Source organism: Schistosoma haematobium, chromosome 6, assembly GCF_000699445.3.
Source record: "Schistosoma haematobium chromosome 6, whole genome shotgun sequence".
In the NCBI taxonomy this organism is placed as follows: Eukaryota; Metazoa; Platyhelminthes; class Trematoda; order Strigeidida; family Schistosomatidae; genus Schistosoma; species Schistosoma haematobium.
The window spans coordinates 21,766,533-21,820,067 of record NC_067201.1 but is presented as its reverse complement, the minus strand read 5'-3'; the positions used below and the strand labels follow the sequence as shown (position 1 = coordinate 21,820,067).

General features: G+C 36.1%; 3 protein-coding genes across 3 annotated transcripts; 2 read left to right on the top strand and 1 right to left on the bottom strand.

Moving 5' to 3' along the window:
- Positions 1 to 8,068: 8,068 nt before the first annotated feature.
- On the bottom strand, positions 8,069 to 21,152 carry GLIPR1L1_8 (GLIPR1-like protein 1). Its single transcript, XM_051217127.1, has 6 exons — positions 20,041 to 21,152; positions 17,119 to 17,225; positions 13,586 to 13,725; positions 12,430 to 12,514; positions 10,281 to 10,366; positions 8,069 to 8,195 (listed from the first exon to the last, which is right to left on the bottom strand). The coding sequence occupies exons 2-6, from the start codon at positions 17,206 to 17,208 to the stop codon at positions 8,159 to 8,161; spliced, it is 438 nt and encodes a 145-aa protein (XP_051065762.1). The 5' UTR covers positions 17,209 to 17,225; positions 20,041 to 21,152; the 3' UTR covers positions 8,069 to 8,158.
- Positions 19,902 to 23,311, top strand: GLIPR1_2 (Glioma pathoproteinsis- protein 1; the record flags this gene model as incomplete). The annotated part of the gene is made up of 4 exons (XM_035733030.1): positions 19,902 to 20,075; positions 21,200 to 21,339; positions 21,388 to 21,472; positions 23,222 to 23,311. 4 exons carry the CDS (start codon positions 19,902 to 19,904, stop codon positions 23,309 to 23,311), a joined length of 489 nt encoding a protein of 162 aa, XP_035589848.1.
- Positions 23,312 to 35,680: 12,369 nt separating this feature from the next.
- On the top strand, positions 35,681 to 42,265 carry GLIPR1L2_2 (GLI pathoproteinsis- 1 like 2; the record flags this gene model as incomplete). Its single annotated transcript, XM_051217126.1, has 5 exons — positions 35,681 to 35,878; positions 37,471 to 37,610; positions 37,998 to 38,082; positions 39,424 to 39,509; positions 41,139 to 42,265. The coding sequence occupies 5 exons, from the start codon at positions 35,681 to 35,683 to the stop codon at positions 41,212 to 41,214; spliced, it is 585 nt and encodes a 194-aa protein (XP_051065761.1). The 3' UTR covers positions 41,215 to 42,265.
- Between the last annotated feature and the right edge of the window lie 11,270 nt (positions 42,266 to 53,535).

Sequence of the window (53,535 nt, the reverse complement as noted above, 5' to 3'; positions counted from 1 at the left end):
CTTTGGTACAGTATCTGAAGATTCTCTTGTCTTATGAAAAATGACTGATCTCTCAGAGAGATCTATCTTTTCACGCGGCGAGGATTTTTCTTCTGATAACATTCCTTCCAATGTCTTGCTGACCAGCTGCGTTTTGCCTACATCCTTTTTCCTCTTATTTTTTTTCCTTCTTACCGAAGTCCATTTGTCACCACTCAGAATAGCCACACCTGGACTATGTGGAACGGTGACAGTTTTATCCGGATCTTCTATTTCGACTAGAGGTGTATGACTGCCGATGTCAATATCAAGCGACACTTCATTTCTCGTTAATGTCAACGGAGATTTCACGTCCCCGTCAACCGCAGTCAGGTGTTTAATGGGTCCAGTAGCAGCACTTACTACACTGACACATTCTTCACCGTCAGTGCTCCTGTTATCAGTGCTTCCGCCATCGTTTTTCTTGCAGGCCAAAGCCAATAGGCCCATAGCCTCCTGTATTAGAACCTTTTTATCCGTACAGCAGAACATACAAAGCCAATGCGAGTTAGGCTTCGAGCATCTTTTGTAAGCCGTCGGACTTAGTCGTGTACACATTTTGTGATACCACTTTTTACAGTCGTCACACTGCATTCCCTCCTCAACGGAGAACAAACAATTTGGTTGCCCACATTTGTGAGTCTTACCAACCATTGTAATTCGGTTTAAAAGGTTTAAAAACAAAAAATGATAACAATGTGAACACAAGTGTTAGTCAAGGACTAAAAACAGATACTCAGGACAAAATGTAGCAAAAAATTTCAAACTTTAACCAAAGAACTCTTAGTTAAAGTAGACCAAGAATGCTTTTTAGTGCAATAAGTACCAAAAGCAAGTATAATCACAACAAGTACAAAATTCACTGCCCTTTTTGAAATTAACCCGTCAACTGGAAAATACATATGCAATTATTCGCTTTAGCAGCCTAATTCGAATAAGCTTTTCGTGCGTTTAGAAATGATTTTCGATTTTCTCATCTTTAAATAGGGTTTTTGACGAAACAGGTTCTCCAGGACCAGTTGTCACGTTACTAAGTTCTATGGTCACACATATTTGATGTGAAAGATGTAAAATATTACCAATTATAGGTAGATTTTGGTTATTTGATGCTTACAAACGTCACTTGTATATGAGAGATAAAACAAAGGGTTGTGTAAAATACCTTGAAGCAAGACGCTATCTGGTGGAAGAGCGGCTTGCATCCATTAGGTTCTTCGTTGTCCCAAATAGAGGTAAGTATATATTTGATTTACACGTGTATCTACAACCGTTCAAAGTAACCTATAGAAGAGGCTGTGGTTCGTTCTAATGGAAGAACTTTCAAGGGAACGCTTATGACTCGGCTTACTCCAATGACATTCAAGTCCTAGATTAGAACCAGGATATAGCAACTGACATTTATCCAGTCTAGCGAAAGCGACATAAAGAGGCTTCTTACAAAATGCATATGGATACACGTTACGAACAACTTCTCGAAAATACTGAGAATTACTATTTGGAAGAAATATGGCTCATTTGCCACATACTTTCCCGATAGATTTACGTGGGTGAGTGACTTTTCAAGTGAATCGATCTGTCCCATCAAAACGTCCACTGTATGGCTGAGCGACCAAGGAAAGGGGATGGGCGTGGATTGGGAAACGAAAAAACATGTGAGGAGAACGAAGAACAAGACAACATTCATGATGCAAATAAAAAACATTATCAAATTCAATATTGTTGTATTACATCGGTCCATGAACTCACGGCGAGTTGTCTTAATTCTGTCAACTATCCATTGGCAAATTTATGGCTTTATTACCTTCCAAAGCACTCCATGACCACAGGCTTAAGATCAAAAGTCTGATCAGAATTTTCTTATAGCCTTTTGATGACCGATCATGCGGCGGCAGCCTCTTCAATAACTGAGAAGACCTAGGTTGGTTACTGTTCCAAAGTCTTTGGTATTACTGAATATGTCCTCGATTGTTGGACCATTCTCTAACTTTCGGAACTGAAATATCATTGTCTAAATTTTTAGCCGACAAGGTTACAGCTGGACAATCACAAATTACAGTGGCTGTGAGAACATAAAGCAATCATATGAGAAAAAACTTTGCATGTTTTAATGTACTTATTGACTAAACGAAGATGGCATAACCTTTCCCATGGTGTTGATTCAAATATTTACCATGTTGACAGCAGAACACGACCACTATTTGCGTAATAACCTGGCTTGTAAATGTTATGTTCATTGTTTAATGTAAAATACAGCTAAGGAAAAATGGTCAGTTATCTGGAAAGTGTTTATCTTTTAGATCACATCACTGTAGTCTAGCATTTCAAAACACGTTTCACACGATCAACTCGCTCGAATTTTCGGTTTTTTAGTCTCTATTATTGGCTTCATTAAGATGAAACGATGAAAATACTAATAGTATATGTTTCCTGGATAACTTTGAGTATATTACGTTGACTATACATTATAGTCACATAAATTACTTTCCAGATATGTATATTACATACAAGGGGAAATGAACACGAGGTATCATGGCGGTATAAGCCTACTCAATGAGAAATATATGACTCAGATTTTACCTAAGGTGAATAGCAGATAGCCAACTACAGCATAGACGACAGACACATACTAAACAAACACATAGAGATCACATTATGAATAACAGGGCTACGAAGAAGCAAACGCACATGGGAAGGTCAATAAATACCAAACAAGATTATAAACACACATTTAATTGGCAGAGCTAAGTAGGTAAGAGTGGACTGGACAGGAATGTAACATGAACTGCCACAAGTTCAACCGATCAATTTATCACAATATTTATCTTTTGGTTTGTGCTATAAAAGTCTAAAATCAACTAGTCTCTTTCCGTTTGTTTACAATTTGTTATTTCAATGAGCAACCAAGTTCCGGCTTTAATCTCATTAATTCTTTTATCAGTCCCTTTCTTTTCAAAGTTGGTACTTTGAAATCGCCAGAAACTACTAATTTTCACCTGTCAGTTAACGTAATAAAGAAGACTCGAAAAATTAGTTGCGTTTTCTTTCGCTGGTAAACAACCACATTAGTAGACTTTGCAAACATGACCAAACAAAGACTAAAACACTGTATTGTGAGTTTAGATGTGTTCATCGACTACCCTCATAGCTAATGCAACTGGGACATCTCTCCATCCGATCTCTAACAAACACAGGCCTCGCAAGACATTTACTGTAACTACATGAAATTACTCACCCGGACGGTTTTAAAGGCTTTAATGCTTAGGATCCCCAATGCTACACTCTTGTATAATCTTCATTTACTTGCCTCTTTGAATACTGCCTTCTGACAGTTCCACTTTCGTCTCTCAAGCTCTATTTGCTACATGAACCCTCATGAACTTCTAATCCCCGAAATCGAGGATGGTCCACCAGTCTGGACGGAGAGATACATTTTACTCCTCAATAACGTGATTGGTAAAGTTTCCGAACTCAGCTGAAATTCAAACCTCAGAATAGTGCATAAAACATGACCGGACAAAATATGGCGAAAGTTAGAAGAATGGTGAAACAAGATCTGAAGTTGCCGCGCGATGTCTCTGATTAGATACGTATCTTAGTGGGTATCATCTCATCTAGCTGTGCATAAAACAACAGCACTTAACCTCTGCAAACTACCTCATCCTCCATATGCTAACCCAACTAGTCCTTTGTGCTTGGTAAACACGCACTTCAGAAGCATCGAGGACCTGACTAGTAGGGGAATTGGAATTTTTGAGACAAAGCAAGTCACCAGAACTTAACAAAATTTACTTTAGTACTTTTGATACGATACGTGTAACGGAAAGAGGACAGTGAAAATCCCTCTGCAGCTTCTTTGTCGAACAGTATCTTCATTTATTTGTTCCTTCTCCCTTTTGTGTATTCCAACCTTTGTTCCGATCTCGTTTAACCATGTCTTTTGTTCTTCAGTCTTCTCCGTTTGAGCCTTTATTATGTGATTTTGATTAAATACTTAATTTTTGTTACCTAATTTTCTATTGCATGTTGCCGGACCATTGACAGTAAGGTCGTGTTTGACTAAGCTCAAGGTCACGGCGTGGTTCAGTTTGTGACTGTTAAACTTCTGACTGTCTTTTTGGGAGGATTGCTGCACTCCCTGCAGATAGATATTTGATCCCATCTTATTGGGAATATTTGTATTGATTCTCAGCGCGCTACTTTGCGTTAGAGAAACTTCTGACTGTATAGCACAGGCTGTACCGTTTGAGGTATTTTGTATTTTTGATATAATTTGTTCTGTTTTCTTAATTGGAACCGTTTATATTGAGCACAGAGTTTGTGTTTTGATATAATATAATACGAGTATCTCAAAGACGCGTTGTGAGCTATACAGAGGAGCTTGGTCTGGTCTAATCGAATAAATTTTGGGTTCGTCAGTCGGTTGTTCCAACCGAATATTGGCTGTTCGGTCGCTACAATACGTGAAAATCAGCTGGATACTGGCATATACCATGTTTGTGAACTCGGCAAAACCCAGTCAACCGGAAGAAGAGTGTAAGCACTTTATTATATTGTAGCGGTAAATAAATCCCCAAAATCAATAGCTCTGTTATTCCTCGACATTTGATGCTGACCATATTAGTTTTAATGGTCTCACCTAGCTCAAGGCGTTCGGTCACGCATTCGCGCCAGATCACAGGTGGGAATGCCGTGCTCAACTTCTCATGCTATAGCTAAGCAGTTTAGATCAGTCACTTCTCAATATATCAGCGGCCTATCAAATATATGTTCGAGCCTCCTCACATCTGACTTTTGATTTCACTGGGTGGGCGCGATCCAATTATGCGACGTGTTGCTGGGTAAAGCGTTGTCAAATTACAAATACGTGTGGCATCCTCAATGCCTTTAATACTCAAGCTAGATGACATTAAAGGCCCAAGCTGAGAATAAAAAGTTATATTGTTCCCAAATATGTTCAGGGCTGGTTAAGAATCAGATGAAGGAGGGAATGGAGAAATAATGATTTGAATGAAGTTCACTATGGGTCTAGAAAGGTAAATATTGAGCTTTCAGTGTTCTCACAGCACAGGAAATCCAGGAAACATACTACGAACAGAAAGTAACAGTTCATGTAGTATTTCTTGCATTTACATAGGCAATTGACGCCATCGTAACGAAGATTTTGAATATGGGCTTCATTGTCCTATTTTACAAAGGCTTCTTATCATGGTAGACAAAAAGCACAAAAACTCGTGTGTCTCAACATCCGTAATTTCGCAAAGAAAATTCTTAGGGCTCTTCATTATGATTTCATAAACGATCTTACCAAAAAATTTTCTCTCTGGCCATTATCTACGAGTGTGCAGTCAAAATCAGAGAACACCTTATATTCTAGGATGGCTCACTCTGGCTGCAAAAGGACTGCGTGTTACATGGAAACAGGGAAGGAAAAATGACCCAAATTCCAACGTGACATAATATCTTGTTATGGACGTTCGAACCTATGTGTCACAATTTATGTCATTCCTAAAATTCTGTTCCAACACGTACACAGAGAGCGAACTTGTAGTTGTATTAGTCCCTAACCACACGGTCCTCGAGGTTGGACGCATAATCACTGAGAAGTTTCACTTTCAACACGTAACATTAAGAGGTCAACAATCGCGAACGCGGGAACATACGCTAAATAAGATGGCATGGCTCTACCTTGCGAACGTGATCGTTCTTGCACAACTTATCTCTTTTATTCTTACTAAATATATCTTCAGCCTAAATGTGTTCTTCAGGAATGCTAAACATTATATTGCTGATTGTTATGTACGACGAGTCAGAATAGATAATGGTGTGAATTTTATGTGAGATCTTGTGGATGAGGTTTTCATATCATGACTCATCTACAATTTAAGGATCGAGTCTATTGTTATAGAAGTACTAATAACGAACTAGACCACAGTTCTACTAACGTAGTCCATTAACCACATGGAACTTGAACACCAGTACAAACTACATTGCTTATCTAGACAACACAGTTGTAAATTTTCATTTCATATGACGACAGACTGAGTGAATTTCACTCTACAGCGGTTTCATCACTGTTTATAACATACACATAGCATCATCCTGAGACTTGAATGTAGTATATTCTATCTCCTCAAGAGATATAAGTCTCATAGAACATACGCAAAGATAACCATCTAGGTGAATGACTGAACTGGGGCAATCATATGAGCAAAGAGTTTACTGTAGACGGACAAGAGGTAATCTGATAATCTTATACAGCATCCTAGGTATATAAAGTCGCTAAAAACCATTCTTCTTAAACCTAATCATTGTATTTTACAAAGTGACCTCCGAAAAATGGCATATCTAAGAGCGAACACTCAAAAAGGCGTCATGCGTTTTCCAATTTTGAACTAGTGGCATATGTAATCCTTTTCTAACCAAAGTGACAAGTACGAGATTAAGCTTGACAACTTATATTAATTAGAAGTGGTCAAATCCATTTGCTAACTAAGAATTCTTATAAAAGTCCAACTTAAGACAAAGAACTAAATGAGCACATCTGAACGCATAATATTTGAAATTCGTAAAGAGTGAGTAATCAAGTACAAAGGATTGATCAATTAGTACAAATATCACGCATTCACATTTTCGTCCATGGTCAACAGTTTATCTCCTACAATATTTATGCCTGAAGAATGCTCGATAATTTTTTTATCATTATCACTATAACGATTCACAATTTATTATTACAATGATCGTCCTATTTCTATCCACTTCTCTCTCTCTGTGTGTGTTATTATTTGTACTGTATGTGTGATCAGTTTATTTACCTATTTCCACCCTTGTCTTTCCCTCATTAGTTCGCATCCTAACTTTGTAATTCTCATATTACAACCGACCTACCTACTACGTGATAGCACTTTAACTTCTAGTTTCAGAAAACCTACCGCTCAGGAAAAACTGTGATATTCGTATGAATTAATGATTAATTTGTACTTAATTCCTGGTTTATTTATAATTCTAAATACAATACATTTGTTAGTGCTAACTTGGTTCTATTTGAACTTAATTTGTACCACTTCGGAAATTCCCGGTTAATACAATAGTTCGAATAATTCTAATCATCGTACAAACGCATGTACTTACACGCAAGGCGAAAATCCACAATTAATAGTTGGATTCACAAGGATTTGTCCGGCAAGGTATTCAGATCGTCAACACTAGATGATACCAAAAAACCTAAAACAATACGATAGCATAAAGAAGAGAGCCGAAAAAATCATCAGGTTTACGGTGACTAGCAACAAAGATGTCACGTTTGGAATTCCAAAGGTTATTTCGCCACGGTTTAAACAAAACTGTTGGTTGTCACCACTGATATATGGGAACAGAAAGCTATACCTCAGCGATCTTTCATTGTCTGCTACAAACGTATTCAGAATATCACAATAAGATGTCACAAATGAAAAACAGAAACCATAAACCCTAATATTTGAAACGAAATTTTCAATGACAGTTTCACTTTGGGTTGATGTAGCCACCAACTAAATGGATGGAAAAAATGACTAGAATTACCGGCCGCGATATGTTTAGTGGGCATGAAATCACTGAGGACAAACTTAGCCAAAAACCCTCTTGTTAAGGGATATCTGAGAGGCAAGGACATACGATCGGACCAGTGTCATTATTCCGTAGTGGCAATTAGTTGGAGAGAAGTAAATGTGGGATTTCAGGCTGGAAGTAAGTTAATGCAGTATACTATCAGCTATGTACTGTAAGACAATTTGTAATTTTTCATAAGTAACTACTGAAAACATCTTATTACTTCACAATCGTTATTACTGTGTTAACCAACTGGAAACTCAAATCAGATGTTCAGAGAACTAAATACATTCCAAAATATAAATTTATCACAAAATCTACAAGGGATATTTTTTAAAATTAAAACCCCTAAGTTGTCAACCTAAATTTGAACAAATATAAACTATAACATATTCGGATCATCGAGAAGGATGACAAGAATAAAACCACTATAGGTATATATATCTTCTCTCTCGAATATGGTTTTCTTTTTTTTATTCAAAATAAGTTATTTGAAATCATGAAAAATTCTATTTACTCATATTTAGCACTTCATTTTTTGACTTCGTTTACTATCTTATGAATCCTTTTCATATGGCCTTTCATCATCAGCCCTAAGGAATACAGAAAAACATGGATGAAGAATTGATAAAATGTAAATGTATAACTTCAATTAAATAGTTTTTAATTGTTCAAAAGGAAAACAACTCAAAATTCTTTGGATATTCACTTATAATGATAATTTCAATGAAGAGAATCTACTCTAAAATGGTTGGCGCGAATATAATTTATGAACGACCTTTAAACGAATCTTAGGTGACCTTGAGAAATATCAGTCAATCAGGAACCAGGTATTATGGAGTAATAATATATCATATAAAACGTAAGAATTGCATGGTTCAAAAACTTTTCAAGGTTAGAAAGAGGTTCAGAGGTTATAAAATCGTAAGGCATACGGTAAAGGAAATCTTTCACGCCTTCTGGAGCCATGATAAGGTCGCCAAATCTCTTTTAGCCTCGACCACGTAGCTTCAATATTGTTTGTGTGCACTCCGGTTGTTGAGCCCATAAAATGCCGCTTGTGAATAACGAGAAGATGCACATAATCAAGTCTATGTAGGCATCTGTAAGCTCTCCAACCATCCGTATATATTGTGGTACAGAACTGCAGCCTATGTTACTAGCGCTTTTTTATTATCCAGTTCACAACAGATGTCATAATTTACCTTAGTCTCAATCTAGATGGAGAAAAAAATCCTATACTAGGAGACGTTTTCCTCCAACACATATAATATTGAAAGATAACATCATCACGGTAGTCGGCCCAAGGTTCACAAGTCATTTGGTTACCACAGATATCTGCTCTATTTTGATAAAATGATTTGCCCACTACTTGATGACTTACGAACTAACTTCAGCTATAATGTCAAAACTCTATTTAACCGAATGGTTGAGTGAATTTCGCGCCAAAATCCGTAACCTATAATCTTATACCTGATTGGTTCGTCCATAAATTATAGTCTTGCCGGTGTGCCTTTTGCAGTTAATCTGAACCAGTGAATATCATTTATAAGTATTAACTAAGTAACGTTCCAGCTAATTTTTCTTCTCTTTTTTCCCCTTGCTTACTTCTCAGGTCAAAGATCAGTGATAGAATAGTTTTTTCTCTCTTTACACTCAAGGTTGTTCAATCACAATCTAACTCATACATTTGCAAGCCCCATCTATGGACTTAGTAAATCATCTTGTGTACGCTTTAGACTAGATTTTATTTATTTATTTAAACACTTAAACACTCGTACAAGGAGGCGCCAAACAGTTATGCGCCAAATAAATCATTCGATTTGTGTGACGGCTCGGATACTGCTCGGATGCAAAAACCGAAACATATGGTATTCTTAGGGGACCACACCCAGAGCCTCTGACCTAAAGGACTAACCTACAAGGCAGTGGAGCGACGTAAGGAGATACAGTCTGATGTTAACCGGTGATTAATAATAGGTTCACATGCCATTTGTTCCTTCAGGATCCTCGAGGCCATGTGCGCCGTTGGTTGAAGCGCCGGACATTCGCTTTCCGTCCACTCTATTTCGTAAACAACACTCGTGGCGCGAGAGGGTAGTATGACTTGTCTGTCAGTAGTTGTATGCACATGGCCATGTGAGAGCATTTCGAGAGAGAGAAAAAGAGCGGCCTTTCCCCATTCTTGACCGTACCAGGGCATTTGGAGGCAGATTGAGACCATTCTCTCCTACATAATAGTTCGTAAATGGATCAAAGATCTAACAGTAAATTAAATAGAATGGTTATTCATTGAATGAAAATCATGCTATAGAACTGGATTACTTTATAAGATTGTGATATTTTATTCTGACAACATTAATAAACTTGATTGTTGCATGGAGTAAATTATTGATTTATCCCTGGAGAGTTTGACTCAGTTTTAGTGATTCAAATATATTCAAAAGTTGTGTCAACCTGATTATAGGTGTAAAAGGCATCTCTATCTTCCACCCGTCTCTTATCCAGTTGTATACATTAAAATGTGTTTAAGAAAACTAGACCACACACACACACAGTGAAACAACCCCATATCAACAAACAATATGTTTTTCTGTACCAATTAGAGTTCGACTCATTTCATACTATTGAGAATAAGAATATAAAATCAAGAGTTAAGTTTTTCTATCATAACTTACCCTGGAGCGTAATTACATACAACCATATACCTGTTACCACATTTATTTGAAGCACAGCCAATGTCTGTAGTGTTTGCCCATACTATCTACATAGATATTTGAGAAAATAAAAAACTTGCCTTTCAGCATATTAAGTAAATTGTATTGAAAATAACTGTTTCCAAGTTTATTAAGACTAATATAGTGTATCCTACTGATGTAGACCGATATAAGTAGTATGTATCATTGATCGAAAGTGAAATGCCTGGTGACAGAAGGTTAAAAAGATCAAAGAGAAGAGAACGAGAACAGAGAGTGGTTGATGTGCAGACGAAAGAACAATGTAGTCTGGGACGATTAATTGACATTTTGAAAATGAAGTATTTATTGTATGGTTCTCAGATTCTGTAATTCTGTGTTCGAATACATTTGGTTGTCCTTATCGGTGTTCTCGTTCACTTCAATAATAATAATAACAACCGGTGTATATACTTCTGTATTTTTTTGTTCTCAGCACAAATTAATGACGAAACCAACTTATGAGTGTTCAAAAAGCATGTATACAAAGTTATAAACAGTGATTAGTTACATTCACTTGGTGTTGTTTTACTTGCATCTTTCCATTGTTATTTAGGACTGTAATTGATCAGTTTCTTGTCGTCATATGAGCATCCTGTCCAGATTACGACGATACAGCCTTAAGTCACATGCTTTTCAAGCACTCTGTAATTCAGGTACATCCGCTTGATGAGTCGCAAATAGAACGAAACGCGTGTCCTGAATTCCACTATCCATCTATGCTTGAAAAGTGATTATCATCTACCATTCAACTTCATCCATGAGCTATGATCGAATGACAACCTTTTTGTTTATATCCGAATATATATGATGTATGAATTTTAATGAGGTAAAATTATACTATATTGATAGTCTAGAGAAAATCCTAAAGGTAACATTGAAGTAAAGGAATCAGAGACTGGGAAACTGAACTTGAAAACATGGTATTCTTTAATACAACTGCTGTTAGGCTGACTAGAATGTTATGTTTATGGTATTAGAGCTTGGAAGTTATGGTTTAGAGTCAGGATGTTAACTTTGATGGTTTTAGTATAAAAATGACTAACTCTACCAACCTAATCTTAACCCTAAAACAGACTATTGCACTTCATTTTCACATTTACATCTGAAGTTCTGTAAGCAGACGACAATAATATCATTATCCAAATCATAAAAAATACGAAATCTAGCCAAAAATATTACTTCCAGCAACAAGCTATACTCAATGATGTTTCAAATTCGCTTTTATATTTAAAGTCCTTCATGTGTAATCTGATTGGTCATTTAAGGCTATTAGTATGATATATCTTTACCTTATATGGTTATCGCCTCTTATCTATATAAAAGGACAGAGAAGGAAAAGAATAGAGGAACCATTGAAGTAGTACTTCTTGAGTTTTTCAATAGCTAGAATCTTGATGAAAACCCTAAATATATCGACTTTAAATTTCATGTGCAAATTATGACATACAGTGTTAGTTAAACAAATTGGTCACTATACTTGTGTTATAATTTCTCTTACTACGACCCAACTACTCTTATTGCTTAGTATCCTTGGACACTACTTTACTCGAAAAGTCCCCAAATCAGAACACGATCTCAAAAAGGACGAAACGCACGTCCTGAATTCCACTGCTAGCCACTGTCCATCTTTGCTTATAGTTGACACAATGGTTTATTGATCACAGAACTCGGCTTTGAATTGCAACACACACACACACAATATACGCGCGCGAAATTCGAGTCTTAAATAAATAAGACCCATTACTAATAATTTTCTCGAACTATTAAATCTGCATGATTTGTGAGAATCCAAAATATACTCCACTGTTTAAATCATGAATTAATTCTGACAGTTGTCTTAGTCAAGTATCTATTATTCATTAACCTCCTTTATTTAGAGGTTAAGAGTTCATGTGTCAGACCAAACTTCCTGGGTTCGACCCCTTGTGTTGAAGTCGTAGATGTACCCTAATAAGGAGTATCGTATTAGAAAACAAAACAACTATCCAGTGCTTCCTTGTTCTCAGTGGTAACCCAGTCAATATTAGTTCGTAATGAAAACTGTGAAAACTTTACAATCTTCACAAAACCCTAAACTGAAACAACATACTTGTTTATAATTTCCACATTCTTCTTCACATGTATTCTTCTCGAAATTATAATCATTTTTTTCTTCCAACCAAGTATCCAGTATACTGAAATTTAAAAAAATCAATAATATAAGAAGTCAGAGAAGGGTTTTTGTGGATATTATAATAATTTAATGGTTGGATTCATGAGTCAATTGAAGCTAGACCATCATGTAACACCTAGAAGTACTGAACAGCCATTTCGTCTTGGTATGGGACTCCTCAGAATTGCTCATCTATGGTCCCACCTCGCGCGCGAGGCTGGTAGGTCCTGGGTTCGAATCTCTCTGGGGGCAGGATCATGGATGCCTACTGCTGAGGAGTCTCACGCTAGGACAAAACAGCCGTTCAGTGCCTCCTAGGTTTTCCATGGTGGTCTAACTCCAATTGACTCATGAATTCAACTATTATCTGTAAGAAATGTTTGACCAAAACTCATCATAAATATCCAAGCTAATTAATACTATTTGAGTTAATTTAAGTGGGTTTAAACCCAAGGTGTGATGATTGCAACTGGACTACTTCATAAGGAGTGACTATAGTCAAGTTTTATCATCACAAGCCTTCAATCCCCTACCCTTAACTTTAACATTCATATGATGGAATGGAAAGTCAATTTTCGATTGAATTGCTCATTATGAGTTTCGGTTCAATATTACATCCGTTTTGATTCAACGTGAGGATCATTCAGTGTAGTATTTGATTTGTTTTCCCAGTATGATATTTTCTTCTGTATAATATACAATATTCTTGTATTCCGTTGACATGAACTATGCTCAGTAAGTGATTTGTTATAACTGAGTATGTGATTTAATCCTAATTATGAATCAAAATGGGTGTAAAATCAATATATAAACCAGTGTATTTTAGACTATTGGGATTCGTCGTCGTCGTCGTCGTCGTCGTCATAGTGTTTGGGGCTGATAAATCTTCACTTTTACTAGTCTTGTGTTCTTACTTTCATATCGTGGGAATTGCCGAGGTCCCTCGTTCCGAATATAAGTGATCAGCATTATTTTCCGGCACAGTAATCAGCGACGATCAAATATTAACAAACATAAACATCAAAAATAAAACTGAAATATGAAAAACAGTTCTAGATATCTTATAAAATGTTAATATTTGTACACAATTTACTTTTGTATTGTAGTATGTTCTGCTACAGTTTGTCCAACAGAATCAAATTTACCAACGTATAAATCTCCAAGATTTCCACTATCCAATATACATTTTTTAACATGATCTTTAGCTTTTTCAGCTAAAAGTTCATTCCATTTCTTAAAATTCAAGTAAATAATATTAATATTTTAAACAAAGTTAGCTTCAACTGACTCATGATCTAAACCATTGAAATTACTATAATATCCACAAAAGACCCCATCTGATATTAATCAACATATGCTCACTAGTGACTGGCTTCATGTGGTATATCCTGGAGTTCTAGTGAGAAGTAGTGACCAGTGGAGTTCAACTAGGTCTGTTGTGAGATAATAACTCACTGAAGACAATGGTGGATGTGTCGTTCAATTTCGTGGATTAGTTGAAGTTATACATTAACACCGTTGGATGCCGGCCAGTTCAGTGGTCTAGTGGTTAAGTGCTCGCGCGCGAAACCTCACAGGGGGCGAGGTCGTGGATGAGCACTGCTGAGGAGTCCCACAAAGTTATTTCAACTAGATATGTAATACAGTAATTATGTAATTTAATGTAATCATTGTTATAATGGATCAATCAGAAACCAGCGAACGATACTTGCTCGTGATTGGTCAAACATAGTTTCTATATTACAATTGATTGATCACTGGGTGGTGATCAATGTCATGTGTGTCAAGTCCTTATTTAGTGCAGATCGAATGCTATCTATCATGCTGCAATGTGGCCACCAGTAACGTCTCTGACTGTGAAGCTGAGTGACACGAGATCGAATCCGTCAGGGAGCACCAGTTCCCTCAAGATTACAAGTACACCTTGCTGACGAGTGGCAAGTAGCACGAAATCCGTGTCCAGGGTTTCCTGTCGACTATCTCCAACCACCATCTAGTCTCAATAGTTTCTAGATTCAAGAAATAAAATACAAACCACTGATAATATTAATCTTTCACAGATATGATTCAATTTTAGCCTAGTAAACTTGCTTTCTGGCTTTCGCTTTCTTCTCTAGTAACCGGGATCGTTAATAGAAAAGTGTTTATCAGTATCAAACCGTGGACATCATGTGTCGTTACAGTAATCCCTTAAACGAATCAAAATGTAATCTGTCTAATAAATACATGAACTAAAGTTATAAAAATATCATTTTACAAAGGCGGGTTAAATCTAAATAGTCTGATTCAAAGCGCTTCCTACATATCATAGTACATTATTCTTTACTTCATTTCCTTTGTTTTAAGTATCATTATAAGTTCTCAAAAGTTTGATTTTTCATATGGCTTGTTTCATTATCTTTAGTCTTCACATCGTTCCAGTGCCAGTTCTAAAGACAATTCTGTACTCTAAGAACTTAGAGAAATCACAAAAGACTGATCTTCATGAGTAAGAAAAGTGATCTAACATAGTGATCAAAGCACGGGTTAGAAACGTCTAGATAATCACCAATCAATGTACAATCACATTTATCGTGTTTCAGAAGCAAATAATATACGAAACACAAATTCGTTCGATTAGCAGCTAAATATAGACAAGTTTCAAGGATCACACTGACTCAAGATGCTTAACATTTAAGCGAAAGGGAATTATTCTTTTATTTAGCTAAATTCATAACTAACAAATATAGTAGCTCAATCCACGTATTCATTTGACACAGAATGTTTAGTAAGCTACCAAGCATCTGTGGTTTGGGACTTTATATCAAGATCTGAAATACAATTGAAATTGAAGTTTTTTAGTGAACTTGATACATTTAAATTTAACAGTTCACATCTGTAAACATTTATCTAAAGGCCTTTGACGTTATAGCGTCATTGAGGTCCTGTTAGTACATAATAAAAAATCTCACCAATTATCAACTTAAAGAGTATCTGATTGGTGCAAATCATGAATGTTTAACATTACGTTCAAGACGTTTTGCTATTTAATCAAAAGCCCCCAAATGCTGTGGTATGGCCGCTTTCTCTCTCGAAATGCTCTCAAGTGACTACGTGCATACAACCACCGTCAGGGAAGTCCTATTCACTGCCTTCTCGTGGCATTATTGTTGTTTACAAAACTGAGAGAACAAAAAGCAAATGTCCGGCGCTTTAACCGGGTCGGCGGACATAGAGAGTCCATCTAGGGGTGTTGGAAAATCGTGACCCCAAACTGATGGTGTACATGGTTCCAGGATTCTGAGAGAAAAAAAAGTGTATGAACCAATCGTTAGTCACCGGTTACCATGGGACTGCATCTCCTTAAGTTGCTCCAGTGCATTGTGGATTAGACCTTTATGTAGAAGGCTCCGAGTGTGTTTCCCCAACAAAATCACCTTCGGTCTACGTACCCGGACAGTATCCCCGACAACTACTAGAAAAATACTATAAAACTTCACTTCATTAAATATTGTGACTAATAAAGATGAGTAAATGTTGATTAAACTATTGTAATCCTTTCAGAATGAATCCATGAAGTCTTAGTGAAGAGTAATTACTAATTATAGAATTCAAACTTATTGACAGTTTGATTAAAATTATTAATGGAATAATATCAGAAAACTGTCGTTTTATCCTTGTATGGAACTCCTCAACGGCACTTATCAACGATCCTGCAAACACGAATCGATCTAAGAACTTTCAGTCATTTGTATAAGGTGAGATGATACTCCAATAAATAAGATTGGATAATGTTAAAATATATCATGAACTGATTGACTTTAAAAATAAACATAGTCGTTTCAAAAAAACTCTTTCTTTACAAAAGCTTAATGTTCTGAGAACAATCTCAAGTGAAATCATCAACACACACATATATAAGAGGGCTTATACCGAACTTTGGGCCTTCGGTCTCGCGCGTAAATGTCTGACCTCTAGAACAATGAGCCAACATACAACGGTGTTAATTCCCACCAGTCACTGGCTTCAAGATGGATTTCCTCGAATGCTAATGAGAAGCCGTCGCCAGTGGATTCTAATCCGTGTCCGATACAGAGAGGTATCTACCACGGACAATAGATGAAGGGTTGCGCAACATTATGGTTTGATTGAAGTTGAACATTTCCACAATTGAATGTTGACTCAGTGATCTCTATATTAAGCATTCGCAAGAGAGACTAATAGAACACTGAGCGGACATTCAACAGTCCAAATGTTCAACTTCAATCAATCCATAATGTTGCGCAACCCTTCATCTATTGTCCAAGATAGATAACTATCTCTATCTGACACCGATCAGAATCCACTGGCGACAGCTTCTCACCAAGATTCCGAAAATCCATCTTGAATTTAGTCACTAGCCACAATTAACACCATTAGATGCCAGTCCAACTGCCCAATTCACTCTATTATCCATTGATCCATCAAATAACATCCAACTTCTATTTGAACCAATTTCCAAAAATCTTCCAACTATAATCAAATTTCCTTTTTATGTTAATTGTAAGAATGAAAAATGCTGATAAGTAACCTATACTCCCCCATTAGGGGGTAATAGGCATTAGTAACTAAGTAAGTAACTAAGTAAGCATTCAAACAATAACTTACAAGTTTAGGCATCTTTCTCGCTTTAGGTTGATCCGATAAAACACCTTTCAGTACATCTTTTCGTACCTTATTATGAAATTTAAAAATCATCTCCTTTGATGATTTCTCTGTATTTATCATTAAGATATTGAATAAGAATAATAAACAAATTTTATAAGTCAATTGAATCATTGAATTGAATATCAAATAATCATTGAATAAAAAAAACGAAAAATTTATACAAAAAAAATTTTTTTTTATTTATTGAAAAATCAATAATTTTTGACACGTTTTTTGTGTGGTTTTTTGATTGTTTTTCAATTAGTAACAACATGTCATTAATCCAACATTAAATCTCCCTCTCTCTCTCTCTATATATATATATATATATGATTATGTAATAAATTATAGAATATCCTCATTATTGGATAATTAATAAAAGGGGTTCTTATGGATATTATAAGTCATTTAAATCGTTGAGATCATGAGTCAATTAAAGGTAAATCACTACCGCGATCATGGAAGTACTAGATGGCTTAGATAGTGGTTGGAGGTAGTCGACAGGAAACCCTGGACCCGGGTTTCGTGCTACTTGGCACTCGTCTGCAAGGTGTACTTGTTATCTTGAGGGAGATGGTGCTCCCTGACGGATTCGATCTCGGATAGCTCAGTGGTAACGTCTCTGACTGTGAAGTTGGGTGACACAGGATCAAATCCGTCAGGGAGCACTATTTCCCTCAGGATTACAGGTACGCTTTGCGGACGAGTGCCAAGTAGCACGAAACCCGGGTCCAAGGTTTTCTGTCGACTACCTTCAACCACCATCTAATCTCACAATAGTGCACGCAGTGTCGAATCATCTAGGCTGGTGGCCACATTGCATCATGGTCGATAGAATTCGATCTGCACTAAAAGGACTAGACACGCATGACATTGGTCACCACCCAGTGATCAATCAAGTGTGAGTACTAGACAGCTATTTCATTTTAGTATGAGACTCGCCAACATTAAAAATCTCCACAAAACCCTCTTTTAATAATAATTATCATATTCTCACTAATGACTGAATTCATGAGATATTTCTTAGAGTTCTAGTGAAAAGCCGTGAATGATGGAGTTCAACTGCGTCTGTTGTGAGGTAGTAACTCACTGAAGACTATGGTAGATGTGTCGCTCGATTTGATGGGTTCGTTGAAGTTAGACATTAACACCTCTGGATATCCGCTCAGTTGGTCTAGAAATTAAGTATTCACAAGCGAGAGCGATAGGTTCTGGGTTCGAATCTTGCAGGGTGGGATCATGGATGTGCACTGCTGAGGAGCCCCATATTGGGACGAAACGGTCGTATTTTTTCCATGCTGTTCTAGTTTTAAGTAACTCATGAATTCAACTGTTAAGTGTATAATGTACTGATGAACTTAGTCGACTTATCAGCCATTTAGTTGACGCTACCTAGTTATAAAACTATTAACAATGCAATTCAATAAAATAACGTTGGGATAATAGCTTTGATCGGAATAATTAACTCTCACATGTCATGTTTAATTATACCCTTGTCCCTTCACATGGTGAACTAATAAGATGCGTTGGGTATTATGATATTATCAATAAAATAATAGATCTTGGATTTTATTACAATTCAGTTAGTTGTCACTTTGTCATCTCACTAAATCTTAGGCACTTGTCCTAAGTTAATCTGTTATTTTTCAGTAAGAATGAATGAACTGATTGCAAATCATAAAATACATGTTAATGATATTTTAATAGTTGAATCTATGAGTCGATCTATGCTAGATCACCATTAGAAGCCTGGAGACACTTGACGGCAGTTTCATTCCATTATGGAACTACTTATCTGTGTGCATCCACAATCCCGCATGCAGGTCTCGAACTCGAGACTATCGGTCTCGCGGGTGAATGCTTAACCCGTAGACCACTGAGCCGACGTCTAACGGTACAAATGTTCAACTTCAATCAATCCATAATATTGCGTAACCCTTCATCCATTGTCCGTGGTAGATACCTGTCTCTATCCGACAGAGATCAGAATCCACTGGTCACGGCTTCTCATTAGAATTCGAGGAAATCCGTCTTGAAGCCAGTGACTAGTGGGAATTAACACCGTTGTATGTTGGCTCATTGTTCTAGAGGTCAGACGTTTGCACGCGAGACCAAAGGCCCCAAATTCGAATTTTTGAGTGCAGGATCGTGGACACGCACTGTTGAGAAGTTCCATACTCGGATGAAACAGTCATCCAATGCTTACCACAATCTCCACAAACCTAACATTCTAACAATTACCGATATTTGTTATGTGTTTCCAGTAAAAGAAGTAGTATGTTTAGGAAACACAGTTTTCCTCCAACTTCCTTACCAAAACCAAACTTATTCTATTGTCATAGATAAGCAATAGACAATAAGAATGATTGGTTGTTGCATTTAACCGTTATTATACAGTGATCAATCCATTATTATAAAATATCCTTTTTTTCCATAGTAGTTAATGAAATTGGATGGAATTAAAAAGGAAGGTCCAGGACAGAGTGGGTTGGAGAATGCTGGTCGGCGGCCTATGCTCCATTAGGAGTAACAGGTGTAAGTAAGTAAGTAAGTTCTTCAACTACTTCCTGGAAATTAAGCCCGAATTGACAAGTAAACAATCTTTCACTTTCAACTCATAATCAGTAACATTTAATCATTGATAATGATTATACAGAAATCGAACTATGCCCGTATATATAACCTGTCATTGTCATATATATATATTGTATAAATATGCTAATTATGCATTCTTCTCATCAAATATGTTTAAGATTAGTCTAATTAGCTATTTACTATTATTATTCACATTTCTATATGTGGAAACAAAGTTATCCGGAGAACTACGTGAAATCTACCGATTTCATAAAAAAGTTCGTAAAGATGTAAAAAATTGTAAGATACCTGGTCAACCTCCAGCTGTAAAACTAGCAAAAATGGTAAGTCGATATTGATCGATCTGTAAATAGAGCTTTCTGTTTCATGTAAGTACTTAATCATTTCATGAACATGAACTGTTGAATAAAATCAAAAACTACAGACATGATTTACTTCCTATTCATCCTTTTCATGTCTGTTTCAATTCCTGATGTAGTGTGTTATTCGGCATTCCTCTTTTCCCTTTTCCTACACGATCCCAAGTTAGCGCTTACTTCCTGATACAGTTTGGTGATCTCCACGATGTATGTCCTATCCATTTCCATAATCTTTTTCTAATTTCCTCTTCAACTGGAAGTTGATTTGTCCTCTCTCATGGTAGGTTGTTAGTGATGGTATCCGGCCAACGGATATTGAGTATCTTGTTTTTTCTTGATGATCATAGTGATAGTTCTCCACATTTCAGCTCCGTACAGTAGAAATGATTTGACATTCGTAACGGAGCTTGTGACATTGATATTGGTTGAAACAGAGAGTTTTTTTTAGTTGTATATGTTGTTCATTTGTAGGAATACTTCACCAATCCGTGCCTTCACATCTGCATCAGATCCTCCACGTTCATTAATGATACTATCCAGATACGTGAACGTTTCCACCGCTTCCAAAGTTTCTCCATCGAGTGTGATTGTGTTGATATTCTCCGTGTTATATTTGAGGATGTTGCTTTTTCCTTTGTATATGTTTAGGTCTACTGATGCAGAGGTTCCTGCTACACTGTTTATTTTGACCTGCATTTGTTCGTGTGTATGGGATAGAAGGGTCAGGTTATCTGCAAAGTGCAAAACGTCTAGTTGCATTCAACCTGTCCATTGTATTTCTTGCTTCCCGTCAGATATCGAGGTCTTCATAATCTAGTCAACCATCAGAAGAAAAAGAAAGATGGATAGCATTAATTTAATCGGATTATAATAAAATTAATGGCATACACACATAGGCCACCCCTACTATCCAACCACAATTTAGTCGAACTGATTACATCATATTCTTATTTATAGAATAAGTAAAACGTTCTGTAAAATGATCCATAAGTAATAAGCCCCTTTACCTATTTCCATTCGATTTTCTCATTATTATCTTATTAAATACATTGTATTCTATACAGTTTTTATGATCTATTATTCTAAAGAAATGGAATAAACTTCTAGCTGACAAAGCCAAACAACAAGTTAAACGATGTCAATATGATTCAAATGATCCAAATGATTTTATTATTGGTGATTTTGAATCAATTGGACAAAATCTAGGCGATTATCCAACAACTGAAGGGTAGATTTATAATTATGCAATATGATTTAACTCTATTACATTTTATAGGGCAATGAAGGATTGGTTAGAAGAACATAAAAATTATGATTTTAAAACGAATACATGTAATGGAGATTGTAAAAATTATAAACAGGTTTGTTTTAATTATTAATAATAAATCACATACATTTAATGATTTAGAGGTTGGATATTCGTGTACGAAACCGAAGGTCCTAGGTTCGAGTCCCCTCTGCCAACAACACCCTCTCCTCATTTACACTTAGTATAGTTGTATATATATATATGTATACTAGGCAAACAAGTCTGTGCGACACAACTTCGTCAGGGCTGTCCGCTCTCTCCGTTCTTGTTTAACTTTATCGCAGACGTGCTATTAGAGATGACGCTTTCCTCATCTAAATTCCCAAGAGTTGAACTTTTACCGGGTGATTTACTTGTTGACTTAGAATATTCCGATAACATAGTTCTATTTGGTGAAGACGCTGACAAAATACATAGTCTTCTGACCACCGTAAGCAACAATGCAAGCATGTTCAGGATGAGGTTCTCCCCCTCGAAATGTAAAATGTTACTTCAGGATTAGGTTGCATCAACACCCGAACTAATAATAGGGAGTCTCATCAACCCTTGTGGTCTGGTGTGTGACGAAATCTAAGCACGGATACAGAAGGCTCGACTAGCTTTTGCCGACTTGCATCATTGATGGAGTAGGTGAGATATCCGTTGTTGCTGACTAATTGACTTTTAAAATTGGTTGGGCGCTTTATTTAGTATATGATCATATTTCTACACTATACTTCTGTTTTCAACTCTCTTTTATAATCACTATTTATAAGTTTACCGGCGTTAAAACCGACAGCTAATAACTAAAGGTAGTGTACCGCAATAAGTCATTCTTTCCTTTTTTCCCCTTGTCTCCTTTCTCCATGATCACCTATGTTCCACAAAAAGCACTTTTGTTAGCTAGGCGGACGATCTCAACATATGTATACCAATCTGTTCCTCTTTAGATCCCCTTGAAATTAATTAGTTCTTGTCACTCAGAGAGCAATGATCTATTTTTAACGGTCTCACATTTAATCTTAAATACTAAACTGTAAATTTTCATCTGAGAAAAAGAAGAGTACTTAAACACTGTTAGAATTTCCTTACGTTTATACTATTCGACATTCAGTGATTAAAAAACTATGTCAAATAGCATTAATTTTGTTGTTAGCTTTCCCTGTGATCTCAATATCGAAAGTTTCCCATCTGATTTACTGTATGAAGGGGCTATGTGCTTTTGATATTGTTCAATAGTTACTTTTACGATTTGTAAACTAATGTACTATTCTTTTGATGGGGTATTATTCTTTGAACTGGATGGTTTGGTCGTGAGGCTTTCACAGTCATTGTGAACGACGTCATCAGCCCAAGAACCAAATCAATGAGAGATACAATCAAAATAAAGAAGTAAACAATGATAGGTTTAAGATTAACAATCACCAATGAAGATCGAGGTCTACAGGACAAGCTGGGAGTCATATGTAGAGAAATTCGAAAAATTCACTTCTATTTGAAGTTTGTGCTGATGATGTTGTTCAGAAGGACGATGAAAGCTCCATGATCAAACCATCTAGCTCAGAGAACAAAACTCCACCAAAATCATCCACCTGATATACAAATCTTCTCCACCATCTCAATATTATTCTTTACTCTTCCCGATTATTCCTTCCTGGGCTTTTGATGAAAATGTTCGCTGTGTTCCCCATAGTAGTACTGAAGTCGGTTAGTAAGATATGTGGTGAAACGTTTGATTTCATTATGAATATGGTTGTGGACAGACATTTGAAATCTTCTAAACTATTATCAATTGTTACTTTATCTCCTTCCAATTTTTCAGATGGTTTGGAATACCACTGAAGCAATAGGCTGCGGTTACGAAAAATGTGGAAAGAATTATTTGATTGTTTGTAATTATGCACCAGGGTAAGTGATTTTTCAATAATAAGTTAATAATCAATGTGTTAGGTTTGTTTTTTAGATTTATGATCACAGTGATGTCGTTTCTACCGAATGTTAAATGGAAGAGAGAGAGAGAAGGAGGGAGAAATCCTATCACCGTCTAGTCTTTCTTTACATTAATAATATATTGGAAGATTTTTCTGATCTCCATGATGCTTAGAAAGGGTTTGAATCAGACTGTTATTGATATCCAGTCGTATTTAGCATATGTAGATCTTCTGTGGATTGCCTCAGTATTGTCATTGTTACATATTTATTGTGACTGGAATTGAAATCTAAGAAGCACGTTTCATCTTATTTGGTACCCATCGTCTGGATATACCTGCATCTCAATGTCGATGTTCACGCTAGAATTCGAACTCAGCATCGTTCGCTGTTAACATCAGCATACTATCCACTGAGCCATATAGTCTAGATAAACATTAAGATGGTAATTCCTATTTGAAATATTCCTTGATGTAAATCAACGGCAAATCAATGAATGATAACATCAACAACGAAATTAGTGGGTGTTCTTTCTAAGCTTCATACTAAAATCTCACACTTCACATAATGATTAGAGCAACAAAACCATCATTTAAGATCGATAAGAATTTAACAGTACCAAATACTTGTCAAAAAGTATTGACGTAATCATGAATTATCCCCTATCACTGGTTAGTGATCAATGTCATGTATGTTAGGTACTTTTTAGTGCAGACCGAATCTTATCGACCAAACTGCAATGTGGTCACTAGTCTAGGTACCTCTACATTGCGTGCATTATGTTGAGATAAGATGGTTACCACTAACTGTGAATCTGGGTAATATGGGATCGAATTTTTCAGAGAGCATCAGTTCCATCAAGATTACAGGTACACCTGACTGATGAGACCACGAAACCAAGGTTCAGGGTTTCCTGTTGACTAACTCTAACTACCATCTTACAAAAAAGCAACGTAATAATGACGATCCTTTTGATGAACTTCACTGAAATCTATTATGTAAAACGATAACATTTTCGGTTTTTACCGATAACCTTGAAACACTTTTCATTCTGAAAAGGTTAACAGTTAAAAAGTAAGGGGAGAAATTCACTTGCTGTTCTTTGATTGTATCTTCCTACTGTTGTTTAGGATTGCAATTGATCAGTCTTTTATTAGCGTGTGTAGATCCTGTGCGGACTACCTCGATATTGCCTCAACTCACCAACTTTATAAGTAACGATGGATAGTGACTAGCAGTGGAATTTAGGACACTCATTTCATTCTATTTCCGAATCATCAGTTGATTGTACCTGTATCTCAAAGTTGATATTCACTCCGGGATTCGAACTCATTACTGTTCAGTTCAAACGCCATTGCTCTATCCATTCAGCTACTGAGTCATGAAGCGAACGTACTGCGTTCGAGTCCCGGAGTGAATATCCATGTTGAGATGTAGGTACATCCAGTTGACGAGTCTCAAATAGGACGAAACATGTGTCTTGGATAATTTTGTAAATTGTGATGTTTGCTTATATATTTTACTTTTTAGTGATTCTGAAGAAAGACCATATGAGGCTAAATCAGAAAGTGAATGTAATAAATCAGAATAAAATTTGTGAAGCAACTTAGATCTTATTCATATGTAATTGATAAAATATACATCTTTCAATGGATTATTAATTTTGTTTATTTTACTTCTCTTACAATGATAATAATGATGAATGTATAGTATACAAGATAGACATTGAAAATCTACTTACTTACTTACGCCTGTTACTCCTCGTGGAAGAGCATAGGTTACCCACCAGAACTTTCAATCCAACCATCTCCTCGACAATCGTTTCCAGCTCTTTCCAGTTATTATTCATTCTTTTCATATCTGCTTCTATTTCCCGACCTAATGTGTTCTTTGGTTTTCCAATTTTTCGCTTCCCTTCAGGATTCCAAGTTGGCACTTGCTTCGTCTAGAGTATGGTATATGAACAACCTTAAAAGAATCAGCTTTTAGCTAGTTAGAAAACAGCCTTCGTTAATGGATAGATTTTAGAAAAGAAAGTAATATTAATGCAGGGCTTAAATAGATTTTAAATAATTACTGAATCTATGAAGGCCTTCTACAGGTTACTTTACCTAGAAATAAATAAAAAGAATGATGTTCGTTCTTATGGATAAAGATTACACTTCTCCCTGAACCCTTAAATACTGAAATAGATTTTTAGCATTCCTCACATTGTTCTTGATTAGATATCTAGAATGAGGAATAGGATTTTCGTCAGGAATTGATATGCTCTGTAGTTGTATGGATAAATTTACTGGTGCGAAAATGCAAGGGACTCCATCTAATTAGTTCGTTCAGGGATGATGTAGATTTCCCCTGAGATGTGATCTGAGGAGTTGCCACTGTCCATTCGATAAGTTTGACATTACTGTTGTTTTCTCTGGTTGAAAAAGTAAGTTTTTATCACCATTTTATACACCTTTAGCAGTATACAAAGATATTTCGGCAAGACTATCATTTATGGACGAACCAATGAAGTATAAGATTACAGGTCTCGGATTTCGGTGAGAAATTTACCCATCTATTTGGCTAAATAGAGTTTTGGCATTATAGCTGATGTCAGTTCGTGATGAAAACCCTAAGTCTAATTCTTAACCCTAACCATCATCTGTAAATCACAATCTCTATTCTTCCTACAAGTCTATAACCGTCATTTAGCTCTAGTAAATAGGTGTACATTCTCACTGTCACTTTAGTGTTGCTCATAGGTCGTCCATAAATTATAATCTCACTGATATTTCGACTGTTCGTCATATGAGATAATTGAATTTTATAAAAAAACCTAAAAGTTAAGCTCTTCATCCTGACTGACTGATTCGTCTCTATGCAAAACTTGTGTCATAATAACCGCGAATAAAATTTTCCCAATTCGTTATACCGCGTGAACTTAGATATTTTTTGATTGATCACTGCCACGTTTAGTTTACAACATCAAGGTCATGTTTGGTTACTATATAAAAAGGGTTGTTACATTATGTCTTCAAAAGTGTCAGGTTTTATTCTATATTGTTCCCTTTATGTTAAGTTCCACCTTTGATGATTATTGTTGAATAATTATGTAACAGTTGCTGGTATATCGAGTTCGATTCTAGTCGTATTATTATAGTCTCAATCGTTCTTAAATAGAAATTAATATGAATCAAACCGAATAGAATCGTAACAAATAACACCCATGATTGTTATGGAACTCAACACAATCACTAAGTTCTCTATAGTTCTCATTTATCATCTAGTAAATGTCAGTCCCCAACCCTCATGAACTGTACAGTGCATATCAAGTGAGATAATACAACCTGTGAATATGTCTCAAATAATTGTGTCATTTCGTATATTAAGGAAGTTCCTATTAGTTTCAGCAATTTCTTGCAATGGGATGTGATTTCATGTATAATTCAAACAAGGAAGTATTATATCTTTAATATATCTTGTCTAGGATATCCGTGCTGGTCAATATAGATATTTATGAAATGTACTTACAACACACTAACTCACTGCGTAAATGTTCGTCAGAGGACTATAGAGTGGAGAATCATATTATTTATGAGGTATAAGATATCTGTTCTTTTCATTTCTGCAGCAATTTGGGCGACTCTCTCGGTGTCCCACATTGTACGAACATTCTGTGTACCTAAATTAATGGTTGTTCTGGATGGCAGAAGGGGCATCAGCCTTGTGACTTTCGAAGGAACATGGCTTTCACTATGAGCTATCATAATTCTAAGTGAAAATCTTCTAACTCCCAGGGTAGAGTTTAAATGGTTTGAATTATTTTTTCTAGTTCGCGTTTTTTTAGCAAGTTAGTTTTCTACGAGATGGGGTTGTTAACCCCATGCCCAACCCTCGTCCTTTATCCGAGCTTGAAACTGGCAGTAGCCATTGAGGGGCTTCAGGTGGCGTATGCTCCATTGTGAGTAACAAGTGTAAGGAAATAATATGATATCTGTCGCTAGAATCCAGGACGTTTATATGTCACAGTAAACACGTTACCACTTTAAGAAGTGATGAATTAATCATTTCTTAAGTGAAAAATTATCGTTATTTACTGACATTATGATTCTCATTAGTTATTCAGTAATAAACAACGACTAGTCTAGAAAATATATCAAAGAATTCGCTTTGAAATCTGTGTAAGTTATACATGATCTAAACCTTCAACAACTTGATTATCCAGTCACAAATACAGTAGATCCAAATTCGGTCGCATCGCTGAAGTCACTGTGAATCTACTTAAGAAGATAATTAAAACGTGATAAATTCTTGTTCAATAAATACAAGAACTATAGTTGTTGGCTAAGAATATAACTAAATGAGTATTCATTTGTGTCAACGACCAATAATCAATCTGGTCATAGTAACCTTTCTCATTTAGTTAATGTTCGACTAAGCTTCTATTTTTCTTAACGTACTCAATATATAGATGAACTGAGGTTACGAAAGCCTCAATATAATAAAACTCTCGAAGTTCTGGTGAGAAGCCGTGACCAGTAGAGCTAATCTGTGTCGGGTAGAAACAGGCGTCTACCTCAGTACAATGGAAGATAGTCGCGCCATTTCGTGAATTGGTTGAGGTTAGACATTAACACCATTGGATGCCGGCTCAGTGGTCTAGTTGGTTAAGCGCCTGACGCGAGGCTGATAGGTCCTGTGTTCGAATCTGGCATGTGGGGTCGTGAATGCGCACTGCTGAGGAGTCCCATACTGGGACGAAATGGCCATCCAGTGCTTCCAGGCTTCCCATGGTGGTCTAGCTTCAATTGACTCATGATTTCAATCAAAAAGAAATTAAAACGATTTGATACCCTTGATATATCCCCTTGTCTACTCATCAAATAGTCACTGGGAATTCAATTTTGTTCGTAGCAATGCAAAATGGCCATCCATACGATAGGATATAAGACGGTGAAGCATTTAATCAACTAGGTCTCCAAAGAATTGCTAAAATAGGTTTGTAAAATTAGAAAAACACTATATCAGACAAAGCGGACACCCTGTTCATCTTCACCTGCATGAACATTAATTGGAGGTCAAACACCATGACATATCCTCACTTATATCAATGCACGTGGACAACTGCGGATATACATTCAACTGTAATAATGTGGAAAACTTGGATAAAGGGAATTCTAAAAAACATCAGAGGTTTTTTAAAAGCTTGGCACTCTGATCAATCAGCAATAAACAAGCACATTAACATCGATCCAATTTATCAACCAATCAGGAAAATTATGGACAAACATAGGAACAAAAATCAAACCAATGGGAGATACAATCGAAATAAAGAAGTAAACAATGACATATTTAAGATTAACAATCACCAATGAAGATCGAGGTCTACAGAACAAGCTGGGAGTCATATGTAGAGAAATTTGAACACCTCACTTCTACTTGAAGTTTGTGTTGATGGTGTTGTTCAGAATAACGATGAGAAATTACAACCAAACCATTCAGCTCAGAGAACAAAACTCCATCAAAATGAAAGATAAGATGATTACTATCAATTGAAAGTATTTTGAAGATAATACGTTTGACGCATCTTAAGTCCTGTAAACAACATTTTTCCTGACTCCAATTAGTGCACTCATTGAACAGGATAGTCATTTTGTTAGTTATCAGACGTTTATTCATTCACATTTAATATGATACACTAAGAAAAAATTATTTTAATAGTTGAGATCATGAGTCAATTGAACTTAGACTACCATGGGAAACCTGCAAGTACTAGACAACCATTTCGTTCTAGTATGGGACTCCTCGGCAGTGCGCATGCAAGATCCCATTCACAACCTATCAGTCCTAGTTTAGTAGCCCGAGACCTGACTCAAGGTAAATCATTTGCTGCTCGTTATCGAAATATACATGTCGCCAATCGTCGCATATAATTATCGACTTAAATCGCGTCAGCGAACAACGGTATTAAATAAATGAAATACGAGAATAGATTTTTGAATACGTATATTTTATACAATCGTTGATCGGAAAGCAAAGTAAAACGAAATGACGTGCAGTGGAGAAGGCAAGTGAACCAACTCCATCGCGTGTCATTTTGTTCTGCTCTCTTCTCTCACTTCGGTTCTCCGATCGTTTGCCTGGACCAATGTTTGTATGAAATATACGTATTCAAAATTCATTTTCGTATTCGACTTATTTAATTCAGTTCTTCACCAACGCGATTTAAGTCGATGATCATATACGAAGTTAGCCAGGATGTATATTTCGTCAGTAATCACTCGATAAAGATCATTATTCCGATCTGACTAGAGTCAGATGTAAAGCCATTAAAACAGGATCGTAGTTTTTTTCGACTTTATTTCATTCATTCTTGTAGATAAAATCAGTCACAATATTCATTATCAGTATAAGGGCTGTGGAGGTTATTAAGTTTTTGATTGAGATCATGAACCGATTGATGTTAGACCACTGTTGGAAACCTGGAATCACTGGACGGCCGTTCCACCCTATTGTGAGGCAGTGCACATCGACGATCCCGCTCGCGGGATTCGAACCCAGGGCCTCCAGCCTCGCGCGCGAACGCTTAACCTACTGGACTACAGAGCTGGCATCCAATGGCTATTCAGTGCTTCCAGGTTTTCAACGGTGATCCAGCATCAATCAGTTGATGATCTCAATCAAAAACAATATTCATTGTTGATCAGATCATAATTTCACATTAGTGCCGATGGGAAAAATATCCTTCTAATCGACATATATTTATAATCCTAAATTTGTAGTTCTAAAGTTTTTTATTTCAAAAATTAAACCAATTGGGAGATACAACCAAAACAAAGAAGTGAACAATGACATGTTTAAGGTCAAAAAGAACCAATCAACATCAAGGTCTACAGGACAACTTGTGAACAACATATGGAGAAATTCAAACATTTCACTTCTACTTGAATTTTGTGCTGATGATGTAGTTCAGAAGAACGATGAAAGCTCCACGACCAAATCGTTCAGCTCAGCGAACAAAACTTCATCAAGAACTTCAAGAGTCACCTTTGATGATACGATAATCACGTCTAAGATCACAATGAATGTTTGCATTGATTATTGACGAATAAATCTGCCTATAAAGATAAGCGTACAGTCTAAATCGTAGAAAAGTCCCAAAATATTCTTTGGAAAAGTCAATGAGGACCCAAATCAGAATTGAATAGAAATTTTTTGAAACATTTAGAAGAATTACAGATCATTTGTCATGCTTCTGATTGAATAAATATAATCTTACTACTGTATTTATATACTTTCAGAACTTTCTAGATGACCAAGGTCATGTTATTGAGTGTGAACATGGATGATTCACTGTACACATTCCAACCATGAAGCAAATCCTTATTTGTAATTCAAACCTTTCCTCTTATGTTTAAGTTGCTGTATTGGGTTATTAGAAGTTGCTAGAAAATAGGATCGAACATCCATTTAGTAAAACTATCAGTAATAAATTCATGAATTTGTCTTGGCATCTCTTTGATGGATATATATACTTCATTTCCTTTTCGGTTATGCTCAGTCTATTAATTACAACCTCCCACATTCACAGATACTTTTGGCTAAATCTTGTACAAATGTTATTTTCCCTTTTATGGTACGATATGGTCTGGTTGGTTTGTATATAAACCCAGTATGTTTGAAATACATGATTCATGTCGTGAACGTTGAGATTTGTGTTGTGAACTCAACAGGTAGGCAGGGCTAATCAGGAAGAAGGACCGATAAAGATTCTTGACTGTTCGTACGGGTTTTGTACGTGATTGATCCGGTCGATAAGTCGCTGTTCTCTAATCGGCGGTATCATTACATTATACACTGATAAGGGCACAAACCTACAAGTTTTAACAATAAAGCCTAATCTAACTCATAAGCATATAGTTGAAGTAACGAAAACAGGGATAGGCATTAAATGTCTAGGAAAAATGGAGCCACCGTGTAATCCATCAATAAAATGTAAATAGAAGATCATTACCAGTGGCATAACAGATAATTATAAATAACATCAATGTACTGTCATTCAACAATATTCATTTTCATTTTAAGTCCATACATGATATAGTTAGACGATTATTTACTGCCGCTGATGATTAACTTTTCACTTACAATATATCTTAAATCCTTACTTACTTACGCTTGTTACCTCCCGTGAAGGAACATAAGTCGCTCACCACCATTCTACATCAAAATCTGTCCTTAGCAGTCATTTCCAGTTCTCTCCACTTCTTATTCGTCCTGTTCATGTCTGTTTCAATTCCTGATGTAATGTGTTCTTCGGCCTTCCGCTTTTCTGTTTTTCTTCACGGTTCCAACTTAGCGCTCACTTCGTGATACAGTTTGGCGATCTCCACAATGTATGTCCTATCCATTTCCATCGTCCTTTCCTAATTTCCTCTTCAACTGGAAGTTGGTTTGTCCTCTCTCATAGTAGGTTGTTACTGATGGTATCTGTTGTAACGTGTGTGGACTGCAGGTTATGACACGCAGCGTTTATTTATCGATCGATTCGGTGACAGTGGACACGTAAACATGTAAGGACGACCTAGTGCCCTGATTGGCCCTGCTTCGCTGTCTGTCCTAGCCAGTTGAGTCAAGAACACAAGTCTCAGCCTCGGAGTTATGAATCATTGTATTTCAAACATACTTTGTTTATATACCAATCAAGCATACCACATCGTACCATAAAATAGGAAACAACATTTGTACAATATTTAACAAGTGAAGTAAACATCGACCAATAGGAAATGTACATTTAAAGTCCAAGGACACCATTGGACTTAACATGATAATTATTGGTCTATTTTTCCGACTACCTAACAGTATCCAGCCAACGGATATTGAGTATGTTGTATCTTCTTGATGATCGTAGTGGTAGTTCTCCACATTTTAGCTCCGTACCGTAGAACTGTCTTGACATTCCTATTGGAGATTGTGACATTGATATTGGTTGAGAGACAGTTGTTTTGAGTTGCATATGTTCTTCAACTATAGGAATGCTGTGATTGTTTTAACAATCGTCACCTTGAGGTTTGCATCTCTTCAATCCAACAGTTACTAATTTTCACTCAAATCCCAAGAGCTTATGTCAAAATGAGTTCATAACGATCACAATGATAGTATTATTGAATAGTTATCATGGAGATTGATTTAATTTGAAGATATTAGTAGTCAAAGATTGAGTTTTATTTATATTCAATTGAGAACCCTTTTTTTATCCCCAAAATGAGTACCCATACATCCACCCACACTCATCTACACATTCAAAATTAATGTACAAATCATCTGGAAATAACAAGATTATTGAAGAAATAATGAATGTTCTACTTCCTTTTGTTTTAGATTAACATATTTGAATACAAAGTACACAGTGATAAGCTTCAATCTATACTTAAAATTGAGGGGTTTTGTTGTTGTTGTTGTTGTTGTTGACAGATTGATTTTCATTTCTATTAAGTAATCTTATTGGAATTCTATTTAATTGGCACATTTATGTCATTGTATTGTGAATTCAACTAAACATTTAGTTCAATAGAGCTAGTAGTCATTATAACATACTAATGAATAAGAAATTGTGATGAATTATGGCTAACGTTTGCTTTTAGAGAGTTAATTTTCTACGAAATGAGGTTGCTAATCCAATGTCCAAGCTCCCCTCTTTCGTATTGAAGATTGTGACATTGATATTTGTTCTCTTTGTTGTATTTGAGGATGTTGCTTTTTTCCTTGTGGATGTTGAAGCCTATTGAGCCAGATGTTGCTGCCACATTGTTTGGATTGACATTCATTTGTTCATATGTTTGGGATATAAGATCCAGTTTATCTGAAAAGTCCGAATTGTCTAGTTGCATCTAACCTGTCCATTGTGTTCCGTGCTACCCGTTAGATGTTGAGGTCTTCATATTCTAGTCGACCACCAAAAGAAAGAGTAGACAGATTTGTCTCGCTCCGATCCTTACTAGGAATGAGTCTGTCAGCTGTCCTTCATACACGACTTTGCACTATAGTCCGTCGTATGAATTCCGGATGAGATTGACAATTTTCTCTGTTAATCATAGTGTCGAAGAAGTTTCCATAATGTACTCTTATCCACACTGTCAAATGCATACTCACTGTCAAGGAAGTTGATGTAAATGGACTAGTTCCATTCAAATGATTGTTCAACGACGATACACTTGTAACTCTTCTAGGGCTACCGCCGGTCCCAATCCTGGGTAAAGGAGGAGGGCTGAGAGTGTGTTCAGCATCTCCATCCCGTAAAAAACAACTCTGCCAAAAAAAACGCTAACCAGAATAGAAAATATCATTAGCAGCTGAAATTATGTAGGATGGATTTTATATGACGAGATGATTGACTCAAAAACATTAGGAATTCTCAAACAAACTCATTTGTCAATGATAAGGTAATTTGACCAAACATTGTATTCATACAGTACTTTAATGGGTGGAATAATATCTTTTTATCTAATGGATTATTCACAGTTGAATATAAGGAAAGATTTGATGAAAGATCACTTCCATAAGATCGACAGTATTGTATCCAAGATCACCACAGACAGTAAAGTTAAGACATTATATGTAAACATTATGTTTGAAATATTCTCAGCGATTGAAATTTAACTAATTCCAACGTTTCGTCCAGCTAACTTGTCTGGACTTCTTCAGGGTAATAATCAAAATCCAAATTATCAAAGAATATATATAGCCTTATGCAATGCGGTGGCTGTCAGGACTCAATGACTAAGTGGACAATGCGATGACATTCGAAGCGAAAGGTACTGGGTCCAAGTACCGCAGTGAACATCAACTTTGTAGTACAGGTACATTCAGTTTATGTGACTCAAATAGGTTAAAACACCCGTTCTGGATTCCACTGCTAGCTACCACCCATCTTTGCTTATAAATATAAGTTGGCAGTTATTTCCATAGTTGTAGTAAACAGCCAGACCAATAACTGTAATCAATATTTGGTTTATGTTATTCGATTCATTATACAGTTCTTAATATCAACAACGGGGATATGCAAACCCTTTCACATAAACTATAAGATTACATTCAATAATAAATTATATTAATAATGTTCCTATATGAGCAGTGAAAAGGTGAATGTAAAGTGGAAAAATATCTGATTGATAAGCGAAAGAGTCTATACTACTAAGGTGAAAATGTTAATTCTTATATATATATATATATATATATATCAGTATGGGGTTGTGGAGATTGTTAAATTTTTGATTGAGACCATGAATCGATTGATATCAAACCAACGTTGAAAAGCTGAAAGTACTGGATGACCATTCGTCCTAGTATGGGACTCCTCAGCAGTGCGCATCCATGATCCCGCTCGTGTGATTCCAACCCAGAACTTTCGGTCTCACGCGTAATTTCATGCATAAGTTGAAGTTTTACATTAACACCGTTAGATATCAGCTTAGTGTTCTAGAGCTTAAGCTTTTACAGATTAGACCAATAGGTCCTGGGTTCGAATCTCGTGGGCAGGATCGTGGATAAACACTGTTGAGGAGTCCTACACTTGGACGAGACGACTGTCCACTACCTCCAAGTTTTTCATGTTGGTCTAGCTTTAATTAACTTAGAAAATTCAACTATTAAATTACTATCAGGATGGGTTTTGTGGAGATTTTAGAAATTTCACTGCTTGAAATTATGAGTCAATTGAAGCTAGACAACCATGGAAAAACTGGAAGCACTGGGCGGCCGTTTCGTTCTAGTATGGGACTCCTCAGCATTGCTCATCCACCAAACCGCACCCCGCGAGATTCGAACCCAGGGCTTATCAGTCTCGTGCCAGGCGCTGAACCAACTAGACCACTGAGCCAGGTTGTATCCAACAGTGTTAATGTCTAACTTCAACTAATCCACGAAGTTGCACCACCGTACACCATTGTCATCAGTGAGTTCCTATCTCACAACAGACCTGGTTGAACTCCACTGGTAACGGCTTCTCACTAGAACTCCAGGAGTATCTCCCAAAGTCAATCACTAGTAAGCAGGTGATTATTATCAGAATGGGTCTTGTGGAGATTACTACAATTTCCACAACCCCCCCCCCTTCTGATAAAGTCATTTTTTTAATCATTGGGTTTCTCCTCTCAATTTTATTGTAATCTGACAAGTAAATCATTTGTCATTTATTAACCTTATCTCTCTTCATATATCTATCTATGTATGTATTACGTAGTAACAATAATGACAACATGTCATAAGTATTACGTCGTAATTGAATCAATGATATTGGCTTTACTTAAAGTATAAATAACATAATACACAGTACAATCTATTTGTATACACCTATTTACATGTTATTACAATGAATAACAATCATAGTCTTAGATGTATTAGCATTATGGTTATTTTATTATTCGTTATTATTATTCTATGTCAATGTAAAAAATTAAAATTACCTAAAGAAGTACGTGAAGTATTTCAATTACATAAATATTATCGTAATTCAATACGTTTTTGTCAAATGCCAAATCAACCTCCAGCAAAACGTATGTCAAAATTAGTAAGTTGTGCATTTGTTTTTGTTGTTGTTGTCTAGATGATGTCTTTTTGTTCGGCTCAATGATCTAGAGCTTAAGCATTTACGTGTAAGACTGAACGGCCTGGGTTCGAATCCCTCTGGACGGGATCGTGGATGCGCACTGATGAGGGGTTCAATGGCGGGACGAAACGGCTGTCTTCTGTTTAGTTCAGTGATCTGGAGGTAAGGGATTTGTGTGCAAGACAGAGGGTTCTGAGTTCGAGTCTCGTGGGACGGAATCGTGGATGTGTACTGATCAGGAATCCAATGCTGGGACCTATGCTTCCAGATTTTCCTAAGTGGTCTAGCTTCAACTGACTCATGAATTCAACTAATAGAGTATTTTAAGAGATTCTATATTTATTATTTAAATACTGATTGAATTCATTTAAAATCTAAAGTAATTCAAATGGTGATTTCATTATACATTGATATAAACTGAAAAACGATTGGCTTTTAGTAAGTACATGGCATCTGCTACCTTAAAATAGTGGATATATCTATGTATTTTTTATGACTCAATAGAGTGATATTGACTGGAAAGTTTATCGCTTTAAGTTCTACCTTTCCAAGTAGAGCAGTTAGAGTGAGAGAGAGAAACAAGGTTTAGAACAGTAAACTTAAGGTCTGAGGGTGTTTCTCTCAACCAACCAGGATATAAAGCGATACTACCTTACCATAATGTAAGGAGTAGCTGAAAAAATGTAGACTATCAATATATCAAACTTAGTTTTGTCCCACTTATTTCCGTCCATTGAACTTCAACATCAAGTTCAGAGGTTGTCAGGACCACATCCAGCCGAGTTTGCATTTCAGAACCATCAAAATAAAGTATTCCTTTATGGTTCTGCTAACCAGTAGATGACACTTACCCTCTCCTCATCAGTAACACTTAATATCTCCTTAACTTACTCATCAACAGTTCAAGACCTTTCTGATTTGATTAATTATTTCATTAAAGTAGCATTTTAATCATGAAGAATTAATTATGAAGAAATATCTCATAATTTGTATTCTTACTGTGTAATGGAAAACCTGGAAGTACTGGACGGCCGTCTCGTCCTAGTATGGGACTCCTCAGAAGTGCTCATCCACGATCCCGTGCGCCAGACTTGAAATGAGGACCCTCAGTCTTGTGCACTAACGCTTGACCTCGAAACCACAGAGCCGGTATCTAACGGTGTTAATGTATAACTCTAACCAATTCATGATATTGCGCCACCGTCCACCATTATCTTAAGTCAGTGACTGCTTCACACTAGACAAGATTGAACTCCACTGATCACGGCTTTTCACTAGGAGTTCAGGAAACCTATCTTGAATTGTTGTTTGATATTGCGTGAAACTGCTTACAAATAGTGTGATCTTCCCTAAGTATAAACTTTCAAGGTCATGAGTTAAGTAGCGAGACAATAAGGTTATGAGAGAAGTGAACATATCTATTATCCGATACATATCGACCATCATTATAAATCTATTCAAATAATCATAACAATCTTCTCAATTATATCTATCTGACTGGTACTTTGTATTGATTGTTATTATCAATATTCCCCCGTTGTCTTACTTTACAGAAATGGAATACATATTTAGCAGAAAAAGCTCAACTTTCAGCTAGTCGATGTGATTACTCTTATGATAGTCCAAGTGATATGAATTTTGATGAATTTGGTACAGTAGCACAAAATATTGCTGATAGTCCAACAATTGAAAAGTAAGTTTCCTTTATTGATTAGTTGAGGATAATTGGGGGGTAATGTCAATGATAAATTTCGTACTAATTAACATTCACCATCAAGACAAATATGAACTCTTGAAGGAAATACCTCTCTGATGAATGTGAACCCTAGTTACATAGTTTCATGATCTAAGACGTTGTTATTGATCTATTGCTGCTACGTTTGGTTTGCTGTTGAACTGAATTATCAATATTGATTGATCATTGAGTAATATAACTAGCTAGTGTTGATCATGTTCTGTTAGTCAATCAACATGAAACCTATGTGGAATAGGATTTCTTACATTAAAACAAAGTCATTACGATATTAAGTTATTTAAATTAGTCTACGATTTTCAACTTGATCTTTTATTTCGTTTTTAGAGCAGTAGCCAGTTGGTTTGTTGAATACAAGAGCTATTCTTTTAATGATAACAAATGCAATGATACATGTATGCAGTATAAACAGGTAAGTGTTGATAATAAATAGAATTGTCATTCAATTCAAATATTATTTGAAATATTTTGTCGCGAGATGGGATTGTGGATGAGCACTGCTGAGGAGTCCTATACTAGGACGAAACAGCTGTCCAGTGCTTTGAGGTTTTCTAATAGTGGTCTAACTTCAATTGATTCATGAATTCAACCATTAGATTATTTTCTAATTGTTCAATTCTTTATTATTATCAATTGGAACTGTCTGATTCTTAAGATGAATGAACTACACTAGTTACGATTCATCAATAACATTTCAAGTAACCATCTTAAATAGAGATATTATTAGCCTAGACAGTGTGGTGTAATTAGGTTCATCTGAAGTTGATAGAGTTTTGTTCTCTGAGTTGGATGGTTTGATCGTGGAGCTTTCGTCGTTCTTCTGAACGACATCATCAGTACAAACTTCAGATAGAAGTTCCTGATTAAAACTAGTTGAATTATTCTTGAATACCAGGTAGGTAATAGCATCTTATATTGGTCTAGATTGAAACTATTCATTAGTATACACCAATGAACTTATAGTAGACTGAACCCAGGACCTTTTACATGGTGATGAGCTAAAGAACCCTTAGATTACTAACATTATGTCTAAAGGTCCATACTTACACATATGGAAGTACCGAGGATTCATTGCTCAATTTCGTGCATAAATATAGGTATCCTATATTAGATACACAGTTGATTATCATTGGCTATCAAATAATAGTGACCATAATGATCTTGAATGTACTCTTGAGTGAATACGGACGTATATAAGAAGCATATAACTTGATTAAATGGCAAGATTATAATTCATTTACGAACCAATCAGATTTAAGATAACGAGTCTTGGATTTTGACGCAAAATCTATTCGACCAAATAGCATTTTGGCATTATAGATTATGACAGTTCGTGATGAAAACCCTAAATCTAGTTCCTATTTCCTGAACTTCTAATGAGAAGCAGTGACCATTAGAGTTCAACCGAGTCTGTTTTGAAATAGTAACTCACTGAAGACAATGGTAGACGGTATCAAAATTTGATGGATTAGTTAAAGTTATACATTTACACCGTCGGATGCTGGCGGGCTTAATGATCTAGAGGTTAAGCGCTCGCGCGCGAGACCATTAGGTCTTGGGTTTGAGTCTCGCGGGGTGAGATCATGGTTGCAAACTGCTGAGGAGTTTCATACTAGGATAAGACGACGATCCAATGCTTTCAAGTTTTCCATGGTTATCTAGCTTCAACTCCTTCTGATAATTTATGATTATATCTATTGTTCAGTAGATATTTATATCAAAGTGTTAAACACATTTAATTTTACAATTATAGATAGTAAAAGGTGAAGAGACTGAGATTGGTTGTGGTGTACAAAAATGTGGCCAAAGATTTTTAGTAGTGTGCAATTATTCACCAGCGTAAGTTATAAGTAGTAATAAGTAGTATCTACCTTACATATTTTTTTATTTATTTTTACAGTTTGTTAGTAGTATATCCAGTAGAAATATGCTTTGATTGGTTAGAGAACATAAATAGATACATGTAATGCATAAGGATTACCTCAAACTGTGAGATCAAAATTGCCTTATATCTTTCTGTACTATATCCTTATACACAATCAATCTTTCATATATTACTACCATTAGGAGAAATAAGCGTAGGTAATTAAGTCAGTAAGTAGCCAATAAAGTGACCACTTCCATGAGTTTGATGTTTATCCTGTTGTACTAATGAGGTGGAACAACTTGGACTAATGAGTATATATGCCTGTTCGTACCTTGTAGCTAACTAATTGAATGCATAAGGATATCTTTTGTCACTGGCTAGACTATTGTTTATGGACGATCTTTCAATGAATCTTAAGTTACCTTGAGAAATAGTAGCCAATCAGAAAACAGTTTGTATAAAGTAAAAATATATTATACAAAACCAAAGAGTTAAAGTGGATACACTTCTTTTATATGGTTTACATGAGTATGATATTTACTTACTTACGCCTGTTACTCCTCGAAAAGGAACATAGGCCTCTCACCAGCATTCTGCATCCAACCCTGTCCTGAGCAATCCTTTCCAACTCATTCCAGTTGTTATTCATCCTTTTCAGATCTGCTTCCAATTCCCGATGCAGTGTGTTTTTTGGCCTTCCTCTTTTCCTCTTCCCTTCAAAATTCCGAATCAGGGCTTGCCTCGTGATGTAGTTTGATGATTTTCTCAATGTATGACCTATCCATTTCCATCGTCTTTTCCAAATTTCTTCTTCAGCTGGAAGCCGGTTTGTTCTCTCCCAGAGAAGGCTGTTGCTGATAGTATCCAGCCAATGGATTTTGAGTATCTTGCGTAGATAACTATTTAAAATACTTGTACCTTCTTGATGGTGGTTGTAGTAGCTCTCCAAGTTTCAGCCCTGTACAGTAGAACTGTCTTGACGTTTGTATTGAAGATTCTCAATTTGATATTGGTTGATAGATAGTTGTTTTGAGTATCATATGTTCTTCAATTGTATAAATGCGGTCCTTGATTTGAAAATCATCGCCTTTACGTCTGCATCGGATCCTTCACGTTAGTCGATTATGCTTCTCAGGTACGTGAAGGATTCCACGTCTGTCAGAGTTTCGCCATCAAGAGTGATAGGATTGCTGTTCTCCGTGTTGTATTTGAGGACCTTGGTTTTCCCCTTGTGTATGTTGAGACCTACTGATGCAGAGACTGCTGCTACACTGGCTGTCTTTATCTGCATTTGTTCATATGTATGCGGTAGGAGGGGTAGGTCATCGGCAAAGTCCAAATCATCTAATTGGTCCTCAGCTGTCCATTGTATGCTAAACTTCTTCAGCCTCGACCACATAGTTTCAATATTGTTAGTGTGCACTCCGTTTGTAGGGTCCACAAAATGGCGGTTGTGGAAAACGATATGATGCACATATAATTGGTATTATTTTCGTTACCTGTCCTCGTCGCATTTTCAATCGTTGTCCTTTATATATATATATATATGTCTATGCATATTAAAATAGCTGACATGTTGTTTCACTATTCAATATTTATAGAGCTGAAGAAGATAGACAACCGTATGAAAAAGGCACTCAAGAGGATTGCGATGATGTTGATGATGCAGAATATTAAGTTTGATTTAGCTTAATAAGAACTATGAATAAATGACAGAAGTACTTGTATGAATATGCAGCAATACAGATTTTAAAAAAATAAACAATTTGATAAGTTGTTATGTAACTTCTTATTTCTATTCACATTTACAGTACTAAGTTGTCAAAAAAGAACAACTCGTAAGTGACAGTATTCTCGTGTGGGACCGATCAATCCAGTGTTCGAATCCCACGTACGAGATCGTGGAGGTGCACTGCTGAAGAGTCCCATGCTAGGATGAAACGACCGTCCAGTACTTTCAGGTTTTCATTGGTGATCTAGCTTCAATTGACTCATGAATTCAACTAGTAAATTATTATAATATCCACAAAATACCTATCTGACTTTCGGTTTTCATATTGGCGTCTTAAGGTTCTACCAGTAAGACTGACCTTGAATTTTAGGCTGTGATTATCTTCGACTCTATTGGTCTAGAACGCATTCTCTTTTTTTAGTTCACTCTTTAGTCTGATAACAACGCAGAGCAAGCAGTAGTTCAGTAATATAACCGAAATCAATCAACTAATATAATAATATGAAATAAATTAACAGATCACACGTCAATTTATTCCCCGTGAACGAGGGATTCCTAGTAAGTGCAAGTCGTAAGCTTGTGCTGATTATGTCCCTGCCCTTTGAACACACCGCCAGTTGCTACTACCGATTGAATGGTTTAGTGAGGTCGTTGGATTGGTGTCGTTGTAGTGGCTTTGCCACTCGACTGATGCTGTGAACATGACCTAATTTGACTATTTAGAAGAAGTAAAAGGGTTCGGATTATTCCGTTGTTAGTATGCTTGACTGAGATTTGATCAGTTTTGGTTTTTGTATTTGTATCCTGTGCCGATTGTCTCAATATAGATATTATGAAACAAGTTAATATAGAATAAATGGAATGTGGCTAGCAATGAAATCCAGGATTTGATTTCAAAACCCTTGAACAAGTAAGTGGAGATCTCGACTCAAAGCCTAAGTGGATAACACAATGGAATCTGGAGCAAGTGGTACCTGGTTCGAGTCCTCGAGTGAGCATGAACTCTGGAACACAGATTTATCTTAGTTTCTAGTAGGGCGAAATGCGGGTCCTTAATTCTACTATCAGCTACATCCCGTCTTTCCTAGATCAAAGTTGTACTGTTTAAGTTTATTGATCACTAAGCGATAATTAATATCATGTTTGTTCAGCCCTTTGATACTGTTCAAGTTTTATCTATCAAGTTTAAATGTGGATTTGGCTTAAGTTACTTGACATGAGATGCAATAGATTGTAATGTTAGGTTTCTAGATATAGTGAACAGGAATCCCTCTCCTAGACCGATGTTTTGTGCTAGTAAGTACTTATTAGCAACGCATACCCTCAGTGTTAAAGAAATTGATGGTATTTGAACCCTCATCATCAAATTTCACGATCTGGGTTGTCACCACATAGTGTAATATAGAAAAAGTGTTATAAAGAATATGAGGATCTCATTGATATCACAAATCGATTCAAATTATACAACCACTAAAAGTGTGGAAGAGCTGGATGATGGTTTCGTTCCAGTACGAGACTTCTCAGCAGCGCAGACCACACAGTTGGGACTCAAGCTCAGGATCTCAGTTGAAATTAAGAATCTATTCAAGATGAAATGGCCATCTAGTGCTTTCGAGTTTTTGACATTTGTAGAAATGGTCAGTTTGCGATTCTAATTAAAACCAACAATCTCTACAACACTATAATGAAAATGTAAGGAACGATAAGTTGATCTAAACTTTCTGAACTTGTTTCAAATAAAGTGAGATTAATATCACGACCCGAAATTCGGGTTTCATCTTTATGATTGAAAATGTTTCCACTAATATTAGCAGATCGTAACTAATCGTACTTCTTAATCTCTACGCTTTTCAAGAGAAAATTGCCTACTATACTTCTCCACCTACTAGACACGAAGAATAACGTGGATTAAGTGAATTCTTCAGAGTTATCGATAAACAGTCCACTTCCATATTATTAAAATTCTCAGAGGTCATAGCAGTTATAAACTTTAAACTGGACTTTTGTACTTGTTATAACATACAGTTTTCAACGTCTACACGAATGGGACTTAATTTACCTTAGACGAATATCTACACTAGATTCTCTCCCAGTGTCTATTCTACAAGACTTCAACACAACTCAGATCAAGAACACGTGATTAGCCTGAATAGTATGTATACACGTTTCCACACCAAAAACGGACACAATCCAATAATAGTAAAGATGAGAGAATATACAACTCATCTAGCTCTTTTCAGACTATCTACTAGTCTGACTAAGCAAACGACCAATCATTATCACCAGTACTTAAAAGGAGTTCAATAGTTAACCTTCAACTACCTTAATAATATTTTGATCTCTGTTTTCTTCAACTAATCGTAATCCTAACTGTTATGATGTGCAGTGTCCGAGACTAATACTGTTTTACACACACTTTCTATGCACAATCTCCAACGTCAACTGACTACTAAGTGAATAGACAAAGAGTTTAGAATGAAGTTTGTTGAGCTAAACCAAATCACACGCTTAAGCACTCATTTAGGTATATGTATGTAAGCCCTAAGAAGGGAGACCAATTCTTAACCAATGACATATAATTGTTATTCTTTTTGGGAGGGGGTTGTTTAGCACAGCGCAACCTCCTCATATGATAACTTTTAATTGTACCACTGTATCAACCATCTAGTGAATGTAACTAATACGTTCTCTTTCCCTTTCAAAACATTCATTGTATTACGTAATAAATCGATCTAAACACCTTAGACCAGTCATTGTAAACAATTATAAGAAGCATCCTCTTTGTTAAAACTGCAATTCTTAACATTTTCTTAATGATTGGAAATAATTAAACATATCAGTTAGTGTATAACTAAAGAGAAAGCCACAAAACACAATTAATTCATCACATCCTGCAAACCTTGTCATTTTGACTTTGTTTAAATGTTTGTTCTATATTTGAAGAGATTAATAGTTCACTCTATATCTGAGAACGGAAACAAAGACTCTGTGACACAATGACAGATAAACTAACTATCTCGACGCGTCCCAACCCCACTAACTAGAAAAAGAAGTCCAAGTTCGAAAGAGGGAAATATATTCCACAAGCAGCCAAAAACACAAGCAATAATAACAGGCACAAATCAAACGTATATATATATATAAAACTCCGCCTGTAGTTCTAGAGTTACTGACGGTCCCAAGCCCTGGTAAAAGAGGAGGGTTGGGCATGGCGTTAGCGTCCGCATCCCGTAGAAAACTAACTCGCTAAAAAAACGTTAACCAGAAGAAAAATAATTCAAACCATTTAAACTCTACCCTGGGAGTTAGAAGGTCTTCATTTAGAAGAACTATGACGCCTCATGGTGAAAGCTGAGTTCCTTCGGAAGCCTTGAGGCCGGTGACCTTTCTAACAACCAGAGCGACAATTTTTATAGGTACAACGTGGGAGACCGGGAAGAACAGTCAAATAGCAACGGAAGGGATTGCCCAGGACAGGGTTGGATGGAGAATGCTGATCAGAGGCCTACGTTCCTTCACGGGGATTAACATTCGTATGTATGTAAGTAAGTATATATATATATATATATATATATATATACAGAAGAAAATTGTTCTTATGAAATGTTACAAAATAGCACACTAAAAGAAACAACGAACCAATAGCGTTTAAGATCCTCCCAAGTGGGAAATACAACATGAATAAAAATTGAGCACTTTTGGCCCGGAAAGAAGAAATACAAACTTTTAAAAAATAGAATTACCAAGTGAGTTCTGGGGATCTAACATCCCCAACAGTTTGAAGGTAACCAATTTCGTAAAAAAACAATTATACTACTTATTAATTATTTTGAGTAGGCTAATGTCGATTCCGATCATAGAAAGATCCATAGTGTTACATCCGGACGAAGGCTACGTGAATAGTAATCGATAGGACTTGTTTATGGACTATTATTATATATATTCTCATTGTATAATTACTAGGTAACTATATCATATGTATATTCATATTACTCCTATTATAAGCTTCCATTTGCCCCCATGACTACTATTATACGATTTACTATCCCCATTTTATTAGTTACAGTCTTTTACAATCACAGCCACTTTTGTCTTGATCTTGTTTAAGTATTATCTTCTATTTTATGATGTGATGCGGTCTGGTCTGCTTGTGTATAAACCAAGTATGTCTGAAATATACAATGCATATAGTGGAAGCTGAGATTGTGTTCTGGACTCAAGTGGGAAAGGCTAGATCAAAAAAAGTAATAAGGACTCAGTGTTGACTTTAGGCTGCTTATACTAGTTAACACATCATTAGTTTGGCACAGTGCCAAAGTTGCGTAAGTCGGTGTTTTGATTGATATATTGACAGGACAAAAGTGAACACATCGTTTTGTCCTTTATGTGTACATGATTTGTGAACGTGCATATAAATTACAATATTACAGTAAGGCGTAACATACAATGAGGATATATCAACTCAGTAAACTGTTATAAAATGGGTCAAATTATGTGAAAATTTAAGTACATTATACTGATGGAATATCAGTTTTGTTTCAATGAATTATGTTCAAAACTTAAAGTGTGATTATCTAAAACAATTTACATTAGGTGGTTCTTAATTGGTACAATATTTAATGATTAATGTGGAACTGAAGATAAATTCAGATTCAGATTTGTGTAGTAAGGACAGAAGTTCTACGGTCTATGTTATTCCTTTCCTAGTATGCTTCAATGAGGGTCTAGTCTTCTCTTGAATAAGTCAATTGAATGGGCAGATATCATTGCTTCGCCTAACAGGTTGCAAGAATTGATGACTCGGTGTGAAAATGTGTGTGCGACGAGCATTTTATTCGTTCTAAACTTTTCTACTCGCCTCCTATATCCTCTACAATTTAGTAGAAGCAGTTGGTGCATTTCTTCCTATTTAAAATCACTTTTCAAATTAAGTTCTTTCCACTTCATATTCATTCTCTTTCATCCATCAAACCAACCAACCAACCAACCAATTAAGCCTGTTACTCCTCGTGGAGGAGAATGAGTCTGTAGTGTCAGTTATTATCCCAAGCCCATATACCTTATTCTAGCTTTCGGACATCCCATTTTATTCATTCTACTCGAGCCATACTTTGACCTTGTTATTTATTCGCTTATCAATCTAGACTGTTTTTATATGAGCGTATATGTGTGTGCCCTTCTTATCCTATTAGTCACATGTCTGTAGCTTTATTTTGTTTGACTATAAATATTGAGTAACGCTTGACTAAAATGGAGTTGGTGTACCAGCCATCTCCACTCTGCATCGCTTCTCTTCGTGCTATTCCATTCACCTTATATTACAAAATATATGTATTCAAAATTCCATTCTCGTTATTTGACTTATTTAATTCCGTTATTGACTAACGTGATTAAAGTCGACGATGATATACGAGAATCGGCTATAGCAAACATCCGTACGATCTAAACAGGAGTCAGATCCACGGGCCACTAAAGGTCGCCAACTAGCATTCTGAATCCAACCCTGTCCTGGGCAATCCTTTCCAACTCATTCCAGTTGTTGTTCATCCTTTTCAGATCTGCTTCCAATTCCCGATGCAGTGTGTTTTTTGGCCTTCCTCTTTTCCTCTTCCCTTCAGGATTACAAATTAGGGTTTGCCTCGTGATGCAGTTTGATGATTTGCGTAATGTATGTCCTATCCATTTCCATCGTCTTTTCCAAATTTCTTCTTCAGCTGGAAGCCGGTTTGTTCTCTCCCAGAGAAGGCTGTTGCTGATAGTATCCAGCCAATGGATTTTGAGTATCTTGCGTAGATAACTATTTAAAATACTTGTACCTTCTTGATGGTGGTTGTAGTAGTTCTCCACGTTTCAGCTCTGTATAGTAGAATGTCTTGACGTTTGTATTGAAGATTCTCAATTTGATATTGGTTGATAGATAGTTGTTTTGAGTATCATATGTTCTTCAATTGTATGAATGCGGTCCTTGCTTTGTCAATCCTCTCTTTTACATATGTATCAGATTCTCTTTGTTCATCGATTATGCTTCTCAGGTATGTGAAATTTTTCACGCTTTCCAAAGCTACTCTATTGATATACTATACACAAATTAGATCACGTTATTTCAAATACATGATTCACAACTAAAACGAGAAACCAGAGTTTAAACGAAACAATACTTTATTCCATGAAATTACAAACAGCAGCTTGTGAGCTCAGACTATAAGTCAATAACAGAAATGGAGATCACATAAGCTGCATACCTCTATGCTCATGACCAGTGGTCAAAAAATGCACACTAAGCAATACACCTGTAATGAGTATAAATCTACACACAGATTAATGATGAAGTTATCTAGTGATGGTAATAATCCTTGCAAAGTAGTTTTCATTCAGTGACTGAAAAACGGCCCATGATCGTACGTCTACTATACATTTACAAACAATATTTAAAATTCACTTGATGTTGTTTTACTTGAATCTTCCCATTGATGTTTTTGGACTGAAATTGATCAGTCTCTTATTGGCATATGTGCATACTGTGTGTATGTCTCGATATTGCCTTAATTTACAAGCATTATAAGCAAAGATCGATAGTGGCTAGCAGTGGAATCCAGGACGCGCGTTTCGTCCTGTTTGGGACTCGTCAGCTGGATGTACCTGCATCTCAGAGTTGATGTTCACTCTGGGACTCGAACTCAGTACCGTTCGCTTCAAACGCCATCGCGTTATTCACTTAGAGTACAGAATATCGATAAAATCCCCCGGAATCCAAATATCAGAAGGCAGTTAATGGACGTAGTCGAGATATATTTGCTGGCGATCTCGTGGTATCAAAAGAATACAGAGATCGTGCCAGGCTACAAGCTTGGTTACTGAGCTTAACCGGACTCGCGCGAGGTCACAATCGAAGGGAAAGAATAGTGGATGTTTTTAGTACAGTTAAAAAACAAGTACAGTAAAACAATCACTGGTGCAATTGATTATAATAATAATTGTTTCCATTAAACCAATCGCGTTCTCTTGATAGAAGTAGGTCACAACAAAGAGAATCAAGTAACTATTCAACAAAATCGACATACCAAAGCATGATCAACCTTAGAGGTTAGGAGATAGACTGTTATATACTGTGTGATAAACATCTCATAAATAGTCGCATAGATTTCGAAATCTTTAGGAACAACTAACGGAATCCAACGTGACTCGTAAATGTCACATTGATTGAAAGAAGCAGTGTATTGAACATAGTGAACTCATCACTTCACCTATGCATATATAGATATTGACAACTATGATCTTAAGTTTGCTTAAGAAAAATTCAAAAAACTTTTCATCGAGGGGATACAGAGAATGACTTAGAACTTCTAAAAGTATGGTATTCAAGTCAGAAAATTCTAACCAACATAATCTACGAAGATAAACTATCACCAATGAGTTCAGGAGAATGAACTGATATAAAGTTTGTAAGATAATCGAAAGGACTACTTTTACATAAAGTCGACTTTAATTTCGTCGTTAAGAACGTGAAGGAAAGGTTCGTAGTGAATCCATCTAGCTTAGTGTTAAATCTTGTAGATGTTCAACTTGAATGCTAATATTCACACTATCTAAACGCCTGTTCAACCTCTTTCATAAGTGAGAAAAGCAAGTATGACTTAGATGCTGTAATCGGTAAATCGAAAGAAACGTATTCACAACTCATCGATTTATATGTATATTCACCCCTGAGAAATCTAAACCAAGATCTTGACATATTGCTTCAATTTTTTTAAATTCAACACAGATTATGGTACAAACAGGCACCAAATACACATGCGCCACACAGATTTCATTTGATATGTGTGAGGGCTGTGATACTGCCCGGGTGCCCAAACCGAAGCAGGTGGTTTTCTTAGGGAGCCACTCCCTGAGCCTTCGACCTGAAGGTCTGATTCACAGGGCAATGGAGCATCGTCAGGAGATGCAGTCCCATGGAAGCCGGTGACCAACAATTGGTTCATACGCCATTTGTTCCCGCAGGATACTGGAGCCCATGTGCACCATTGGTTTGGAATCTGGTTAAAGCGCCGGACATTCGCTTTTCGTCTTCTCATTTTTGTAAACAACACCCCCGCCACGAGAAGGCAGTGAGTAGGACTTCCCTGGCAGAGGCTATATACGCGTGGCCATGTGAGAGCATTTCGAGAGGAAGAGAGGACTCTCCCCACTCTCGGCCGTACCTGGGCATTTGGGGGCTTCAATAGTTTCAACTAATAACATATATCGTTTAGTACCTCGTAACTAACATGGGATGTGATATGTTTACCTATCTCCCATAGAACACTACACCCAGAAGATAGCAATCCATCTAAGTTGCACATCACCATCAATGATATTTGCTTAGTTACAGATAGATTAGAGAATGGTAGAACTTTTCATTAAACTAAGTTTCTAGAATTGACTTTATTATGATTTTGAATCATGTCAATTGTGATCTTCAACTAATGAGACAATTCTAAACCATACTTACTATTCTCATGAACTTATCCAACTGTAATATTTATTCTATCATGTAAAATATCTCAGTTTTCTATCTATTTTAACGTCAAATCTTTATTTTAATAGTTGAAATCATGAGTCAATTGAAGCTAGACCATTATAGAAAACCTAGAAGTACAGGACGGCCGTTTCGTCCTAGTATGTGACTCCTCAGTAGTGCTCATTCATGATCCAATACTAGAATGAAACAGCTGTCTAATGCTTACAGATTTTCCATGATGGTCTAGTTTCAATTGACCCATGAATTCAATTATTAAATTACTACAATCTCCACAAAAAACCCTTGCTGATTAAGATCTTTATTTCTTTCTTTTGATATTTTCGGATAACACAGTATACTACTTACAAATATTCAGTAACTGATTCCATCTCAATTATTTTGAACAAGTAGTATTGTTATTTAACCATTTCAGAAAGCATCCAGTTTCTTAATCATATATGTTAAAGAGTAAAAGGCGAGACTCTAATTTATGGGTGAGCCAATCAGAAGGATTTTAGAGATTTCAAGGTTACGGCGCCAACTTCAGTGCTTAATGTTAACGTATGATCGATTCACAGGGAATTTTGTACAAAACGTGATCATTGAGCGGCTATAACAAATAAAACGGCGAGACTATAATTTGTGGATGAATCAATCAGGTATAAGATAATAGATCTCGGATTTTAACGCGAAAGTCATTTATCCATTTGGCTAAATAGATTTCTGGCATTGTAGCTGATTTTAGTTCGTGATGAAAATCCCATATATAATTGCTAACTAAGGTAAATTATGAAGATTATCGCGAACTGGATAATAAAATCACCAGAAACACTGGCTGCAGCCAGGTACTACAATATATACGGGTGTTTGAAGAGCGTACGGACTCCTACATAGGCTTGGTTATGTGCATTGTGTCGTTGTCCACAAGTAGCATTTTATGCACTCAACAACCGGAGTGCACATAAACAAAATTGAAGCTATGTGTTCGAGGCTGAAAGAGTTTTCGACACTTTGTCATGGCTCCAGAGGCCGACTATTATGTAGCCATATGAATGCATGCATTACGATTTTAGAACCTCTGAACCTCTTTCTAACCGTGATAAGTTTATGAACCACGTATAGGAAGTATATCCACTTTATTTCCTTAGTTTTGTATAACATATTTTTACTCTATACTGACTGTTTGCTGATTGGCTAACATTTCTCAAGGTCACTTAAGATTCCTTCAAAGGTCGTCCACAAATTAGTTTCGCCGAGTAAAATGGTATGGAAACCTTATAAACAAACACGTTTCTTCAATAGCTTGCAAATATTATGTATTAACAGTAGTACTTTGTAAAAAAATTTGTTTTTCATTCCGGTTTTCTCACTGTAACAACTAAGTATCATGCCCCTTGATGACGAATACCAAATGACATGAAACGTCACGGTATACTATTGATTATGTATAACCGCCATTTAATAACTCTTTCGTTTTGTGAGATGAAGGTTGATCATCAAAGTAGGAGGTAAATAAGAGCTTAACTAAAACTCTACATTTTGATGTTGATACTGGTCATAAACAATGTTTGCACAATAGCTTTTCTTCAATTGTGCGAAGTTTAATACCACTACTACGACGACGACAACGACGACTATGACTACTACCACACGGCATAATTATCAACAATAAAGTTTCATACATATATATTGGACATAAAAAAGGAATTGAGAAAATAGTTAATCAACGACTAATATAGATAGTTTAAAAAAGATGAATTTGTTGATTTTTCAATACTTCTAATCTTGTCGTGCACATTGACTTCGATCGCCAATTACATAAGGTCTACCTTTATCATCAGCTCTACAAAAAGAAATATACCAAAGAGAAATCAATTCAAAACAATTATCTAAAGATAAGAAAGGAGAATATTTTTAAGGGGGGGGGCTACTAGATGACATTTTCAATCAAAGTTTTATATAGCTATTTGTAAGCAATGATGGATAGTGACTAGCAGTGGAATCCAGGACGCGCGTTTCGTCCTATTTGGAACTGATCAATTACAGTCTTAAACTTCAATGGGAAGATACAAGCCAAACAATACCAAGTGAAAGTTTTATATAGTTTAATATTTTTCCTATGTGGTTTATGTTACTAAATTCAAGAGTCGGATCTATTATTCTTCACTAGGGGATAATATATGTATTTAAATCTTGAACTTTATGAACTCATAGTGAGCAAGAATGATGTACCGTAAAGTTGTTACATTTAGTCTAATTGGTATTTTTTTCTTTCTTCAATTGACAGATAATTCCCATTTAAAACATTAAGAACATAAAGTACATCGAAGGGATCTCTTTTCAATACTGAAAAAAGATGCGAAACAATAGCTTCTTCATCATATTCTAAAGTTATAAATATAGAGATAATAAATAGTCGGTTTCACATTGATTACAGAAAGTTACACAATATAGTGAACTAACTGAAGCTAGAAATATTGACATTTAGGCGTTAACTAATCGTTATGCAGCGTTCACTATCAATCATCGAGGTTATGGGTTCGATTCGTGATGGTATTATTCATGGTGTTTTGGTCAGAAGTTCTAGATTAGAGTGAAATCGATCTATGGTGTCCTCTATGTTTTCAATTATTATTCTAAACTCAATACATGAGACAAAATTATGAAATACGTTTAGATGGTAGTCGGAGGTAGTCGACAGGAAACACTGGACTAGGGTTTCGTGCCACTTGGCACTCATCAGCATGGTGTACTCGTAATCTTAAGGGTACTGGTGCTCCCTAGCGGATTCGACCCCGCGTCACCCAGCTTCATAGTCAGAGACGCTACCACTGAGCTATCCAGGTCTCAAGCACCGGTTCCCTCAAGATTACATGTACACCTTGCTGACAAGTGCCAAGTAGCACGAAACCCGAGTCCAGGGTTTCCTGTCGACTACCTCCAACCACCATTTAATCTCACAATATTACACGCAGTGTCGATTCACCTAGACTGGTGGCCATATTGCAACTTGGTCGATAGCATTCGATCTGCACTAATACGGGCTCGACAAACATGACATTGGTCTGCACCTAGTGATCAATCAATTGTGATATGAAATACAATTTAACTACTTACAAAATATATCAGTAGTAAGAATAAAATACGTATTTTTTCTGATCACTTACGATGGAGAATAATTGCAGACAATCATCAATTTTGTTTTGCATTTATTAAGACCACAACCAATATGTTTAGTTTGAGCCCAAACCATCTACAATTCAAAGATTAGTAAAAGAAGCTGGTTGACAACATCTAAGATAATGAATCTGAGTTTTAAGGATTTGAACAATCAGGTGAAAATGAAAATGATCAGTATGGAGTTATGAAGATTGTTAAGATTTTGATCGAGATCATGAATTGATCAATGTTAGATCACCATTGTGAGCATGAAAGCACTGAACGGTCATTACATCGTAGTATGGAACTTCTAAACAATGTGAATCCACAATCCCGCACGAAGGATCAGTAATCTTAGTGAATTAGTTCTGATACATGATTAACGAATCATTTGTGAGTACTACTTAAATTTGAGCATAAATGTCAATGATTCATTGATATATACTGAAATCGATCAGAATAATCAGTATTGTTGAGACAACTTTTGATTTGATCCAAATGTTATATAGGTGTATGCAAGTCTTTGCTTTTGAGTCTATTTATACATGGGTTAATCATGAACTTGTAGTGACCTTCTTTTATCAAGAGAACGCGATGGGTTTGATGGAAA

Excerpts from the sequence above, each read along its gene's own strand:
- GLIPR1L1_8 (XM_051217127.1), bottom strand. The coding sequence starts at position 17,208 with ATGATTTTTAAATTTCATAATAAGGTACGAAAAGATGTACTGAAAGGT. Across the intron at positions 10,367-12,429 it reads AATGTGGAAATTATAAACAA|ATAGTATGGGCAAACACTAC; the intron begins GTATGTTGTTTC and ends ATATCTATGTAG. Across the intron at positions 8,196-10,280 it reads GTATGTAATTACGCTCCAGG|GGCTGATGATGAAAGGCCAT; the intron begins GTAAGTTATGAT and ends TGTATTCCTTAG.